This window comes from Geotrypetes seraphini, chromosome 2, assembly GCF_902459505.1.
Source record: "Geotrypetes seraphini chromosome 2, aGeoSer1.1, whole genome shotgun sequence".
Classification (NCBI taxonomy): Eukaryota; Metazoa; Chordata; class Amphibia; order Gymnophiona; family Dermophiidae; genus Geotrypetes; species Geotrypetes seraphini.
In genome coordinates, this window is record NC_047085.1 from 77,564,381 (window position 1) to 77,636,469 (window position 72,089).

Consider the following 72,089-nt stretch of genomic DNA (forward strand, 5'->3'; position numbering starts at 1 on the left):
GAAAATAGTCTACCTCAGGGCTGCCTAAGTTCGGTCCTTGAGATCTACTGGTAAGCCAGGTTTTCAGGATATCCACAATGAATATGCATGAGATAGATTTGCCTGCACTGCCTTCTTGGTATGCAAATCTCTCTCATGCATGTTCATTGTGGATATCCTGAAAACCTGGCCTGCCAGTAGATTTTGAGGACCGGACTTGGGCACCCCTGGTCTACCTGTATGTCCAGGTATTTAATCATCCAGGCTGCCATTACGTCTATCTTTATACTGCTTTCTCAATCCAAAATTTGTCCAAGAGCAAACACCCTTTTAGAAGTGGGATGGCCAGTTCCTCCTGCTGCCACACCCCAAGACATCCCCCAGCAGGAGAGATGCCCAGTCCCTCCTGCCACTATCCCCCAACATCCCCCAGCAGAAGGGATACCCAGTTCCTTTTGACGGAACCCCCCAAAGCCACTTCCACCCTGATTGTCTGTGGCAGGAGGAGTGCCCAATTTCTCTTGCCGCCACCTCGCCCAGACATCCATTGGCAGGAGGAGTGCACAGTCCCTCCTGCCGGTACCCCCCCTAAGATCATCGGCATGATAGATGCCTAGTCCCTTCTGCCGGTACCCTCAAAAAATCACAACAAATTCAATTGTATGCATACATTCTCCTCCTTCTTAAAATTGTTTGTGCAGATAACCCTTTCTTGTATGCACCTATCTCCCATTTATATGCATCTATATTCCATGCAAGTCTCATAAAATTACTCCCTAAATTGTTTATTATTGTGTACTTTATCATTATAAATATTCAGGAACTTTTCTTCAGAAACAAATGCTTATTAGGCTGGATGATATGAATAAAAATATTATCTTGGGACTAGAATATCCTGCAGCCCGGTTTCTGGTGATCTTTTGTAATAAGAGTTTGCTGAAATATTAGTTTATAAAAAAAATGTGCCTGAGATTGTCATGGGAGCTCTTTAAGCTTGATTCACCTTTATATTTAGCTTGATCACCTCAGTTAATTTAAAACCAGAGCACATATGACTCATTGTCGTTCAACATTAATGCAAGACACATCTCTGAGAGCCAACAGGGGTATCTCTATGTGCCTGCAATTCAAATTCATGACTTCTCTGTCTTCTAGAATCAATTTACCACAGAAATTAAAAACTCTTGTTATGAAACAGAGAAACATTTTAAATGATGACAGATAAGGACAACAAGGTGCATTGAGTTTGTTCATTCCCAGTGCAGTACTGCAGATCTCAGGCTTTGTTCTCATTTCCTATCATCCAAAATCCTTTGTGCTTATTCTGTGCTTTTTGAATTTTGATACAGTTTTGGCCTCTAGGCTGGCTACTATTTCCACTGGGAGATTAGTCAACACCTTCTTTGTGAAGAAATATTTTGTTACATTATTCCTGGCAAGAAATATACAAGTCAGTCCTCCACCTGGCAAGAACTCTCATCCTGCTGTGTCATTGTATGCAACTATCCCCCTCTGTTGCATTGTACATCACCCCTCTCCCCCATAATAAAGTGGGTATATGTATTCTATGTATTGTATTATATAAGGATGAGAGAGCTCATCAAAGAAAGGGACTGCCAAAAACATTTAATTTTTTAATATTATGATGTTTTCAGCTTCTTCCATCATTTCAATCATGCACTAGAATACTGCTAAGATGTTGTTAATATATTGTTCACAAATAAACAGATAGAGGAACCAGTTCAAAAAATACTTTCCACTTTCAACGGTGCTCAGAATCCAAGATGGAATGTAAGAACTCAGAGTGGGGGATTAACCCCTACCAGAACTCTTGTGGTATCTATCATTGCACCATGACTGCTGTGAAAAGTTGTTTTGAAACATTGAATAGAATAAGTGATACTTTGTAACTTGCACACTTTCAAATTGCTTATAATGTATGAATGGTTCAAAGGTTAAGTAACTTAGCTGAAGATTGCTGCTAGCGTTAGTTTGGCTGGGTCCTGACGCGTTTCGCCTTACTGGCTTCCTCAGAGAACCCGCATACAATCTTGCATATTGCATATCTATGCAAGATTGTATGCGGGTTCTCTGAGGAAGCCAGTAAGGCGAAACGCGTCAGGACCCAGCCAAACTAACGCTAGCAGCAATCTTCAGCTAAGTTACTTAACCTTTGAACCATTCATACATTATAAGCAATTTGAAAGTGTGCAAGTTACAAAGTATCACTTATTCTATTCAATGTTTCAAAACAACTTTTCACAGCAGTCATGGTGCAATGATAGATACCACAAGAGTTCTGGTAGGGGTTAATCCCCCACTCTGAGTTCTTACATTCCATCTTGGATTCTGAGCACCGTTGAAAGTGGAAAGTATTTTTTGAACTGGTTCCTCTATCTGTTTATTTGTGATTCCGTTTTTTGGAACTAGGCTTTTTTGACCTAACCCAGTCGTTTATATTGGGGTTAATATATTGTTACCATGGGCTTCTGATGTACTTTAGTTTCTGTTTCCATGTTCTCCTTGAGCTTTCAGGAATCACGCTCCACTTTCTGTGTGATAACCTAGGCCCCATCCACTGAGGCCAGTTTTGGTCAAACAAGTGCTCAGATATGAAATTGTTTTCTTGTTACTAGGGTTATTTGAGACATCAAGGGGAAAATATTCAAAATCCACTGTGCCTTTAACGATGGTCATTAAACCGGTTCCAGCCAGCTTAATGTGGAAGTATTCTACCAGCCAATTTTCAAAAGGACTCACTGTGATTTTTTCCAAGCTTCCCGGCAGACTTCAACTCTGCCATGCAAATGTATTACAAAGAGGTCGTTAATATTTAAATGAGCACTCAGGGAAATTGTCTATTATTGCCGGGTGATTCCCTAACCTCACTGACCTACATTCCCTAACCTCACTGACTGGGCAAAATTTTCTAGCAGGTCTGAGCTGTCCTAGCCCTATTTTCTGGTCAGTGCCTGAGTGCTGATTGGCTCAGGCATTGACTGTCAGAAAATTTTGCCCCTCCACCTGATACTCCTGGTAGGATGGATGCCCACTCCCTCCCACTGCCACCAGCAAGCAATCCCCCTGACAGCCCTCCCCCCAGCAGTCGAAGAGATGCCCAGTCCACTCCCTCCCATCACCACTGTTAAGCAACCCTCCAACACACATACCCACCTTTCCGGCAGCAGGTGGGAGGCCCATTCCCTCCTGCTACCTCCTGCCTTTAAAGATAAAATTTGCATCCTTCATGTTCCCACCAGATTTCTCAGGTCTACCACCCAATATTTACTGTTCATTCCATTGTCAAAGATTATTAATACTCACCGTACAGCAATATTCTCTGTAACAGCACCTCTCCTTTGGAATTCTTTACCCTCTCACTTCAGGGAGGAAAAAACCCCAGATCAATTTAAAGGGGCATTAAAATGTTTCCTCTTCAAAGATGCATTTGATTCATCATAATTCCTAGACTTTTCAATTTAATAATTCTAGACCCATGATTAAGAACAAAACTTCTTCTTCCTCACTCCCTTTTGTTTTAATCAATTTATGTTTACTTAAAATTTTACCCCCTTTCCTCCTGTGTAATAGCGAGTCTATCTTGATCTTTGTTGCTCGTTTCAATTGTTTGTTATCTTTATTCCTGTATTTTAATGTACATCGCCTAGAAATTATGATAGGTGATTAATCAAATTAATAAACTTGAAACTGTCATGCCTGATAACCACCTGCCCCTGCCTTGTTCATGAAGGCTGGCCAGAGGGATGCCACCTCCCTCCAACCAGCAGGCCCGCCTCTTCAAAATGGTGGGCCTTCCCCTCCCTGGTGCATTCTGGGATGTGCTGGAGAGAGACCTAAGGCTTTGGCCCAGGTTGTTTAAGACCCCTCCTTAAGGTGAGTTGCTGGATAGTGGTGGCAGTAGGGAGTGGGCATCTCTTCCGCTGCCGTGTGTGTGTGTCAGGTAGGTTGCTTGATGGTGGTGGGAAGGAGCAGACATTACTCCTGCTGCTGGGGATGTGTGTGTTGGGGGGGGGGTTGCTTGACAGTGAAGGGGTGAGGGAGTGGGCATCCCTCCTGCCGATCTTTGAATTTCAGGGTCTTTTAAAAAAAATTTGTTGGTGTATTCTGTGCATGTGCCAATCGCTATCACCAGAGATCAGCACATACAAATTAAGCAACCCTCCGCAACTCTCCACATATTCCATTTGCTTGTGTGATTTTTTAAAGATGACTTGCCTTTTTGAAATCATTACAATAATGGCCACGATAGCAGCCCGTTGGATTTTACCGTAAAAATTAGAGAATCTTCCCCCAATAGAGCACCTAATTGGAGCCTATTCTATAAGTAAAAGTAAGGACATACTCTCACTTGCATAGCAGGACAGATACGTATGTATATTTTAGGCATGATAACTTAACACCTTCTGAAGCTCCTGCATTAAGGTGCCCCTAAAAATCTTCCCAATGAAGGCCACCCTTCAAAGATACCCCTTGATGAAAGCCACTCCCTCCAAACACCTGTAGATCAAGATCTTCATCCAAAGACTGCCCCTGGACGGCCTCCTGATCCTTTATATTGTGGACCCATCCCTCCTGCTCACTTGCACCACCTCCAAAATGGCCCTTAAGCTATAGTCTCACACTACCACCACTAGGGGTGCCATTTTGGAGGCAGTGCTGAGTGGTCAGGAGTGTAGGGGGTTCGCTCCTGCCCTTCACTTACTAGACCTCCAATTAAAGGATTATGGGGTTCTGGGGGGGGGGGGGATCTTGATCCATGGAGAGTGGCCAATGAAATGCTAATTTTTAAAAAGGGTTTCAGAAGTGACCTAGGAAATTAACATCAGGCTCAACTGGTGAGCCTGATGTTGGTGTTAGATAAAACGATAGAGGCTATTATAAAGAACAAAATTAAAGAGCATATACCTAAACATGGATTAATGAGACAAAGCCAATGTGGAATTTATTCAAGGGAGATCTTGCCTCACCAATCTACTACCTTTCTATGAAGGGGTTGAGTTTCAAACTAAAAACAGTGCATACAAGAATTCATTTTCAAGTTATTTGAAAAACAACACTTATATCCAACAATAAAATACTTAAGAATCATTTTCACCCCCTCCACCTGATACTCCTGATTTCAATGTATTCAAAATAATTATACATTAATACTTACAAAACATTAATAAACCAGTCCCTATACACTAACCTTCTCCCTCCCACCCACCCCCTTCCCTGGATGTGTAAAATATAACCATAAGTAAAGGGAAAAACCATTCAATTAGAATAAATAAAATTGGTCAATGGGCCCCACGTCAGATTAAACAATTGCTCAAAAATCATTCTCTCGTATCTATAACACGAGCATAACGAATACCACCAAAAAGTGAAATTTAATCGGTCACAATTCTTCCAATTTTTTGTAATCATTTGGATGGCTACCCCAGTCATTATACCCAATAACCTGTTTTTATGTCTGTCTACTGGAGATGTAGGAAATAACAACGTCCCACATATTACCACTTCATATGATAGCGGAACCACAGTCTCCAGAATCAGAGTAATATGGCCCCATATAGATCTCCAGAAGTTAAGTATCAAAGGACAATAAAACAACAAATGATCCAGTGTCCCTATGTCTAGATGACAGTGCCAGCATCTATTAGATTTTGACCTATCTAATTTTTGTAATCTAACAGGGGTCCAAAAACTTCTATACAACAAAAATCCCCAACATGTTTGTCTCATAGATGCTGACGCTGTACATCTCATCCTCCAAGTCCAAATCCGTGGCCATTGAATTGCAGAAATCTGCTGCTTAATCTTAATGCTCCAAATATCTCTCAAGCCTGTTTTGGGTTTCTTATTCATATAATCAGATATTAATTTATACCACTTGGCTGCCTGATGCCCTAGCAAATCTGTCTGGAAACATAGGCCCTGTAGGCTATACTGATTATTTAGATTTCGCCAATTAGGGGACCCTTTCTGAATGACCTGCTTCAACTGCAACCACTTATATGATTGTTGCAGTTTTGAAAAATCAAGCATTTTCCCATTGGATAACACATCATCTAGCATACGTATGCCCGCCTGCATCCAATGCTTCCAGAGGATCTTAGACTCGTCAATTTGAATCTTGGAATTCAACCATAAGGATTGACACGTGGATTTTCCCACTGGAATATCTGTTAAGTTATTAAGAAATTTTAAGGTGTTCCAGGGGGCAAATAAGATACTATTGTCCTTATAAATTCTGGGCAATTTGATACTTACCATATGACATAATCTTAATGGACCTGCGTATTGCGTATCGCAGGTCAAAAAATCTTAAAGAAATTCTATGCCCTGCCACATCTCCATATACATCCACAAATATTGCGGGCATTGAATCAGGACATACTTGTTGTGGCTCTTGCCAGATGTGTAAGATCATGGAATGTACGGGTGTGTTCATCAATCCAAAGTATAAGAAAGTTTATAAGTTGAATTGTTCCTCTAACTGTAAAGCCACTGGGGTTATTTACATTCTTAGATGCCCATGCAACCTCATCTATGTAGGACAGACATCAAGAGCATTCAATATTAGATTAAATGAACATAAGAGTAACATCACAAGAGGGAACATTACAGCTTCCTTGGTAAAACACTGTCAAGAATATAAATATGACTTTAGCTCTTTAAAAGCGTTGATAATTGACGTAATAAAGAAAGGGAGAAGGGGAGGTGACTTTAAAAAAGTTCTTGCCCAGATAGAACAATGCTGGAGTTTTAAATTAAATTCAGTTTATCCTAATGGGCTTAATAAAAACCTGGAGTGGCAACACTTTTATTAGTTCAACTGAGCAATATATTTTTTGAACAGGTTGTGATGCTATTGAGATTATTTGTAGTTAGATGTTGAACATCCGGCAGGAACAGATAATTCAGCCCTTCCTCTTTAAAAGTAAATGTGCTTTTTGCACGCACTAACGCTCTGTGGAACACTAGCTTAAATAGAGGGTGTGTTGCCATGTTTGCTTGTTTGCTTGGGGCCAACACGGTTTTGGAGTTTTGAAAAAGTTAACATACGGTAAAAAGATTGGCTTGTGTTAGGACTAGTACTGTTTGACTTAATTTAATTTAAGGTTCTAACTTTTAGCTCTTGTTTTAGCGTTGCCTAAGTCACTTCCCTGATGCAGCGGGTGCTACAGTTCTACCACGCGAAACAAAGGCCTGGTTGGATATTGATTACAAGCAATGGAGCCAGTTTGGCACAGGATATTTGAGCTAAGTACCTTGTACAATATATGAAGAATTTTTTGTTTGAATCGTCACAAGTTTGAATGAATTGAATGAACTTAATGTGTTGCTATGAATTGAACAGCAATTTAAAATGAACTGTGGGCTTATTTCAGTCGAAGTAACTTCGTTTTGAAATACTTTTTAACATTCCAGCACTTTTTTCTTTGCACTTTCTGCTCTTTTTCTATGAACTTTTAGCTTTTTTAGTCTTTCATGCACTATAGCACTTTCAACTTTGATGAGTTTAAATAAAATGTAGGATTGTTAAGTTTAAAATAAGGAGTTACGATATACCTGAAACATAATGAAATAAATTGAAATGCAAGAAGACAATTAAATTGATACTCTTAACAGAAGTTGGTCTCGAGTCTCAAAAAATGATATGCTGATTCTTAAATTAAATTTTAAAATTAAATTAATTTAAAATAGACTATAAGTTATATATTGATTCTCTACTAAATTAATTAAAATTAGATCAAAAGTTATAAGTTATTTAATTAATTAAAGTAATAAAATAAATATTTTGGTAGTGAGGTGGGGAATTAGCCTGTGATGTTATAAGGAGGTAAGAGATTAATTCATTCTTCTCATGAATATTTCCAGCTGGAAAGATTTACTCCTAAGTCTGAGGCATTTCCCCGTAATAATTAATTAATAATTGAAATATTTTAAACAATTAGATTTAAGGTTTATAGTAAATTTTAATAAATAGCTTTGGAATCGGTGTCTCTTTTTTGAGTTCTATGAATGTTTTTTGTTATTTGTTTATATAATCTTAATGGGGACATAAGTTGCCATTTTTATTAAAGCCAATCAAGGAGATGTTCCGTGATCTCAGGAAGGATCCAATATATACCCTGATGCAGTCTAAAAGCTTGATGGTATCTATAGAAATTTGGAAAATTTACCCCACCCGCCACAATTTTTTTTTGTAAAGATACTAAAGCAAATCTAGCAGTTTTACCCAGCCAAATAAATCTAGTGAGTATTCCATTCAATTTCTCATAAAAGGACCCCTGAAAATAAACTGGGAACATACTCATTTGGTAGCAAACTACAGGCAAAATCACCATCTTCACAGTTTGGACTCTCCCCCACCAAGAAAGATGTAATAGGTTCCAATGCTCACACATTTCATTGACCTTTTGCAATAAAGATTTTTCATTTACTCTCATTGTATCTTCCAGCATTTTTTGAATCATAATTCCTAAATATTTTATACCATCTTCCTTCCAAAGGAAAGGGAATGAATAAAATAGTCCTTTTGTACAATGCATATTTAGCGTAAGAACCTCCGATTTGCTCCAATTTATTTTATAGCCAGAAAATTTTCCAAATCGGTCAATCAAATCTAGTAAATGTGGAATGGTAGATTCAGGATTCTTCAAATGAAGCAAGATATCATCTGCATAACCAGGGACCTTATATTCCCAACCTGCAAAAGGAATATCACCTGTCTCGATAAACTACTTAAACCTAATGACCATTTCCCTATAGTTTATAGTTTATAGTTTATAGTTTATTTAATTTTTGATTAAACGCTTTTTCATTTCTTCAAAGCGTTGTACAGAATATAAAATAACATTACAGCAAAAAAGAAAATATAACATTTAGAACAAACTTTCTATAAACTACATAACTGACTATAGAACGTACTAGGTAATTATGGGCTGGCATGCAATAAACACAAATGGTAAAGGGGGAAAGAAATACAATTGGTAAAGTAAATGAAAGAAACATTTAAGGTAAACACAAAAGGAATTAGGGAAATGGGCATGAATTAAAAACAAATATTATTTAATCTCTAAAATGAGCCCCTTTTTTTTTTTTAATTTTTTCAGTTAAAAGCGTCGTTAAAAAGGAAACATTTTAATTTGCTTTTAAATTTTTTAAAGTTTTTTTCCATTTTTAAATATAGTGGAAGAGCGTTCCAGATTGTAGGGGCTGTAACTGAAAAAATTGAGGTACGGCGTGTGCCAATATTTTTTAGGGAAGGAATATTGAGGTTAAATTGAGATATGGACCTTAGGGATCTTGGTGGATCGTATGGAATCAGTAATCTATCTATGAAGGCTGGGGCATTTGACTGCAGAGTTCCGAATGTTAAAAGGGCAATTTTATATGTTACTCTTTGTGAGACTGGCAACCAGTGGGCATTTTGAAGGAGAGGGGTTACATGATCATACTTCTTTGCTCCAGAAATTATCTTAATAGCAGTATTTTGAATCAGCTGCAGACGTTTTAAGTCTTTATGATAAATTCCTTTTAAAAGTGAGTTACAATAATCTAATTTTGATATAACGAGTGAATGTATCAGAATATTGAGGGAACTAATGTCAAGAAGAGGGGCTAATGATCGGATCATTCTCAGTTTATAGAAACAGTTTTTAACTAAGGCACTTATTTGTGGTCGAAATGTTAACTTATTGTCTATGAGAACACCTAAAATTTTTGTGGTTGTGACTGATGATAGTGGAATGTTGTCAATGACGACTGGAGAAATTAGTTGAGCTCCCTCTTTTCCTGGGAAAAGGAGAGTATTAGTTTTTGAGATACTCAGTGATAGCTTATTAATGTTTAGCCAGTCGTGAATTTTACTTAATTTTTGATTAATTGCCTGAATCTCGGAATGATTGGTTGGGTCAATGGGGTGCAGAATTTGAAGATCGTCGGCGTAAGCGTATACTGTAAACCCTATTGATTGACAAAGAGTCAGAAGAGGAGCCAAGTAGATGTTAAATAATAAAGGTGATAAAATAGAACCTTGTGGGATTCCAAAATTAGAGTGGTAAGGATTTGATTTTGATGTGTCGAACTGTACTGTATAGGTTCTATCGGAGAAATAAGAGCGGAACCATTCCAGGGCATGATCAACTACGCCTATGGATGCAAGACGTTGTAATAAGAGATAATGGTCGATGGTATCAAAAGCTGCAGCAAGATCCAAGGAGATTAGAAGAACGGATTTGTGGTGATCTAGATAATAGTTTATGGATGTAGTGAGACCAAGTAATGAGTACTCTGTAGAATGGTTGGTACGGAAACCAGTTTGATTGGGGTGGAGTACATGTGTTTTGTCAACGAAGTCCGTCAATTGTTGAAAAACAGTTTTTTCAGTTAATTTACATAGGAATGGAAGATTTGCTATTGGTCGATAGTTGGAACATTTATCAAGATTATTTTTTGGGTCTTTGATGATTGGGTTTATGATAGAGTGTTTCCAGTCTGGTGGAATATTGGCTGTGTATAGACAAGTGTGGATTATTTGAAGAATGTATGATCCAAAAACTGTAAAGTGTCGTTTCAGGAAAAATGGAGAAATAGGCTCTAGGATAGAGCCTTTAGTATTCATACAATGTAAGTTATTTTCAATGGCTTTTAATGATGGAAGGATAAAGTTAGATAGAGTGGCACGATGTGTTTGAGTCGCAGATGGAATAACATCATTTTCAGGAGGGCTGAATAGATTAATGATACTAGGTAAGTTATTAGTGATTTTGGATCGAATCAGAATGATTTTTTCTTGAAAATAACTTGCTAAAGTTTGAGCTGTTGGCGCTACTTTGACTGAAATTGGTTTTTTATTTTTAAAGGTAGTTAATTGCTTAAGAACTTTAAACAAGAGTGATGGGTTTTTGGTATTAGAGATTTTTTTATGGTAGAATTGTTTCTTAGTTTTGTTAATTGATTGTCGGTAATATTGTGATATTTTTTTGTAATTATCTAAGTTTTCCAGGGTGGGTTTGGACCGCCACTTTCGTTCGGCTGATCGTGTTTGTTGCTTTAAGAGACCTAAAGATGCGTTAAACCAGGGATTTCTTTGTTTTTTTGAGGAAATTTTCATAGTTACTAATGGTGCTAATTTATCTAGTAAGGATTTGCATGCCTTGTTCCACATATTAATTTGTTCGGTTGAAGTTTCGGAGCTAAATTTTTCTGAATCAATTGTAAATGCAGATGGAACAAGGGAGTGATCTATATGTTGAAAATCTCTTGCAGTAATGATTTTAGGGGCTGGATAAACGACCTTGGGAAATGGCAATGATAATTTAGTTTGAATTAGATAGTGATCAGACCAGGGGACTGGAAGGGAGAAAAATTTGAACTTAGTTTATTGGGGACAATAATTGCGTCTAAAGTATGACCGTGAGTATGAGTTGGCTCGGAATTTAATAATATAAGATTAAGGTCGTCTATGTGTGTTAATAAATCGGATGTGATTGGATTAGAAACCTCGTCAAAGTGAACATTGAAGTCTCCTAAGAGAAGGGGAATTTGTGAGGTGGTGGAGAAGTCTGAGATTATAGATAAAAGGTGCGTTACCGCAGATTGATTAATTGGGGGAGGGATATATAGTAGGAGAAGATCTATTTTAGGCTTTGAATTAGTTGTAACTTGAATAGATTCTATTAAATTGTTGTTATTAGTTGGAGGAGTTTCTATTACTAAAGATAGAATTGATTTAAAAATTATTGCTAAACCACCTCCTTTCTTTCCGACTCGGTGATTAAATATGAAACTGTAGCCTGAAGGACTAGAGTAGGAGAGATAAGCCTCGTCTCCCTCGGCGAGCCATGTTTCTGTGATACAAAGAATGTCTAAGGAAAGTTCTGTAATTAAATCTTTGATCACGTGATGTTTGGTGCGCAAAGAGCGAGCGTTGATCATAGCTATGTTAAGAGAATTGTATGGGGTGGTAGCTAAATTTTTCGAGGTCTGCTTGTTATTTAATGAGATCAGGGTCGGGTTGAGACTTGTTGTAGATATTACTGGGGGGGGGGTCTGCGGCCCCAGTGGGTTGGGATAGAAAATAGCTTGGGTTCCATTAAAACATTTGAGATTATTAAACAATAAAATTAAATTAAAAAAGGTAAAACTTTGAAGAGGATTTTGACGATAGAACAAGAAAAAGCAACTACTATAGATATAACGAAATAAAATATGAAAATGATAGTGAAATACCATAATGACTTCAGTCTTTGTGTACAAAGTAGTGCACAAAGGTGTGCCGCAAGTGAGGAGATATTTGTAGTCATGTACCGGCTGGTAGGTGGGCGTGTCCAGCGGGCCACCGCAACGAGGCGGCGGTTCAAGATGGAGGAGAGAAAGCTAATGAAAGCAAAAGGAAAAACAATAAAAACCTATAGATCAAATACTGAAATAGACAGAACACAGACAAAAATCCAACTTGACATATAATAAGAACGGCAAAGTTTTAAATTATTATTATAAAATTATACAGTTAAGAAAAAACTGTCAGACGAACATAATGCTGTTATTGTGGTGTAACTTACGGTTACCACGTAGTGATACAGACGAAGGACTTTGGAGCATGCAGCATAGCAAGGCAATTCTTTAACAAGAGCAAAAGTAAGTGATTATATTGTTATACACTATCCTAATTCACTATCCTATGCTTCTTATCCATGTAGGTACGAATGACACTGCAAGGAACACCTCAGAGAACATACCCGATGACTTCAGAGCCCTGGGTAGGAAGCTGGAGCAAACAGGTGCACAGGTGGTCTTCTCATCCATCCTCCCAGTTAGAGACAGAGGAAGAGCCAGGGAAGAACGCATCCAACGTACCAACGAGTGGCTTCGCAACTATTGCATAGAGATGAACTTTGGATTTCTGGACCATGGAAAGGCACTCCAGGGACTGCAGGGACCGGACGGACTTCACCTGACCAGAAGAGGTAAAAACTTACTTGGCCACCGTCTAGCCCGCCTACTTCGTAGGGCTTTAAACTAGGTAAGTTGGGGGAGGGTATCCACTCACATTCCAGAGCAGTAAGGAATCATCCTGTGGAGGTGAGACACAACCGCTCTTCTGAGCCCAAGGTAAGCACCTATAATACGCATGACAGCCCTAGCAAACACAAGGGATGGAGGGCCATGTATGTCAATGCACACAGATTAGGCAATAAAATTCTGCAATTGGAGACCGAGATAGTGAATGCCGACCTAGATGTGGTGGCGATATCCGAGACCTGGTTCACAGACTCTCATGGGTGGGATATGGCTATACCGGGTTACAGTTTACTTCGTCGAGACAGAGAGGGCAGGTTAGGCGGAGGGGTAGCGCTATACATTAAAGAAGGCATCAAAACCACCAGAATCACGGACATTAAGTACACCGGGGAATCCCTCTGGGTGAACCTGGCCAGAGGGAGAGAAAAATGCCTGTATCTTGGTGTAGTATATAGACCTCCAAGACAACCGGAAGACAAGGACACGGAACTAATCGAAGACATAGAAAATATCGCTCTACGGGGGGACGTTGTACTAATGGGAGACTTCAATATGCCGGATGTAGACTGGAGCACACCTTCAGCAACAACCAGCGGCAGCAAGAGGCTATTAGCCTCCATAAGGGGAGCACGCCTCAATCAAATGGTAATGGAGCCCACTAGGGCTCAAACGATCCTTGACCTAGTACTCACCAATGGGGAAAGCATCTCAGAAGTCTTCGTGGGAGATAAGCTAGCCTCCAGCGATCATAACATGGTATGGTTCCACCTGAGGAAAGGTTTCCATAGATCAAACACTAAAACAAAGGTACTCAACTTCCGAGGAACAGACTTTGCACGCATGGGAGTTTTCGTCCATCAGGCGCTCCAGGACCAAACTGAGACAGGGAATGTGGAGGATATGTGGTCATCCCTGAAATCTGTCATACACGAGGCAACCGGCCGTTGCATAAAATCATCACATAAACGGCGAAGAAAAGACAAACCCCAGTGGTTCACCGCAGAGATCTCACGTCTCGTTAAGGAGAAGAAAAACGCATTTGCTTCCTTCAAACGCACGGGGAAAAGCGAAGATCAACTGCTACACAGGATCAAGTCCACAGAGGTCAAAACGGCAGTCAGGGAGGCCAAACTTCGAGTGGAAGAAACTCTAGCAAACAACATTAAGAAAGGGGACAAATCCTTCTTCCGGTATATCAGTGACAGGAAAAAAAACACAGACGGGATAGTACGCCTGAGAAAAATGGACGGGAATTACGCAGAATCGGATCCCGAAAAGACCGAACTACTGAATGAATACTTCTGCTCGGTCTTCACCTGCGAGGCGCCAGGGTCCGGCCCTCAATTGAAGCCACAGTCAAACACAAAAGACCCGTTTCGGAATTTTAAATTCACACCCAGTGAGGTTTACTTTGAGCTAACAAAACTCAAGGTGGACAAAGCCATGGGACCGGACAATCTGCACCCCAGAGTGTTCAGGGAGATAGGTGATGTCCTGGCAGAACCGTTAGCCGTGCTCTTCAATCTCTCACTGAGTACAGGGACAGTCCCCTTGGACTGGAAAACAGCTAACGTCGTTCCTCTGCTCAAAAAGGGTTGCAGGACAGAGGCTGCAAATTACAGACCGGTGAGTCTGACATCGATAGTATGCAAACTCATGGAAACACTGATCAAACGCCAATTGGACACGTTCTTGGACTCCAATCAACATGGATTCACCAAGGGTAGGTCCTGCCAATCAAACCTCATCAGCTTCTCTGACTGGGTAACAAAAAGACTGGACGAAGGAGATTCACTGGACATAGTGTACCTAGACTTCAGTATAGCTTTTGACAGCGTCCCACACCGCAGACTGTTAAACAAGATGAAATCGATGGGGTTAGGAGAGACTCTAACGGCATGGGTCAATGATTGGCTAAGTGGCAGACTTCAGAGGGTGATGGTTAACGGTACTTTCTCTGAGACATCGGAGGTGACCAGCGGAGTGCCGCAGGGCTCGGTCTTGGGTCCGCTCCTCTTCAACATATTCATAGGAGATCTGACTCAAGGGCTTCAAGGTAAAGTAACATTATTCGCCGACGACGCCAAACTATGTAATATGGTAAGCGAGAGCAATTTACAAGATAGTATGGCGCAGGACCTGCGTACATTGGAATGCTGGTCCTCAACCTGGCAGCTGGGCTTCAATGCTGGGAAGTGTAAGGTCATGCACCTAGGTAGCAGAAACCCGTGCAGAACTTATACCTTGAACGGGGAGACCTTAACCAGGACTTCAGCGGAACGAGATTTAGGAGTAATCATTAGTGCAGACATGAAATCTGCCAATCAAGTGGAGATGGCTTCCTCAAGGGCAAAGCAGATGCTGGGTTGCATCCGTAGAAGTTTCGTCAGCAGAAAGCCTGCTGTCATAATGCCATTGTACAGGACCATGGTGAGACCTCATCTGGAATACTGCGTGCAATTCTGGAAGCCACATTACCGCAAAGACGTGCAGAGGGTCGAGTCGGTCCAAAAGATGGCCACCAGAATGGTCTCAGGGCTTGAAGGTCTCTCGTACGAAGCAAGACTAAACAATTTGCAGCTCTACACTCTCGAGGAATGCAGGGAGAGGGGAGACATGATTGAGACGTTTAAATACGTCACCGGACATATAGAAGTGGAAGATAACATTTTCCTTCTCAGAGGCCTCTCAACCACAAGGGGGCACCCGCTCAAACTCAAGGGCGGGAAATTTCACGGCGACACTAGGAAGTATTTCTTCACGGAGCGAGTGATTGATCAATGGAACAAGCTTCCAGTACAGGTAATCGAGGCCAGCAGCGTGCCGGATTTTAAGAATAAATGGGACGCCCATGTGGGATCTCTACGTGGGTCAGGGCAAAACATTGGCTAATCTTAAGGGGAGGGTCTATAGAGTGGGCAGACTTGATGGGCCTTGGCCCTTTTCTGCCATCATCTTTCTATGTTTCTATGTTTATCTCCTTTGCCTGTTGAATAGCTAATAATAAGGGTTCCAGAACAATGTCAAAAAAGCAAAGGGGACAGTGGACATCCTTGTCTAACTCCCTTCTCCAGACCAAAACATTCTGAAAAAGTATTATTAATATATAATCTGGCAGAAGGGGAACTATACAAGGTTTGAATTATTTGAATAAATCCAGATCCTATACCAAACCAATCCATTGCTTGATACATGAAAGTCTATTCAAGTTTCAAGTTTCAAGTTTATTAGATTTTAATATACCGACCATCAAGCAAATATCTGGACGGTTTACATTAGATTTAAAAAATTGACAGACAAGAGTAGAAACAATTGGGAAAAAAAAAACAAAAATGAAAAGTATTAAATAATTTAAATAATGTATAGTGAACATTAAAAACAATAACAAGACAGACTTGACAGTGAGGAGTGAGGGAATGGGTGGGTAAAGTTACATTGTAAGTAGAAAAAGGAGAAAGAGGGGTTAAGGAAAAAACATGTTGGATGGGGATAAGATATATTGAATGTTTATAAAAGAGCAAAATTAGATAGAAAAGAATTTAAGAGGATAGAAGTTAAGTGGAAAAGAATGCATCTCGAAATAAAAAAGTTTTTAAGTTTTTCTTAAATTTGTCAAGGTTTTGTTCGTCACGAAGTGATTGTGGAAGGGAGTTCCACAATGTCGGGGCAGTTACTGCAAAGTTTATTTTGCGTGTGTAATAAAATTCTTTTATAGACGGAATCAATAAGAGATTTTGATTTGAAGATCTCAAAGTTCGAGTAGAGCACTGAGGGATAAGAAGTTTGTGGAGATATGACGGCAGATGAGAAGATTTTATTTTGAATGACAAAAGGATGATTTTGTAGGTGATTCGGTGCGTCACGGGTAACCAGTGGGCATCTTTCAAAGCAGGCGTAACATGATCATATTTACCTAGTTTATACATGAGTTTTATTGCTGTGTTTTGTATAAGTTGAAGGTGGCGAATTTCTTTTTGTGGGAGACCGTTGAGTAGGGAATTACAGTAATCTAGGTGAGAGATTATTAGTGAGTGAATAAGAATTTTGATGGATTCGGTTTCTAGAATTGAGGTCAATGAACGAATTATGCGTAGTTTATAGAAACATGTTTTAACTATCGAACTAATATGATCATGAAATGATAGATCTTTATCAATGGTAACTCCTAAGAGTTTTATTTTTGTCTCCATTTGAATTGGGATAGATTTGATAGAAATTTTATCTGGTAGAAATTCAGGATTTTTGATTGAGAATAGAAGACCGCGAGATTTATCTATGTTAAGAGAAAGTTTATTAGAATATAGCCAATCGTTTATGGAGTCCAGTTTATTGTTTATATCTTTTATGTCAGACGTTTTGGAAATATTGATTGGGTGAAGTAGTTGTATGTCGTCTGCATAGGCGAAGATCGTAAATCCTATAGATTGTGCAAGGGTTAAGAGGGGAGATAGGAAGATATTGAATAGTAAAGGGGAAAGAATGGAGCCTTGCGGAACCCCATACGTTAATGATATTGAGAGTGAGGTTTCATTTCTAGCAAAGACTTTGAAGCTGCGTTCTTGAAAGTAAGATGAAAACCAAGATAGTGCCGTTCCTGTGATACTGCACTCTTTAAGTCTGTTTAGGAGAAGCGAATGGTCAATGGTGTCAAAAGCAGCAGATAGGTCAAGTGAGATAAGAAGGACAGATTTTTGGTGGTCATGATAGTAGTGTATGGTTGAAATAAGGCCTAGCAGAGATAGTTCTGTTGAATGTGATGAACGGAAGCCTGTTTGACAGGGATGTAAAACAAAGGTTTTTTCAATGAATTCTGACAGTTGTGTGTGTATGATTTTTTCAGTTAGTTTCGATATTAAAGGAAGATTTGCAATTGGACGGTAGTTTGTTGGGAGAGAGTGATCAAGATTGTGATGTTTAATTTTTGGAAAAACAAGAGCAGTTTTCCATGTCAAAGGGACAGAACAGTTGGAAAATGATTTAGATATAATTTCCCAAAGATATGGACCAAAGAAAGAAAATAATTTTTTGAGAAGAAAAGGAGGAATGCTTTCAAGAGGAGTGTTAGTAGTATTGAGAGATTTCAATATTAGTTGTAAGTTTGCTAGTGAGGGCATTGTGAATGTAGAAAAGGTACTGAATGAAAGAGTGGTAGAGTCATTGGTGATATAGGGGGAGAGAGAGGATGGAAGTGTTCCGAAATGTGTTCTGATATTCTTAATTTTATTGTCAAAGAAGTTTATTAGTTCTGATGCAGTGGGAGCAGTAGTTATGGGTAGTTTTTTAGTAGAATATTTTGATAAAGATTGAGCGAGACTGAAAAGTGTTGAAGAATTTTGAGTGGAAATAATAAGTTTAGCATAGTATTCCTTTTTTGCTTGTTGAATTGCTTTTTTATAGTAAGAGGATTTTTCTCTATAAAGCAATAGGAAATTAGGAAGGTTGGTTTTTCGCCATTTATGCTCTATAGAGTGAAGTTGTCTGCGTAAGATAGTAAGATTTTCGTTGTACCAGGGTTGTTTTTTATGAGTTAAGTTTGAATTACATTTCTTTTTTTTTCATGTTGAGGTGCTAGGGAGTCTAGTAGGAATTTTGTGGAAGTGTACCAGCTGGAGGTTTGATCGTCGAGAGATAGAGAAGAAAAGTCAGTGAGGTTTAGATTGAAATGGTTCAGGATGGATGTAAGAGTGATTTTATTAGTATTACGGATTGTGTATATATCTTTTTTATTTTGATTTTGAATAATTCTTGAGGTTGAAGTAAAGTCTAGTTGCCAATTAATAAGTAGGTGATCCGACCATGGTACTGGATGGAATTGGATATTTTGAAATAAGTGGGAAATAGATATGGGACTGAAAATCATATCTATTCTACATGATCAAAGGCCTTCTCTGCATCCAGGTCCGATCTTCCATGGCTTTCATTAAATTTAACATGTGAAAAGCCAGTCTAGTGTTATTTGAAGAATGTCTTTAAGCAACGAAACCTGTTTGGTGCATACCGATAATATAAGGGAGATCCATGGCTAAATGTAAAACCAATAATTTAGCCAAGAGTTTTCCATCTACATTAATCAAAGAAATAAGTTAATTGATCTGAAACAAAAATATAATCTATTCTAGAAAACAATTTATGCACATGGGAGCAGAAAGAAAATTCCCGAGCATTAAAATGAAGAATCTGCCATATATCCTTCAAGCCAAGGACTGTACTAGATTCTCTAAACCCAATGATTTTAGTATCTTACTGGGTTGTTTATCCAACAATGGATCCATATCAGTATTAAAGTCCCCCACTACTATTAAATTAGAAGCCAGTGGCAGAATAAACTGCTGAAGAGTTTTGAAAAATTCAGCCTAATTTGAATTAGGGGCATAAATATTGAAAAGCATCAAACTATCTTTTCCTGAGCTCATGTCTACTTGAAGCCATCTTCCCATAGGATCCACTGTAATTGCACCAAATGTAGCTGAGCATTTTCTATTTACTAGGATAGCCACCCCAGCCTTTTTCCCCACTGCAGGAGCGAAAAAACTATGTTTTACCCATCCCCCTTCCAGCTTGACTTCCTTATATGGGGACAGATGCATTTCCTGTATGAAATTAATATCAGCATCTTGACTTTTCAAAAAATACAGTATTTTTTTCCTTTTTATGGGATGGTTAAGCCCATTGACATTAAATGCATAAACTTATATAACCATTCTAATTGATTAAAACCTAATAACAAATAGATATTAAGTTCCCTTTTAAATAAATAAATATATAAACTTTCCATACACATCCAGGACCCAAAATATAGAATACCCCCACCCCTAACCCATCCCAACTTATAACATGACAGCTTGTATGCAAACCTCCCGGTCAGGTGAAAACCAACCTCCTCCAAGCGCCCTAATTCATCTCAACATTAATCCTCATTATAACAAATAAAAACATAAAGGGCTCCTTTTACTAAGGTGCGCTAGCGGTTTTAGTGTGCGCGTAGCGCGTGCTACAATATCACACACTCTAAATACTAACGCCTCCATAGAGCTTGCATTAGTATTTTTCATTTAGTGCATGGTTAGCGCGTGCTAAAAACGCTAGCGCACCTTAGTAAAAGGAGCCCTAAATTTCCTTAGCATATCTTATAAAAATATTATAATATGGAAACAGGAGCAGTAAATAACTCCTTTCATTAAACATCCATTTCATAACTATCATAAGAAAATCAATTTAATAGAAATAAAAGAAAGACCCAATTATTTTCCTAATACCCCATATAAATGATTTTATATCAATTCTAAAGAGAATAGTAAAAATCTTCATTCCTACCATAATAATAATAAATATAATTTAGTTATCATATAACCCATTAACTTAAAATTGATTAAAATACAAATTAAATCTATCATAAATAATATTCCCATTTTGACAAGTGCAACACAAGCAAATCTTTAGTATTAACACAGAAACTGACTCCGCATAACAAATCTCTACCCACCAACTATGCATATATAGAAACCTTAAAACAATTTCTGTATACAAACACAGGCCAATTAAGGTTTCTTTCTCTAAGGAGTAGTGCGGACCACCAAAATTCACTCAAGGAAAACCTTTACATGAATTATCAGCATGTCTATGACTGAGACCTAAACTGACATTTAGGCAATGCTTATGTAGGTGTGGAAAAAGTAGGTAAGCAACACATGGCTGAGGCAAAGACACGGAAAAAGCAATTAAATACTGAATCAGCAGTTATGAAAGAGTCCTGCTGGTTCCTACATAATCAAGCTAGAAATCTTCCTAGATTCTTTACAGCTGATCCAATTGTTCTTGTAAACAATCACATTGATCACACCACTGCTCTCAAAACGTTCTTTTCACTTAGTGCTTGCAGCTCTAACACCTTCTCTCCTCCTTCTTATAGGTCAGACTGAGAGATTACTTAGACACGGCAGAAGAAACTTATAGTGACAGTAATACAGAGGCCAACAGATAGCAGTGGGGGTTGAACATAGTCTCAGTGGCAACTCTATTAACTATCCTACCTTGCAGAGTGAGGTATGGAAGGTATAAGATACGATAAGATAATTATCCAGCTGCTAAGACTGGCATCCACTGCTCACTCTGACAAGGTCAAAGAGGGTGCCTCCTGTAAGGTGTGTTCATGTCACAATGCCAAGCTGAACCCATAGCCTGCAGCACTGCTGAGATTTCTTCTAGCTTTTGTCTCTTTGGAGTCACGCTGGTGCAGAGGCAGAGGAAGTCTCTTCAACAGTAACACTTAAAGCTACTCTTACTCCGAGTACAACCCATGCAGAGGCTGGCTGTTTTATAGAGAAGTGATTTCTGAGGCAGGCCTGCAAAAAGCCAAAATGTTTTAAAGCCCGCTAGTAATGTTAGTGTGGGTGCCTTGCACTTGTTCTGGGCTCTAGACGAATTCACAGTGATAACTGAGGCCTGAGCCATGGGAGTAATGCTACACTTAGGAAGGTGATTCTGTGCTTTGTGATCATTAAATACATTCCCAACTCGGGTTTCTTAAACTTGCTTGTGCCATGCATCGATCTCTGACATCTGTGCTGACTCCGCCCTCTTACACCTGATAATCCCTCGGCCATTCTTCTCATGCTTCAGATTGATACTTTTAAATGGGAAGGAGCCGTTAAAAATGTTCCTTCATGTTCCCCAGCATGGTAAAATAACCCCAGCCAAAAAATGGAGGTATTTTACCATGATTTAAAGACCATAATGCATCTTGCAGTGTGCAACTGGTATACACTGCAAGTAATGATATGATTTTTGTATATCTAATAAAAACAAGAAATTGACCACATGGTCCACAAGTATCTTCCACTAAATAATTAAGAAAACCCTCACTGGCGTTAAAACATAGAACTGCAAGGCCTGATTATTTTATTATTTATTTTTTGTTATTCCTTATTTTTTAGGGTGAAAAGCCTCAGAATATGAAGCTATATACCCAATTCAGGGTTTTTTTGTGCAAAAATTCACGTCACAGGCAAAACCCTATAAGTTCCTTTTACTGCGGCTTCTTGAGGGGAAATAAAAGGCTGTCTATTGTCCATTAATTAGTGCAGACTTTCATTTACTGCTCTGTTAGATCGCAACTCTAAACCCCAGCCCAGGGAGTTTTGTGACATAAAAGAGCAGCAAATGAAAGTCTTCACTAATTAATGGACATAAGAACATACGATTTGCTGCTGCTGGGTCAGACCAGTGGTCTATCGTGCCCAGCAGTCCGCTGCTAGGTCAAAGACCAATTCCCTCTTTGAGTCTAGCCTTACCTGCGTATGTTCTGTTTCAATAGGAACTTATCCAACCTTTTCTTGAATCCCTGAAGGGTATTTTCCCCTATAACAGTCTCTGGAAGAGCGTTCCAGATTTCTACCACTTTCTGGGTGAAGAAGAACTTCCTTACGTTTGTACGGAATATTTTCCCTTTTAACTTTAGCGAGTGCCCTCTCGTTCTCTTCACCTTGGAGAGGGTGAACAATCTCTCTTTCTCTCTTAAGTCAATTCCCTTCAATATCTTGAATGCTTCGATCATGTCCCCTCTTAGTCTCCTCTTTTCAAGGGAGAAGAGGCCCAGTTTATCTAGCCTCTCATTGTACGGCAACTCCCCCAGTCCCTTAACCATTTTTGTCGCTCTTCTCTGGACCCTTTTGAGTAGTACTATGTCCTTTTTTATGTACGGCGACCAGTGTTGAACGCAGTATTCTTGGTGGGGGCGTATCATGGCCCAGTATAACGGCATGATAATCTTTTCATATCTGCTCGTAATCCCCTTCTTAATCATTCCTAGCCTTCTATTTCCCCTGAAGCTGTGGGTGAAACGGACGCGTTCCATAGGGTCCAAGGCACTGCAATGTGATTTTCATTAATGCAGCCCAACCCACTCTGAGATCTTTTTTCCTCCTAGTATATGAAATGAAGCTAGCTGGGTTTTACAGGTCACATTTTGTGGACTTTTATTTGATAATATATTTTTGAATGTGAACCCTTGTTTCCCATTTGTGGTTCTATACTTCCCATATAAATACCATACCCAAATTATAATTTCTTGCTCATAGATTTGGAGAATAAACATTAAGGAATAGCAGAATTTTCAGATTCTTTTAAAAATCTTTCACATTCTGCTCTAAACATAAGATAGTAATATATTCCATAATTTAGGACTCTTCCAATCATACATTCTTAAATGAAAGCACATCTAGTAGCACTAACTCTGCTGATCTCAAAGTCTTTACTGGTAGATAAAGATGTAATTTGGTAGATACAACTGCCAGCTTGTTCAGCACTTTAAATACCATTGAGAGTATCTTATACCAGATCCTGAATTCAATTGGTAACTAGTGTAGTTGTTTCAAAACTAGTGTAATAGGATCTCATGAAAACCTTCCACAATTCTGGCAGCTGAATTCTGGGCTATTTGCATCGCCTTCAAAATGTTCTTCAGAATACCTAGTAACAAACTTTTACAATAGTCAAATCATGAAACGACGAAACTTTGAATAACTAATCTACTGTAAAATTCTCCTTAGAAAGGAAATCCTTTAATCACCTAATCAATTTCAGTGTTGGTACACATTCTGGGGCCATTCCAACTCTGCTCTGGGGCTGCCCTGGCATTTCCCTCAGTGTGCTGACAAACTCAAAGCTGGCATTCAGTGGTATTACTGAATATTGATGGCTAGCTAGCTCAGCTGGTTTAAGAGGACATAAGAACATAAGAATAGCTTTACTGGATCAGACAAATAGTCCATCAAGCCCAGTAGCCTGTTCTTACGGTGGTCAATCCAGGTCTCTAGTACCTGGTCAAAACCCAAGGAGTAGCAACAATCCATGCTACCGATCCAGAGCAAGCAGTGGCTTCCCCCAAATCTTTCTCAATAACAGACTATGGACTTTTCATCCAGGAAATTGTCCAAATCTTTCTTGGAACCAGCTAAGGTTTGGACAATTTCCTGGAAGAAAAGTCTATAGTCTGTTATTGAGAAAGACACTTATACCCCTTAATGTGCACATTAACTTTAGTTCCTAGACCCCCCTTAATGTATATGATATTATTGGTTGTACATACCCAGTAGAGCAATGATATTTTCCAGTAGAGGTTAATAGTAGCTCTGAGTACAGATGCCAAGAGTTATCATTAGTAATATATTACATTTACATAAATACCCTGTTTTCAGGAAGAGATTTTTTTTTTTAACCAGGGTACTTTAACCATCTAAAATTAGAAGCAAAGCTAAAGCAGAAAAAAACAGACATTATTCAAAATGAGTCCTAGGGAAAAAGAAAGTCAGGGAAGAGATCCAGCAGTGCAATGAACTTTCAGCAGGATTGCTGCTCCAGCATTTACTGCAAGTCATATAATGAAGCAATTGGTTTTACTCTGTGGTAATGACTTGTCATGCATGCTGAGTTCAGGAAGTGGAGGTGGGGAAAGCCATTACAGCTACAATAGTGTGACAAGACCTTAATAGTCCCTGGAGTCCTTCAATATCTTTTAGCAGAGCTGAATTGGCAAAAGTCTGCCAGCTGGTGGCCAATAGCAGGGTATAAGTTCCCAGCTGCCAGCTTCAGTTACATCATGTAGACAGAGATTCTCTAATTCCAGGAGAAACATGCAGTCCATTTCCTTTCTTATTCAGTGAGGAGTTTCATATTTTTGCCCCATTAAAAAAAAAAAAAATAATAATAATTTATCACTGTTTCTATTTTATCTGAGGCACCTGCTTTTCATTTCTGAAGACTCGGTCAAAATAATCAATCAATTATTGTGTCTGATTGAGGGTGTTCCAAACTGGTTGGATGTCAAGAATAAAGGCCAGTTTTCATATATATAATTCAAGAAAGCTGAATATGCTCAGAGACTTACCCCCTCTTTTACCAAGATGCGCTAAGCATTTTAGCATATGTTTAGCGCGCGCAAATCACTAACGCGTCCATAGACTAACATGCATGCGTTAGCATTTAGTATGTGGTTAGCGTGTGCTCACATTTAGCGCACGCTAAAAAGCATAGCGCACCTTAGTAAGAGGAGCCCATAGAGGCAAAAACAATGGGCGAACCCCAAGAATATCGCCTCACCACCCAGTCATCGCATGTGCTAAAAGTGCCTTCAAAAACTTTATGTGCTGTGGTATCGCTGTCAAATCGTTTTCAAATGAGTCATTTATTTAAATGACAAGACACTTAGGGCTCCTTTTACTATGGCGCACTAGCGTTTTTAGCACGTGCTAAAGATTAGCTCTCACTAACCACGCGCTAAATGGAAAACACTAATGCAAGCTCTGTGGAGGTGTTAGCGTTTAGTGCGTGCGGTATTGTAGTACGCGCTAAGCGCACGCTAAAACCGCTAGCGCACCTTCGTAAAAGGAGCCCTTCGCTTTGTCAAAGGTTCTGAAGAAGCAGTTGGCCACTCAGTGAGGTTCTGCACCATCAATTTATAAGGATTAGGACATTCAATTTTTCCTGGTCAGCCCATATATGCATTTTCACTATTCCTCTAAAACCAGTTTTAGATATGATCAAGATTATGGATTAGATACGGTTTCAAACTAAGGGCTCCTTTTACTAAGGGGCGCTAGCGTTTTTAGCGCATGGTGAAGATTAGCATGTGCTAACCCCCGCGCTACATGAAAAATACTAACGCAAGCTCTGTGGAGGCGTTAGCGTGTAGCACGCGCGCGCAAACCGCTAGCGCACCTTCGTAAAAGGAGCCCTAAATCTATAAGGCTGGTGAAAGTGTGCATGACGGAAACAGAAGGTACATCATACATCTGTTAAATAACTTTGCACAATATCTTTTTTTAACACTACTATGACTTACATTCTGAAGAGATTATATGAATCTTTCTGGATTTACTTCTTTGTCCACTGTGGTATACTGTGCATCACCGTTTCTTCCCTTTTATTTACTGCAGCCGTGTGGCAATTCATTCTAAAATCACATTCTGTGACACTGCTGGAAAATGGTGATGACTAGCTCAGAGCAGGTACCATACAATGCTGCAGGGCACTCTATAATTTAATATATCATTAAAAAATGTCTATTGATTTATAGAGTGCATGAGTACAGGGCAGGCATAAACCTAGTTATATGGCTGTCAACAAGACAGCGTCAGGTTTGCCAGTGATATATATTGTATCTTGACAGGGCGCAGAGTAGCTGTTATATATTTTTTGAACTTTTTAATTTTAAAAGTAGAAAATTACCTTTTAGTAAATAACAGGATCTATATTTTTTTGTTGCACATTTTTTTGCAGATTAAGAAAGACCTGGTGGCTCAGTTAATAAGTGCTGTGCATTGATATGCAGCTGGGCCCTAGTTTGATCTTCTGCCCCCATGGCTGACCCAGTCTGGGGATACTATAGAGCACTGGTATTTACTCCAGGGCATCTGGGGCTACCAACAGGTCAGATTTTCAGAATAAAACATACATGAGAGAGCGATTTACATACACTGGGGTAATATGCATATACAAATTCATAGGGATATTCTGAAAACCTGACCTGTTGGTGGTCCTCAAGGACTGGAAGACAGAGCTCACTAGTGGTGTAGTTGTGGGGAGGGGGTTTGGGGGCCTGAGCTCTTCATTTTGGGCTTAGGCCCCCTCCAAACCTGCAGCTCCTTCTTAAACAGCTGGCAGGGATACCAAATCCCCACTAGCCAAAGAAATGCAGCATCTGAGCTGCTCTTCTCTTCCTTGCTCTGCTTCTGTAATGCAGAAGTTAATGGCATGTCTCCTGCCGCTCGCTGATGCTGGGACTTCTCGTGCATGCTCAGTTTGCACAAGAAATGAGTATGCTTGGGCACTCATGGAGTTGGTGGCTAAAGGCACACCACCAACTTCCTCATTACAGAAGCAGTGCAAATGGGGAGGGGCTCAGGCACTACATTCCTTTGGTTGGTGGGGCTCTAGTATCTCCACTAGCAAAGGTATATTTAATGTGCATGTGGTACAAGCTCCCCCCAGTCCAGGGCAGGATTAATTCTTCGAGGGCCCCTAGGCACACATGCACACTGGGCCCCCCTGGGCCTGCCCCTCCCATTCCCCGCCCCCATTTATCTGTTTTCTTTACTTCTTTATTTCCACATATATTTATTTTTTTTAAATTCAAAACAAAGAAAGATTAGCATACTAGTGCAGTTTTTCTTCTATGCAACCCCAAACATCTCTGAACAAATCCCCCTTTCTTCCCTTCCCACCTACTTACCCAGGACATTAACTCTGAACCCTTTCAATACATATATAAAAGCGTTCAAATATATTGTAACGCAGTAATACTATCCAAAATATAAGTCTATATTAATAACCAAGTTTACATTGCCTAACTGCCTCACTCTACATCAGGGGTGTTAAACTCAATCACATAAGGGGCCAAAATCTGAAAAAAGGCTAAGTCGCGGGCCAAATTTTTAATTAAGATACTTAGGGGTCCTTTTATTAAGGTACGCTAACTGATTTTGCGCATGCTAAATGTGCACCTTAATAAAAGGACCCCTAAGTGACTAAGGCTTAGTCTTAGCATACATATAGGGTTACAACATCTCCAACCCCACACTGGCTCTGTGGTGTAAACAAAATAAATATTGTAATCACAAAACAGAAAATAAAATTATTTTTTCTACCTTTTGTTGGTCCCAGGCTCTGGTTGTCGTCTGATAACTCGTTTGCCAGGGTCTCCTGCCTATTTGTCGTTTTCTTCTTTCTCCGCGCTAACCATCCATCTTCCATCTCTGTCTACCCTTTCCGTTTCCCTTCCCTCTCTCGGAGGTCTGGCATCTTTTCTTTTTTTGTGTCCATATCCGCAGCTGCAGCAATGGATCCCATCATCTTCAGATCCACCATCTGTCCTTTTCTCAACTACCCTTTCATCCAACATCTCTCCCTCCTTCCCCACCACCCCAGGGTCCATCATCTCTCTGTTTCTCTTCCCAACTACCCTGTCCTATGCCACTTCCAGAAACTGTATGCCTCCCCTTCTCATCTTTCCCTTCACCCCCATGGGTCTGGCATCCATCTTCTTCCATTCCCTCCTCCAATGATCTGGCATGTCTCTCCTCTTCTCTTCTTCTTGTCTCTCTCCCACACCCACACACCCATGGTCTGACATTTCACTCTCTCCTCTCTCTTCCCCCCACTTTCATCAGCATCTGCCCCCTTTCTTTCCCTCTGACCTAAATCCATCCAGTATCCTTCCCCCTTGTTTTCCCTGCACACCAATTCCATCAACATTAGCTCCCTTTTTCCCTCCAGCCTAAATCCATTCAGTATCCTTCCTCCTTATTTCCCCCCTTTCCCTGCACACCAATTCCATTAGCATATGCCCACTTTCTTTCCCTACACCACCCTTTCCACACAGCAACGGCAATGCGCCCCCCAGCATTGATGGAAACCAATGCAGCCAACCTCCAGCATCAACGGCAACGCAGCCAGTTTTTTTAAAGATGGCAACGGGCCCCCCTTTTCCCTCTCTGCATGGCAACAGGCCCCAACCGATGACCACAAAAACAGCCCCCCCCCACAGCAACGGGCCCTCACCCAACGACAACAACACCGCCCCCCCCCGGAATCGACAGACGGCAATGTAGACAACGCAGCTCCAAGAGTGTCCCGCGATGACTGCATCTGCTGGAAGAAGTAAGTGACATCGGAGGAGGATGGACCGGCAGATGCAGTCATCGCGGGATCTTCTTGGAGCTGCGTTGGCTGCATTGCCGTCTGTCGATGCTGGGGGGGGGGGGCTGTGTTTTTGTCGTTGGATGGGGGCCCGTTCCTGGGGGGGGGCCGGAGTTGTTGTCTTTGGGTGGGGGCCCATTGCTGTCTGAAAAAAAAATGTCATGGTAAGTCGTCCTTCAGCAGGCCCCCCTGACTATTTTGGGCCCTAGGCACGTGCCTACTGGGCCGGATTGGTTAATCTGGCCCTGCCCCAGTCTACCTCTTGGCCCCATATTCAAAATTGGAGAGCTGGCTATACCTCTGGAGCTCACTACTTCAAGTAAAACTAGTTTCAATGTCCCCAAAGGCAGAATTGAAGTGTACTTCAACAAACAAAAACCAGCAGATGAAGTGAGGTGTTAATGCCCCTGTAGAAGTCATTGGTAAGGCCCCACTTTGAGTACTGTATTTAGTTTGAGGCCCCACTTGAAGCATTGTGTTCTGTTATGGATGCTGTATCTTGCTAAGGATGTAAAAAAACATTAAGTGATCCAGAGGAAGTCAACAAAAATATTATAGGCTTGCGCCAAAAGACATATGAGAAGAGACTGGAAGGCCTCAAGATGTATACCCTAGAAGAGAGGAGCGAGAGGGGAAATATGACATAGATGCTATCTACTTGAAAGGAATTAATATAGAAACAAATATTTTCCAGGGAAGGGAACTTGATAAAACGGTGACATGTCAAAACCGTGCGAGATAATCATGCTCAGACAAAGCCGGGCCGACAATCGTGCACAGAAGTTTTGGCGCTGCCATTGGGGTGTGGGGGGGGAACCACCCCACATTACAGAGGAAACTGAACTTTTTCCCTAAAAAATAGGGGAAAAGCCTTTTTCCTCTATAATGGAGGGTCCCCCCCCCCAACAACACCCCCCCAAAGGCAGCGCCAACACTACTGAGTTAAGTGCGGTGGTTCCTCCCACAACCCCCCTCGGAGCGCTTTCAAATTGAGTTTAAATCTGGGGTGCTGATGTCCTGCGCGCAATTGTCAGCCCTGCTTTATCTGCGTAAATTGTCTCGCACGGTTTTAACTATGAACCAATAAAACTAGAGGCAGTGGTGTAGTAAGGGTTGGTGGTGCCCCTCCCCTGCCCTCTTCCCCGCTCCCCCTGCTGCACACGCATGCATTCCCCCTTCCCTTTTAAACTTTTCCAGTGTTAGCAGCGTGCCCATGTTGGTGTTGGCTCACCCTTTGATGTTACTTCGTAGGCGTGGGTCCTGGAAGTAATGTCAGAGAGAGTGCTGATGCCGACGCGGGCAGCAACCTCATGCTGGGGAAGTAAAAAGATACAGGGGAAAGCAAGGGGTGCAAGCATGAGGCATGGAGAGGAGTAGGGGCAGAGAAGAGGAAAGGTGCCGCATCCTTAAGAAGGGCCACCCCTACCCGCACATCCCTTCCTACACCACTGACTAGAGGACATTTATTTATTCTCCCAGGAACTTAGAACGGGTTACAATTGACATTCACAATAAAATTACAGGACAAAGTTTACAAGCAGTCATGGAGGTAAGGGGAAAGTAAGGGGAGCATGGGAGAGTGGAGAGAGAGGGAGTGGAAGGGGAGCAAGGAGGAGACAGATGAGTCTTCAGCATTTTCTGGAAGGTCATCAGTGAGTCTTGTGACTTTATCTGGTCAGACTATTGGTTCCAAAGAAGGGGGACGAAGTGGCTGTATGAGCGCCTATGTGCTGTTTTCATTTAGAGGGATGATTTAAGACATGAATTAAGGTTGCGGGGTGGTAGACTTAGGAGTAATATCAGGAAATTCTTTTTTATGGAGAGGGTGGTTGATGCCTGGAATGCCCTCCCAAAGGAGGTTGGGAAGATGAAACAGGTGACAGAATTCAAAAAAGCATGTGATGAACACAAAGGATCTCTAATTAGAAAATGAATGGTATAAAAACAAAACTTATATGGCTGCATGTGTGCTTGATGTGTGAAGTGGTGCATAGATGGTGACTCTGGCTGTGAAGAACTGAGGCCGGTGCCTGACAGACTTGTACGGTCTGTGAGTTGTATATGACATTCCGGTTTAGGATGGGCTCGAGAGGGCTTCAACAGAAACTCCAATAATTGGAATGTGACGACAGTGCCAGGCAGACTTTTATAGTCTGTATCCTGAAATGACAAGATAGATTCAAATAGGCTGAAGTGGACTTCGACAGCAACTTCTGTAGTTGGAGCCTAAGAACAGTGCTGGTCAAACTTCTACAGCGAACTGATTCACACGCTTGCTCAGACAGTACACTGCTATGCTGTCGGGAGCCCTGATGCAGCTTGTCTAGAGAAACGGCAGCTAGCCTAACTTCCGTCAGCTAGGACTGGCAGAGACAAAACACATTTTCAATACCATTGAACATTCTACCTACAAGCTAAGTAGTTTTGACTTTTCTGACACCATTTTGAAACAATTACTGTGTCTGCTGTAGGTAGGAAGGGGATCAAGAGCCGGTGAAGATCTTTTCCCTTTCTAGTGTAGTAATTGACATTATTACGCACGGGGTTCTGAGGATCTCCCCATTCAGATGTGATGTGCATGAAACTTTCAATGAAATTGTGGCATAAGTAAATCATTGCTTGAATATAAGTGAGAAAGTTATAGGAGTTGGAATTGATTTTCTTTCTCATTCCTGTATAGAAGATTTTTTTGTGTATACAAGTCACTTAATCCCCCATTGCCCCAGGTACATTAGATAGAGTATTCGTCTGCTAGGACAGATAGGGAAAAATGCTTGAGTACCTGAATGTAAACCACTTAGACTAGAAGGTCCCAAATCTGTAAACTGCGCCTAACATTAGGCGTGGTTTAGGCATCTGATTTAAGTGGTTAACGAGCGATTTAAGGGTCTTAACAAGCGTTAATTGGGACTTAGACAGAGTTAGGCGTCAGGTAGGCGCTCTCAGAACATAGACGCGAGGCAGACGCGAGTTTTTGGAAAAGTCGCGTCCAAGAATGTAGACGTGGGTGTAACGAGGGCATAACCTGGGTGTGGTTAAGAATAGGCACCACATAGATGCTAGTTTGGCGGCAGACCGCATCTAAACATCGTGGAAATTGTAGGTGAATGAAAAGCTGGTCTAAGTGTGGTTTCTGGTTGGGCTGAACTCTAGTTTCTAGGGGCAGAACACGTGCTTTGGGCTTCTGAAATTATATTTTCTACATAGACTTCAGAAATCGGTTTTTTCCTTTTTTTCCCCTCCTAATAGATTTAATAAGCCACCATATCAATAGGACACATCAATATAAACATATTGCGTGGAAAACATAGTACCGGTCAAATCTTATGCAAGCTCTAATCATTCATATCCCCTTAAAGATCATGGGATGAGTGATTTAGTTTTCGGAGGGTGGTTTAGCATGATCTTTAAGGGGATATGAATGATTAGAGGTCGTATAAGATTTGACCGGTAATTTTATGTATTTGCAGGGATGAACAGCCTTGATAAAACCTTTAGGTGAAACATGTTGGCTAAGGTATCCCGGAAGAAAGACCACAATTAAGATAAGTCACTTTGTTAATGACACAAAGCTAAACTATTTATATTTATATATTTAAACAGTATTGTTAGCAGAAGTAAGATCCGTTGAGGATATAACACTTAAAGCCTAAGACTATGAATTATAGGAGTTGAAGGTGGTGTTTCTGAGGGTCATTAAAGTTTATAGGATGAACTGATTGGATGAGAATTGAAGATGGAACAATTATTTATTGTTCTATTAATATATTATTAGCCATGCATTACAATCTGTTAGAAAGTTTCTGAATGGTTATTAGCATTATCACAAGTAATCAGTTGCTAATCTGATTTGTTAGCCTCATTAACAGAATTAATTAAGTGGTTACAACTGCATATAATTGGCTATATCCTTAACTGACGTAAAAGCTATTAAGATCTGTGTATGTCCTTAAAGCAATTTTCCACTTACGTATGTCCAGAAACCACCAACAAACCACCTAAGATTATCTGCTTTTGACACCCTTCTGCTTGGGGCTTTTTTCAGAAGTTATCCAATTCCAAGAATGGCCCCCTCTCTGTCCTCTAGGTGCTGTGGTTTTGCATTAGTGTAGGTCAACTCGTCCTTTTGTGGTTCTTTGGATCAGGGCAACTATAGTTCTGTCTTTATCTGCATTATCTGATGTTCTAAAAAGGCTGTGACTCCATCTGCGGTGGCAACTGTCAGAAGGACAACCTTGTCACTTGTCCAAGTTTTGCATTCTGTGCATACAATACATAGGCCTCATGCCTGTCTGGCTGTCCTTTATTTCACCTCTGGTCAGAGAATATAGGAAAAACAGGAATCATTGCTGAAAACAGGAATCATTGCTACAAGCCTTACACTTGCATCCCTATCTCTGTCTTCCAGCTAAGCACCGGTATTATAATTTTCTTTCCATGTAGCAAACAATGATCTGTGCTGTGTGGTAAGATCTGTATGCTGTGTCTTTACTTATCTCGATCAGCAGAGGTTGGAGGAAATTATCACATGAGGTACAGAAACAGTATCTTTTCCCAAAGTTCTTGTAAAGATGAAGCTATGCAGAAAACAAGCTTGGCCTGTTTTTAAAATCCTGTAGTCGTATCCTGAGGGTCCTCAGGAAAGGGGTCAAACCTGAATTCTCCTTCACCGGCCAGGAGGAGAGTCGTTCACACCGGCTGATTTCCTACAGGCCGTGCCTCTTGCTGCGAGAGGCATGTCCTGTAGGCAGGCAGCCGGCATAGATGACTCTCCTCCTCGCCAGTGTGTCACGGCACAACAGAGATCTCAGGAGGCACACAGTTTGTGATATACTGCGTTAGACAATTGTGTACAAAGCTATGTCACTGGTCAGATATCACAATAAATTAAGGCTGACAGACTGCAAAAGAAAACAAAATAAGCAAACAAACAAAAAACACCAAAGAAAATGTTCACATATTTATTTATTTTTCATACAATAATGTTGCAAGCTTCTTTATGGAATGCCTACAATAAAATCATTGTATGACACTTTTCTCCCAAACCTGTTATCTTCCCAAAAGAACATTTTTCCCAGGGTTAATTTGCTCTCAGATGACAAAATAACACCTGGGCTGGATCCCGCTCAAATGACTGGGCATAAAAGTAGGTGCAAAGTATTAGGATACCACTAATGGCTGCTGACTGATCTTGTTAGTACACAAAGTCTGTCGTAACATATTGCCAGGAATTCAAGATCTCAGAACTAAACAACCTACTGAGAGAGAAAAAAAAAATGCTTTCTATATCTACTGCAGAGAAAGGAGCTTTTCAGCGCGACTTGATTGTCAGCATTCTACACAAACTTAGACAGTACTTTCAATAGAGACCCTTTTGCAAGACAATTGTGGAAAGCATGATAACGGGATTTGTCACCCTGATGGTGCTGGTGTCTCTGCAATCATGAAAAATAAAGAAAGAATGTTTCACTAATTGAAAATGTGAATGAAGTTCAGCTGTCTTTTTTTTTTTTTTCTGTTATTGTTGTTTAAAATTTTCTTGGATGTAAGCCAACGAAGATCATCTGTCTTATGCATCTATTCATCCCTCCACAACAATGTGTCAATTATAATGGATGTCGCACTCGCTCAGACTTCTCTGGGCAGACTGCTAAGCTTAATAAACAAGTGAGCAGCTATAAATGGGCAGCTTGAAAATATTTTTGAACTAAAACCTTTCAATTGGCTTCTTTTCTGGCAAATGACTGCAACAATAGAGGTTGTAAGCTTGAATGTTTATTGCAGCAAATCAGTTCTTTAGAGCTACTTGAAGCTTGTACCCAAGGTCAATTTAATTATAATTAAAAATAAGAACATGCTAGAGAGTCCAATCTATTAGCACAACAAACATATAAAAAAAGTTATCAAGTACACACTTAATACCAGCAATCTACAGTTGTACACCACTTTGGTCTGTGTGTTCAGTCAAAGCAATTAAGCAAATACTATTAAACCATAAACCATAAATTATACAGTGCAAAATTAAAAATATAAATACAATGGTACATATTATTATGTAGTGAAAAGATGGATCAAGCAAGATTCTTTTTTGGACAGTTCTGATTTCCTAACCATATTTTCCATATTAATGTGCTATGATGCTAAACATTTTGCATTTTACATGAAAATAGGATAGGTGTGCGAAAAAGGGACCTGCGTGGTGTAAAAAACTCATGTAGAAATTGTTTAGATAATTTATGTGTTGGTATGTGAGGGAGTCTGTAGGATACTGACGCTGTTCCTGAATAGCATTTTCCTCACAGTGTCAGAGCCACCTTAAATCCATAGTCCCGCCCAAGGGGAGAAGTAACACGGGAGGGGTGCATCCTGGAGGACACGGTCCAGAAAGTACAGTATATAGGCTGAAGCCATAGCTAGGTTAAGAAGGCCCAGAGAGAAGCAACGACACCCAACTGCATTTGCCTCCACCAAGTGTGAACTGCAACTGCTACAGTCAGGCAGGTCAAGTTCAGCTTGGACCTTTGCAGCTTTGGACTTTGACTCAGACTATATTGGTAACCGTGAGGAACCAGGTCAGAGACAAGTAAAATGTACTGCCATGTTGAGAGACAGTAATGTATGTTGTAGCCCTGCAGAAGCAGGCCACTGGAGAGCCTTGCTACATTTAAGAACCTTTTTGTGTTTTACATTTAAAAAAAACATTTTTGTGTTTATTTTCTTCCCCCTACCTATGAATGGAACAGGACCCTACCTCATAACTTATAATAAACTATATTTCCTTTCACCTGGAATTGCTTTGTGGTGCTGTCTTACTTGGCTCCAGGCTCACTTTAGTTCTTCACTAAGAAGTCACCACCCCACGCTACCTCGGTCAAGGGAACTACTCTCTCTCACCTGTTTCTGATGTGGAGAGAAAAGCCATAAGGCTAGAGACTGTCAGGAGTGGGACGAGGAAAACATGGAAGTGAATGTGGTAACTTCACCCTGCTATAGTTTTAGGGAATCTTCCTAATCTAAGAACAGGAGATGTGTGCTGCAAAAGTCCAATTGGACTTGGCACTGGCAGACTCCAGCAATGTGAGGACCCTCATTCATAAGGGAGTGGTTGCTCAACAGCAAGTAAACTGTGACATTGTCTGGTATGCGTAGGGTTCGGAGACATCCCCAATGGTGTGGATAACATGAGAAAGGACCTAGCAAAGCTTGAGGAATGGTCCAAAATGTGGCAGCAAAGATTTAATACAAAGAATTGCAAAGTCATACATTTGGGCTGCAAAAATCTGAGAGAACAATATATTTTAGGGACTGAAGAACTTTGGTGCACAAAAGAGGAGTGGAACTTGGATATAATAGTATGTGATGATCTTAAGGAGGCCAAACACGTTGAAAAGACAATGGTGAAAGCTAGAAGGATGTTTGGGTGCCATCCTCCTCCTCTGCCAAATCTAGACTCTGTCTCTTCTATCTTCCTGTGCCATATGCTTGGAACAAACTGCCCAAATCCCTACAGCGGGTTCCATCTCTGGCAGTCTTCAAGTCTAAGTTAAAAGCCCACCTCTTCGAAACTGCTTTTAACTCTTAACTCCTCTCACCTTGGGTTCATCTCTAACCCTATATGTCATGTCTGTCTGTCCAAGTTAGATTGTAAGCTCTTCTGAGCAGGAACTGTCTATTTAATGTCAAATGTACAGAGCTGCATATGCCTTTCAAAGCTATAGAAGTGATAAATAGTAGTAGTAGCAGCAGCAGCAGGGAGAAGAATGGCCATTAGGAAAAAGGAGGTATTGATGCCCCTGTATAAGACTCTGGTGAGACCTCATTTAGAATATTGTATACAATTCTGGAGACCCTAGTTTCATAAAGATATAAACAAGATAGAGTCAGTCTAGAGCACAGGTGTCAAAGTCGGTCCTCAAGGGCCGGAATCCAGTCGGGTTTTCAGGATTTCCCCAATGAATATGCATGAGATCTATGTGCATGCACTGCTTTCAATGCATATTCATTGGGGAAATCCTGAAAACCCGACTGGATTACGGCCCTCGAGGAGGGACTTTGACACCCCTGGTCTAGAGGAAGGCTACTAAAATGGTCAGTAGTCTTCAGCAGAAGGCATATGGAGACAGACTTAAAGATTTCAATATATATATTTTAGAGGAAAGACGGAAGAAGGGAGTTATATGACAGAAATGTTAAAATACCTACATGGCATAAATACACATGAGGTGAGTCTCAATTGAGAGGAAGTTCTGGAATGAGTGGGCATAGGATGATTGTAACCCATTCTGGGCTCCTTTGGGAGGACGGGCTAAAAAATTGAATATATAAATAAATAGATAGATTCAGAATTAACCTCAGAAAATACTTTTTCATGGAAAGGTGGTGAATGCTTGGAACGGCCTCCCTGTATCTGTATCTGAATTCAAGAAAGCTTGGGATAAGTATGTTGGATCTTTACAGGAGAGGAGTGGATAGTAGATGGCATGGTTGGGCAAACTAGATAGGCCATATGGTCTTTATATGCCTTCATTTTTCTGTGTTTCTATGAGAGACAGATGAGATCATGGACTCAGGGGGCATAGGGAGATGGAAGACAGATGCTAGATACAAAAGAGCAAAAGAGGGAAGGCATAAGGGGAGAAGTTATCAATATGGGCTACTGTTAAAATGGATTATTTTACCACAAGCCATGCTGTTGTAGCATAGGGTTTCATTGCATAAAATGGGACCCTGTGCTAAAATAGCATGATGTGTCAAAATAACCTGTCTTGTTGGTAGCCAACTTTGATAACTTCCCCCTAAATGGAGGAGAAAAAGATGGAGATTTTGGACACAGGAGAGAAGGAAGTTACTGAAAGGCTGATGAAAAAGTCCTGGGTAGTGGTGGCTAGTTTGAGGAAAAGAAATGAAAACCTATAGATAGATGCAATAAGAAGAGTAGATTGAGGAGTGGATGGTAAGAAAGAGGAGTGAAATCTTACTGGATAGAGAGAGGAAAAAAAATAAACGAAGGAAGCTGAGAAGAAGAAATCAATTTTCAAAATGAGATATAGGAGAGAAAGAGAGGAGGATATGAGGGGAGAGAAGTAACAGATGAACTAGAGAACTAGGAAGGAGAGTTAAGAGAAGACAGAGGACAGCAGGAATCAGAGATTGAGACCAACATGATTTACAAAAATGAAATTTCCAGACTGCAAAGGTAGGGCAAATTCTTTTCAATTTGGTGAATTAATATTTTGATTTTTGGACTTTAAATTTGCTAAATTTTTTTTTATCTTGCATAGTATGATAGATTTGCAACTCCTATTTCTTTGGAAGTTCAGTTTAATTTGTGTATATAGTTCTATCTTTAATTTGTTGTCACTTATTCTGTACTATCTGTGGGTCTATCTGAGTTTTAAATGCATGACAGATACCAGATATTTTATTAGCATACAGATTCTATGTAGGGATGCCATATATTTATTGACATCATTTACAGTATATCCAACACAATCTACTATCCTTGGTGGGGTATAAATATACACAATAAAAATAAAATAAACAACATTCCTGGTCTAACCCCTGTGGCGTTCCCCAAAGGTCTCCACTATCTCCAACGCTCTTCAACCTCTTTATAGCCTCCCTTGGGTCCAGTCTGGATAATCTAAATGTAACATCATTCAACTATGCAGATGACATCACCATTCTCCTCCCCTTCGACCCACCAGCCCCTACCTCAAAAGAAAAACTGAAAAAAACACTAGAAACAGTAGAAAAATGGATGATAGATCACAAACTAAAGCTGAACTCAGATAAAACAAAATTTCTATTGCTAGAAAAAGACAAAAATCCATCCATAACAGAATTAGAAATAAACACTATTAAATGCCCAATACAGCCTGCCCTAAAACTCCTCGGAATGATGATAGACAGGTGCTGCACCATACAAGTTCAAATCAACAAGACCATCCAAAAAGCCTTTATAGTTTTGCGCAACCTGCGAAAAATAAGAAAATTCTTCGACAGAGAGCAATACAGGCTCACAGTCCAATCCCTAGTCCTGGGACTTTTGAACTACCTGCTGTGTCCCACAAACATGATTAAACAATTACAGACGGTACAAAACACAGCCCTCAGACTGATCTATTCACTAAGCAAATATGACCACATCACCACTGCATACCTAGACTCACACTGGCTATCTACACAAGCGCGAATACTATTCAATTCTACTGTTTATTATTCAAAGTAATGAACGGCACTGTCCCACCTAACTAATCAATTGTCTAAACCGGAACAAATTAACCAGACCAAAGAGAACTCAGACCCCCATTTACACCCCCCCAATCAAAGGTATACAGCACAAGAAGATGTATGACAACCTACTAGCAACTCAAGCAGCGAAATGTGATCACCACCTCTCCATTATGCTGACAACAACGACCGACTACAAATCATTTCAAAAAGAAATCAAAACCCTGTTATTCAAAAAATTCATCAAGAAATCCTAACACATCTCCATGACTATCCCTACTCTTGTAAATCTCCCAGCAAAGTCTCAACCATGTAAACAGTACCCTAATTTGTAATTTTCCTGGAAATGTCCAGTTATCCTGTTTTGTAATTCGCCCAGAACTACAAGGTATTGGCGGAATAGAAGTCACTAATGTAATGTAAAAATACAATTAAAGCTAAATAAAAAGGCCATTAGATAAAACCACCACTTCAGTTCAAGTCAACATTAATGGCTTAAAACAAAACATTTTCAAATTATTTGTAGAAGCTTGCAGGTTACATTCCAGATGCAAAGAGAGAGGCGATATATTCCTTAGTTTAGGGCTGTTCACATAAAAGATTAAGATCCTATAATCCAACTTGTTTGATGTTCTAGAGCCGCTGATCCCTAGCTACAGTCTTACAGTACTACCACTGGGGAGGAGGCTTTCAAGCTTCTATATAAGGACTTTTTTATTTTATATAATAGCTTGAACATTTTAACAGCACCATTTTGAAGAAGGAACCACCAGGGCAAGAACATGGGGGACTAGATTATGCTGTCACCAGTACCCATGGAAGTGAGTCAGGGTTATATACGTAAGCTGACTGGCTAGAAGGGAGCAGGAGTGAGGAAGTGCCAATTGGGGTAGGGTGGGGGGGGGGGGGCACCAAATCAAAAGTTGGTTCAGGGTGTCAGAGTCACTTGAATCGGCCCTGGAGATGCTGCCGTTATACCAAGAGGGTAGCCTTAGTTCACAGTGGTCAGAACCTATCCTTGTTGAATTGCAAACCCAAGTTGACTTGTTGGAAATTTCTTGGAGGTTCCAGAGGATTGAGCCAACTGTTGACCCTAATGCCTCACAGGTGATATAGCAAGTCCCTGGAGCAGATTCCGATATCCATGGACCTTCAATGGTTGCTGCATTTAACCCTAGGATGAGGGACTGTCACAGAGGAAGAAGAGTCAGTTGAGGGTGCCACTGATGATGGACTCAGTGTAGATAATCAGGAAGCCCTGGATTCAGACCCAGGAGCAGATGAACTGGATGATGGATATGACGGAACTGGGGAAGAGGATGAAGCCAATAAAGATGATGAGGGAGAAATCCTGGCTGATACTCAGGTCTTAGTCAGAGAGGACAATGGAACTTGTGTCACCTGGCAAATGAGAAGCCTGTACCCTGCTGCCTACAACTGTGGCTGGTGCCATGTGCCCAGAATCCAGCTGGTATGAGGCTATTGGTGTGCTGCTATGAGTTAATTGCCCTGCCTATGTTCTACAGCTTGGAAGCCTTGCCTCTCTGCAGGAAAGGAGGAGCTTCTGAGTTTCCTGGACAGCTTTGGCAGCACTGGGTATCAGTGGTAGCCTTAGTTAGGAGATTCTCTGAAGTGGCAGGAGTTCAAATGAGTATGGTTGAGCTGACAGAGAGGGTATGTGAGAGAAGTCTATATGATGCTGCCCCTTATCATTAAAGCATTCCCTCACAGTCTCAAGTGATACAGGCGGGGTGAATCCACAAAAGGATGGTCCATAAAGTAGCTAGGTTAAAGTAGTTATAACTAGGTTAAATAACCCCAGAGGGAAGCAGCGAAGCCACACTGCATTTGCCTCCACCACCAAGTGTGAAATGCAACTGCTACTGGATCAGTAGCATGGAATGTTGCTGCTATTTGGATTTCTGCCAGGTACTGTGACCTGGATTGGCCACAGTTAGAAACAGGAGACTGGGCTACAGGGACCATTAGTCTGACCCAGTATGGCTGTTCTATAAATTGATGGAAATATGACATTTTCTGGTGGAGTTCCCAAATAACTTCATGCAACCAAGGAATTCAACAAGAAAAATTGCAGAGAATTTAATAAGTAGAAATAAATGTAAACACTTGATATGTTTCTGTAAATGCATACCAATTTTAAAGGTATATGGCATCACAAAAATGGTACAAGGTGTTAAATATTTTGTCATAAATTACAAAGGCAATATGATATTTAAGACTTATCATTAAAGTTAGTAAAACTTCAATTTGTGTAATAACATACTATAAATATTCTCCATGTCTGCTCAAAACTCAATTATTGCTTCATTCCCTTTTGTAACTCAACTACAGGAACTTAATATATTTGTAACCAACAACTTTCAAGGACTACATCATTAGAGAAGTATATACAGTTATTCCTTCACATTAATCTACGAGGGGTCGCTGAAATTTTCTCAGCCCGACCAAGAAGAGAATTGTGTGGAGCCATTAAACTTACAAGTTATTCAACACTTTTCATTTCAATGATATGATTTGAAATGAGAAGTATCAAGAAAACTGTGGAATAACTTGAAAGTTTCATGGATCCTCATCATTCTCTTCTTAGTTGGGCTGAGAACTTTTCAGCTGCCCCTCGTAGTTAAACTTGTTCACTAAGACTCTGATTATTTGTTCTCCAAGCCTTTTTAATTTTGTCTTTTACAGGTTTCCATAGATTTGCATATAACCAGGCTTCCTTCAGGTAAGTATTTTATAGTGAGTTTCTACAGATAATTATCTACTCAGATCTGATGCTTTCTAATGAAATAAATTTTTTTGTACACATAGGGCTCCTTTTACTAAAGTGCGCTAGCATTTTTAGTGCACGCGGGATATTACTGTGCGCTACACGGCTAGAACTAATGCCAGCTCAAGGGAAAGGAGGGGGGTTGTCAGGTCAGGAGCAGGATGGCAGGGAGATGCCATGGGGGGGAGAGTGGTCAGAGGGTAAGAGAAGGCAGACCCACTGAAGGGGGAGGGGAGATGGATGGTGGACTATAATTGGGGTGGGAAGAAGAGGGAGTAGGAATGATGGACCTAAAGTGTGTGTGTGTGTGGGGGGGGGGGGGGGGGTGGAGTGGAAGGGACATGGATGCTGGATCTAGAAGGTAGGGGAGATAGTGTAGTTCTCTAAGTCTAAGATCTTTTGCAGCCCTCTAGCTCAGATCATGGCTATGTCCTTGAAATCCTGACCTTGTAAAATTTTGATCTGGATGTTTCAAGCACATAAACATCCATTTCAACCTTTTGAGACATCCAAAAGCTTCTAAAATAAATGCCGTGGTTTTCCTAAGCTCTGGGATCCTAGCCAATAAATGAACTATCTTCACGGAAATGCCATTCAGAGTCAACGTACCTATGCCACCTACTCTCACCAGAGCTGCTTAGTGGATTTGTTTTTTGTCATGTCTATATTGTAAATTATATAATCTGTCCTGACTTGATTATATTGTGGATGTACTTTGTAACCCATTCTGGGCTCCTTTGGGAGAACAGGCTAAATAATTGAGGAAATAAATAAATAAATAAAATTATATTCTAATATTGAACTGCACTATCCCATAATCACTGGATTCCAGATGATCATTTATGCCAATGGAAACTTTTTCCCCATTTGTAAGCACCCCTCCAATGTGGGTTCCTTTACTAGTTGTGGGACAGCTTTTCCTATAGAAAACTCAAAATTGCTCTACTTCTAGGTGACATGAAAACAGGGTTGTCGTAATCAACATCCAGCCTATGAGCACCAATCACAATTAAATATATCTTTCTTTCCTATTTAAATTTTATTGTTAACCGGTCAGAAATTTGTTTTATGATCGGGGTATAAAAAACCAATAAACTTGAAACTTGAAACTTGAAACTATTCCATCCTTATTTCTGTCTCAATTTGAATTTACATATCATTCACCATTTTTCTGTGTAGTCCCCTCCTCTCTTTGGACTTCACTGCCACCTGAACTCCATAAAGAACCCTCGTATGTTAGATATGGAGTTTTCTTAAAGAAGTATCTTTTTTGGATTAAAAAAGAGATGGTTAACAAGACTAAGAATGTTATAATGCCCCTGTATCACTCCATGGTGCGACCTCATCTGGAGTATTGCGCTCAGTTCTGGTCTCCTTATCTCAAGAAAGATATAGTGGTGCTAGAAAAGGTTCAAAGAAGAGTGTCCAAGATGATAAAGGGGATGGAACTCTTCTCATATGAGGAAAGACTAAAACAGTTAGGGCTCTTCAGCTTGGAAAAGAGATGACTGAAGGGAGATATGACTGAAGTCTACAAAATCCTGAATGAAGTAGAACGGGTACAAGTGGATCGATTTTTTTACTCTGTCAAAAATTACATAACTAGGGGACACTTGATGAAGTTACAGGTAAATACTTTTAAAACCAATAGGAGGAAATTTGTTTCACTCAGAGAATAATTAAGCTCTGGAGCACATTGCCAGAAGTTGTGGTAAGAGCAGATAGTGTGGCTGGTTTTAAGAAAGGTTTGGACAAGTTTCTGGAGGAAAAATCCATAGTCTGTTATTGAGAAAGACATGGGGGAAGCCACTGCTTGTCCTGTATTGGTAGCATGGAATATTGTTACATCTTGGGTTTTGGCCAGGTATTAGTGACCTGGATTGGCCACCGTGAGAACAGGCTACTGGCTCAATAGACCATTGGTTTGACCCTGTAAGGCTATTCTTATGTTCTTATGGACCTTCATACCCTTCTTCCTGACTCATTCTCCCAATCCCTGTAATGATTAATGAGTGCATATTGACCTGCACAGTATTCAGCTTAGATTTTTTTTCTCTCATACTTCTTTTTTCCTTTCTTTCTTTTACATTTATTGCATTCTTTTCCTTTTTCTAATTAGTTTGTAAACTATTTTGAGAATTTTCTCATTTAGTGGTATAATAAGAGCATTGTAAACAATAAATGGAAATCACCTATCAATAGCACATCCCTTCACAAAGTAATTTTGTGAATGTTTTCAATTAAATTTCTATTTATTCTGTATTTCTCCAAAGGATCTCTGTATATCACTCTCTGACAATGTTTTCATCAAGCTTGTTATGCTTTGTTCCATTCAGATTCTTGGGACCCCTCCTCTAGTGGAGATATCAGAAAGCAGCACTGATGCTGCCCCTTCAAGAATACATTCTAAGAGAGTTTGGAAAGAGCATCGAGCACCTCATTGCACTAAGGCCCTCTTCTAGCAAACTGTCATAAATACAAAGTCATAAACAGCATCAGTGGGGTCTATTTATAAATGTCTTAGGATTTATTTACTACCCCAAGGTTTTTTTAAGGGGAAGTTCATTTTTCCCCAAAAAATTTTTGATGTCATGTATGTGCTCATTTGTGTAAGGGACCGATAGGGGCTCTGTTTTACTCGGGTTCAGACAAAGTTTGTTGTTTTTAGCCCAGGCAAGTCAAGAGCATCAAGTAAGAATGAAGCTCTTCTCCTGAATGCTATCTAGCGTGAGTGGGTTCTCTGAAGAAGCCGTTCTGGCGAAATGCGTCAGACCCTGCAGCAGTGAGATAACTTCAATCTTCCCTCGACTTACACATAAGCTAATTTCAATTTTAAAATTATAATTTAAAAGTTTAAAAAAAATACTTTTTGTATCAGAACTGGACATTTGAGTAGTTGAATTGGTAATCAGCTTTTGAATCACATGAAACACCTTTAAACTTTTTCAAGATGGAGCAAAGATAGACATAGTGGAACACAATTGAGGGCTAGTCCCTGTTTATGATTTTTATACCAACTTATGGTTCTGACCTCTGCTTACTAGTCTATAAAGTACATCTATGATTACCAGTGTCTTCATTTTTGGTTTTTTGAGTTATCTAAATTCCTGACATATGTCCTTTTAATATCAAGAATCATCAATTTTTCAGCAAGGGCCACCTATTCCTGGACTTATTTGTTAAGTAGTCAATTTTATATTCTTATGGTTAAGAGATGTGATAATCCCCTTCTGTTCTGATGATGGTGACGTAAGCCCGCTGTCTGGGCCTACGACCGAATAGAGACCTCACACTCAATATACTGTTATCAATCAATAGGTATATTTATTAACACATCAGTAACAGCTTATAAGAATAAATCTTTCAGCATATAGAGTAACAGAATGTGATCTTCAGGCCTGAGGATCCACTGATGTCTGTTCTAGTTACTTCCTCTAAAAGGCCTGTTTTTATACATTTTTAGGTGGCCAGCACCACATTGGTCTAAATCACATGATCAGTCTTTATTGGTTATTTCTTACACATCATCATACTTGTTAATTCACTAATTTGCTTATAATAATTGTGTCATGCTATAAGTGCGTCCTGTTTACCAGAAATTTATCTTTTCTCACATATGCCATTTTAAACATCATAATCAGCAATTCCAAGCCCTGTCCAAATAAATCCTGTTTGTCACAAGACATTCTTGCAAAATAGTGTACTTTTATATTCTATTCTTGATCAGGATGCTGATCAGGATGTGTTTTAATCTTTATGATATCATAACAGATGTGGTGCCTGTTGGCATGCAAACTGAGTGAGTTTCACTTGTTTTGCTTATCATAAGTTTCGCTTATCTCAGCAGGTTATTTCCCAAGTACTGTATGACAGCTGACCAGTGTAGCCAGAATGTCGCATAGATCATCTTTTTAGCCTTTAATACAAAGGTTTATTATAACAGGAGTGGAGGAAGGGAATTCTTCTATTTTCTTCACCTTTAGTTCTACCTAAAGGATTTACTTTGCTTCACCTGGACTTACTGCTCGTCCCCCTCCTCTCACTGGTAATTTCCATTCTCACAAATAAACTTCTCTGTTTTGTGTTACTCAGCAGATGTTTACTAGTTGCTGTGTCAAAGATGAGTTTCGCATGAAACTCTTGCTTATTTTAGCAGAGAGAGAAATCATGTGAGAGCTGACAGTTTGTTCAGGGTGTTTTCAGGCCTGTAATGTTTATTGTCTTATGTCTGTCAATCTGGGGTTCTCAGGGGTCTCTGTCTTCACCTCCAGTTTCATGGAGGTCTTAAGTCTTCACCTGTACACATACCTGTACAGGTCTTTCTCCTCCCCTTCCTCCCCTGGCTCTGGGACCATGATTCCTGCTCTGCCAGGAAGTTGCAGACGGCCACCTTTAACGAGGTAAAGGCTTTGGAGAGCAGACAGCACTTTCCAACACTCTTGGCAGATCTTGTTTCTCTTGCTGCTCCAGCTCTTCCTGTTTCTGCCACTCCTCCCTCCAGCTTTCAGCTGTGGAAGCTTTATTCTTCCTGGGCTCTAGCCCTGTTTAATACATGTCAGCCCTGCTGACTCCACCCCTTTCCTTAACCCTTTGTGTGTCAGCTTGCAAAGCTGCAGGTTTAAAAGGAGTTTTTACTTCTGTAGTTTTGAATAAGGAATAATAGGGTTCATTGTAGGTATTCTGAGCTCTTGCTTCACTATGTCCTATTCTCAGACTCTCTGCCGTGTGTGCTACCTACCTGTCAGACCTTACTGTTTACTTTCGGGTCCTAGGAATAGGCACTGGTTTGTCAGGAATAGGGTTTGAAGCAGAGTCACAATATATAGATCATGCATTTTAGCATATATTTGAATATGTTTAGAGTCCTGGGGGTTAATCTCACCTCAAAAATGTGTCCAACATCATGTAAATGACATTAGAAATGAAAATGAAAATAAGCTTCCTCTTCATTTGGAGTCATAACTGTAAAGTCCTTTTATTTTATGTAAGGGCCACTGTATCAAGGTACAGGAACAGAGGATATTAGTTTATATGGCACTTTATTCATTGCACCATCTAGAGGAGCATATTTAGGGGATATTGGAAAGAGTTCACAGTTTTGTTCATTGCTGTTCCCACAGAGAAGCAGAATACAAATTGCTGTTTATGTTCAGCCTTTTGGCTCTTTATTCACAGATCTCTGGCACAAATGCTGGTTATTCACTGCTGATACTGGCTAGAGTAGCAGAATTTTCCTGCCAAATGGAAAAAAAAAGCCTCCTTCTGTTGTGTAAGTAAGGTATTCATACAGAAACACCATGTTCTGATAGACTGACAAGAAGTACTTAGATCTGTCTGCAGCGCAGCTAGATGCTTTGAAGATATACCACAGATTAAACTGTGTAATTATTATACAGTAGCTGCACAAACATAATGCAAGGCCCTTGAACACAATACACTATTCTAGGACTCAGCTTAGCGGTGTTTATAAATAATAAGAGATCTGAATAAATGACAAAGATAGACCAGTGTGTGAGTAGATTAGAGTTAAAAAACAATGCATTAAAATTGTTTTAGAGGGTGTAGAAGGAATAAGTATAAAACTTATTATATCTGAGATGTAATAGATCCTTCACAAGAATAGTAGTAAGCTGAAACCTCATTATGCAGTTTTTCTATGTGTTTTTCATTTTGTGTCTTCTATATATTTGATTAGGATCCCTAGATGCAAAAAAGTAAAGAGAAAGCCTGCAAATAACTGGAGTCTGTAGTTATATAGCAGGAATGAAACCAGGCAGATTAAATGAGCCTTATGGACATTATCTGTTGCCATTTTCAATGTTTATTTTAATTAAATCACATTTAAGGTCTTAATATCATTTATGTTATTCTGTTCCTTAATTTACCATATAAACACTAGGCTAATTTTCTATACCTTAGCCATGATCTACATGTGTATGCTCGAACCAAGATTTCAAAGCCATATGCATGATGGATTTTTAGAGTTGGGATGAAGTGCCTGTTGCATGACAAAATAGATGTAGAGGTATATGTGGGCAGAGATGAAATGTTCAGAAAGATGCAGATATAAGCTTCTTGCTGTCCGGTGCATTAATTGGCACTAAGGGAACCTTTTAATAGAATGTGCTAAGAAGTTAGCATGAGAATTAGCCTTCAGAAACTGTTACGAACATAAGAATTGCTGCTGCTGGGTCAGACCAGTGGTCCATCGTGCCCAGCAGTCCGCTCACGTGGCGGCCCCCAGGTTAAAGACCAGTGCTCTAAATGAATCCTGCCTCACCTGTGTATGTTCCAGTTTGGTAGGAATTTGTCCAACTTTGTCTTGAATCCCTGGAGGGTGTTTTCCCCTATAACAGACTCTGGAAGAGTGTTCCAGTTTTCTACCACTCTATAGGTGAAGAAGAATTTCCTTACATTTGTACGGAATCTATCCCCTTTCAGCTTTCTGAGAGTGCCCTCTCATTCTCCCTTCCTTAGAGAGGGTGAACAATCTGTCTTTATCTGCTAAGTCTATTCCCTTCAGTATTTTAAATGTTTTGATCATGTCCCCTCTCAGTCTCCTCTTTTCAAGGGAGAAGAGTGAAGGTACCTTTTAGGATAAGGCCCTCCGTTAGTAGTGCAGAGACTTGAGCCAGAGACTGAAGAGATGTAAAAAGGCTTTTATTAAACAAGCATATATGCTGGACTTCTGGGCAGAACTGGCTGCATAAACAGAAGACCCTGAGGATCTCGGACACAAAAGTTATATAGGGTCCTAACCAGTCCAAACCAGTTCTAACCAGCTCTGACCAAAAGGTAACAGCAGAGAGAAAAACAAAACCATAAATCCATCCTATAATCTATACATCAAGGCTAACTCACAGCAACATCCTTTTGCCTCCTTGCCGTGCCTGGCACTTAAGACAGATACATAGAACAGGCCTGTATGTATACGTGATTTCTCAGAGCAATAAAATGGAGTCACAGGTTGTTCTTTGTACTAATTATGACCCACTGATCTAAAATGGAATTTTCTTCATCTACACCGTGACCCAGCTATGTCAGCTAGCTAGGGATCCTTCATTCCCAACTTTTCTTCTGTAGGCTAGCTGACTAGCTGGGTTATGGGAGGTCAGGGCCATCTGTATCAGAAGTGGGGACTGGGTGATAGGAGGAAAGGGCCAGGACTAGGGCGGTGGTACTTTTGTCAATCGTAGTCCTAATAGTACGGTTGAGGGTTTTTAATAAACATGGTAACAGGCAAGGAAGAACACAAAATATGACAGAGAATACCAGGAAAATTATGGTGAGGGCTTTAAAGAGTCCCGGTTTGGAGGCCCAATCAGTCAGTGAGTTGAGTCCAAACATATCAGCAGAAAAACCCTTCCAAGTCTGGACAGGAACGTGAGCTAATCTGGTAATCTTGTCTATGACCTCTTCAACCACAAATCCTTCATCATCCAGTTGTAGACAGCAGTTGGAAAGATTGAATTTTCCACACACCCCTCCTTCAGCGGCCAATAGATAGTCTAAGGCCAGTCGGTTCTGATAGATGGCGGTACGCATCATAGTGTTCGCTTTGGCCAGGGCTCCCAGGGCCCTAGCTGTTTCATTGGTGATAACTTCTAAAACCGCCTGCAGTCGTATGAGGCGGTTAAGCATGTAGATTGGGGTCCGGTACCCAAACATACCATCATCAGCCCAAGTAGCAGGACCGTAGACAGCAATGATGCGCTCCGGGGGCCAAGTGTCTCCCCATTTACCAATCTCCAGGCTTCTTTCAGAACGGGCCCGTTGATCGAATACTGGGACAGCCAGATGTTCTCCTTCGGATAACGGGAGGAGGAAGAAGGCTGGTTTGATAGTGCCCAGAAAACAAGTGCCAGTCCAATTTGAGGGTAGAGTGGGGTACGCCATTTTCCCACAGATCCAGTAGTATCCTTCCGGTGCAGCCCAAGGGGCAGAAGCAGGCAGGTTGAGGTAGACATTTAATGTGGTAGCATTGCCAGTAGTATTCCATCGTCTGGGTATTTTTAACTTAGGATCTCCGGTCCAATAAGTCCAACCGGGCTGAGAGGTGCTATTTTTAGTCCATAAGGATTGGCACTGCAGGTGTCCAACACGAGTGGTAAAGGATGGTCCGAAACGCTGTATGCAGTGTTTTGCCAGAATGGAGTTTTTCAGAGGCCAGCTGGGTGCCCCCGCAAACATAACAGTTTGTCAGATTTAAGGTAGCTCCTATGGCTTCAGCGAACTGTATGAAAAGGTTGCGAGTGGTGGCAGAGGGCACAAAGTCTTGTTGGTCAAGTTTCATATGTCCATAAAAGTCTGGGAACACAATGCTGTGTTGTTCAGGGATTCGGTGTCTCTCAACGAGTTTGATGTGCAAGACAGTACCAGGGTCCGTACCCTTACCATATATCTGTAGGCCCACAAGATAGCGAGCTTTCCGGAAGCTATCGTCGAGATTCCATTTAAACGGCTGTAGAATAGTGAAGTTAAGTGGGTTACAGTTCTGGAGGCCACAGTCAGAGGTAGTCACCCCTTTGAATAATATGGCTCGGGTGGTGGGTAGTCGGGTCATACCCCAAGTAGCCCAAGATACACATTTCCAGTAGTTACAGTAGTAGTGTTCGGAAGACCCTTCACAGTGGGACGGCTTCTGTCCCGCCAGGCACATGTATTTATCATTGTGCATATATTCCCTCCTCCATGCTAGGGCACCACAACGTCCAAGGAAGGTGGGGTTCTGGTCCATGGCATGGCAAGCATCAAAGAGGACTGAGGCTGGGACATGGGGATTAGTGACCAGGGTTTGTTGAATCAGGGGGCCCTGATCCCAGACTGACCTGACCTCTATCCAAGTATCCCTATTAGTTGCTTTGGGGTCGAAACAGATCTGTGAATCTCCATTATTACATATAGAATATTCAACCTTGTTTTATATACATACAGGGGTCACTAGTTGACCCTTACACTCATAATTAGTTTGAAATCTAATAACATTTTCCGTTTTGCCCCCATTGTCCACTAGTGCCACACAAGGGGCACACCCAGGCGTGGGAGGGGTAGGGGACATGGACAATGTTGGCAAGACGTAAATCACAAGCAGTATATATACAACAGAGTTCATATTAAATATCTTGTCAGATCTCTGGATCAGACGTGCGTGATTACTCTTCCAGAGTGTGGGGCAGCCGCGTGATTTTCAGTTGAAGGTCAGTAGGCCCTTTTTCACAAATATACTCAGCAGCGGGCTTCACACGGCTGTAGTGAATCCAAGACTCATGGCGGGACAATTTGACAGCTGTGGGGGAAGCAAGTAAGACAGTGAAAGGCCCTGTCCAAAGGGGTTTCAGTGGTTCTTTCTTCCATACTTTCAGCCACACTTGATCCCCAGGTTTGTAGAGGTGGACAGGGGTTGTAATTGGTAGCGGGGCTCTAGAAATGACCCAGTTCTGTAATTTCATAATGGTCTTTCCTAGCTGCTTTATCTCTGCGTCTGTGATAGCGTTCCCTATCTGTTCAAGAGACTCAGGGTCTGGGCTGACTATCGGCGGGGGTCGGCCATACATGAGCTCAAATGGGGACAACTGATTGCGTTTACCTGGGGTACAGCGGATGCGAAATAGAACAGAAGGAATCAGTTTGGGCCATGGCAGGCGGCTTTCCTCTGCCGCTTTTCCGAGGAGGGTTTTAATAGTTCTGTTAATGCGTTCAACTTGGCCAGAGCTCTGGGGGTGATAGGCCGCATGTAATTTCCAGGTGATTTGCAGAGCCCGAGAGACTGCTTGTGTGACTTGTGATATGTAGGCGGGGCCATTATCGCTGCCAATCACTAGGGGCAGGCCATAGCGAGGGATGATGTCATGGAGTAAAACCTTTACTATTTCCCTACTTTTCTCTGTGCACACTGGGTAGGCCTCTGGCCACCCAGTGTGGGAGGGGGGCAAGTGGGTAAAATCTGTAGAGAGGACTTGCATGGGATGTGAACCGATAGGCTGGTGGCCAGGAACGGGGGGTCTGACAGAAGAGGGGTTGTGTCGGAGGCAAATGACACAGCGGAGCAGAACATGGGAGATGAGTTGAGAGAGATTCGGGATATAGAAATTCTGTCGGAGAAGAGTGCGGAGGGCTGGGTTACCGGCATGAGAAAAATCGTGTGCACGGTGGACAACAGTGAGGGCCAGGAGTTGTGGAACATACAGGAGGGGGGTGGATGTGTGGGAGGAGGGTATAGTAATCCATCCGGATGGGAGGGTGCAATGGCCAGGTTGCTGCGTGGCCCACTTGCGCTCGGGGTCAGTGTACTGGGGGGAAAGGGAATGAAGGAAAGGTTGAGGGGAGGAAAGGGATAACAGAAGAGGGGGTGTGGGCGGACCTTGGAGGGCCGCCTGGCGAGCCGAGCGGTCAGCCAAGGCATTACCGCGGCTGATGAAATCACGGAGGCGACGGTGGGCCCAGCAGTGCATGATAGAAACTTTGGAGGGTAGCAGGATAGCATCCAAAAGGTCCAGGATGAGTTGGTGGTGTTGGATAGGGGATCCAGAGGAGGTGAGGAAGGAGCGCTGGCGCCAGAGGGCAGCGTGGGCGTGAACAGCTAGAAAGGCAATTTAGATAGGAAAAAAAACAAAAATGCAAAAAGGGAGAGAAAAATCTCCAAAAATGGCCAATGGTATAGTTGGTTTCCCTGGGGTACCCCACAAACCAAACAGATAGACAACACAAAGATTACAGGGCATAAACAAACATAGAAAACAGAAAAGGCGTGGAACTTTTCTTCCAGCTGGCAAGGATTCAGAGCTGAACTTAGATCTGCAGAGAAATGCACAGTTATACAAAAACAAACGTCCATCATAGCACGAATCATAATTGTGTGCACACAGTGGCAAAGTAAAGTGCGATATAACACATGGCATAATAATCACATAATCATAAAAGGCATCTATTAATGGTTACTGGAACATCCGAAAGAGAAAACGTAAGAATGTGATCACTCTGGCTTGGTGCCCTGCCAATTACATTCATAAGGCAGACAGGGACGCAACTGCTAGGGTGTGCTTCAATCTTGAAAAATAAGCAAAACTTACTAGGTAAAGTAAGATACAGTGTACAATGTTAAATATAGAGGTATTCTGAAGTATGGCAATGTCAATTCAAAGGAAAAAAAAGAAACATGTTAAATGTTAAGTGCAAGGTCATTTCAAGGTTACTGAAAGCAGAATATTGTCCTCCTTCTCTGGGTAGAAAAAGGCTCATTGTAACAGGTCCAGAACAGCTCTGTATGTATGACTGCGAAGACAAAGAAGAGACATTTTAACGTGACACCACCCCTGAGGTCACTTAGCCATGTTCCCTGCAGGCAGACCTGGAACCCTTGTCTGCCACCTGGGTCCCGCTACACTCTGAGGAGTGGGCACTGCTGCAGACTAGATGTAGCTACTTTACTCTGCACTGTCCTTACATAATAACTACCCCCTTCCTCTGGAGTTTGAGCTACCAAGTTTATTTGAAAGGTATTTCTGTTTCCAATTGTATTTAGAATCTGATTGATAATAACACTTTATACAAACATGCATGGGAAGAAAGAATTCATAAAGAACACCAGGATAAAGACACAATACGGGAAAGCAAGGGAGACTGTTAGCACAAAAGAAGTAATCTCAATCCATCCGTTATCAATAAAACTCATTCATAAAGGAAAAAAAAAAAAGTTGACCACATTACACCGCTATTGATTAAGTCCCATTGGCTACCTATTAGCCACCGAATTACTTTTAAGATATTATTCTTGGTTTTTAAAGTTCTAGCTTTCAATGAGCCTCAATTCATGTCTAGAATGATCATTCCTTATTATGCCCCTCGTTCTCTACGATCATCATCACAAGATTTATTAACTGTCCCTTCCTTAAAAATTGTGGGTACAAGAAGAAATGACATGTTTTCTGTTACAGCGCCACAAACGTGGAATGCACTGCTACTGTACATCAGAAAAGAAAAAGATCTTATCTCTTTTATAAAACTCTTAAAAACTTTGTTATTTAACTTTGTACTTGTGTCTTAAAATTGTTTGTCCTCTAAAATGTTTTTTTTTTTTTTTTTTTTTGTTCAGCGCTTAGAATGTTTGTATAGGCGATTCATCAAATAATAATAAAACTTGAAACTTGAACTTGAATTATCAAGCCCATGTTTAGCAAATATTTCAATTTTCAGAAAAATATGGATACTTAACCTCTATCATTGTTAGTCTTGTACTTTAAATCCCCCAACACTGGAATACAAAGGCAGGGATGTGCCCAACACAAACCCCACATGTCTGACAAACGGTTGCTTTTTTTTTTTTTTCTTTTTTTTTTTTATTACCAGCAGACACACTTTGACAACTGCGAGAACACATAAACTATCTGGCTCAACTTTCTTTAAATTACTCACTGTCTGTAACAAATCCACTGCACGCAACATATATCTAAAATCACAGTCCTTATTCTCGTTCATCAGTGCGAACTCACATTCTTAATTCTGTCTTGATCCACATGCATTTTACCCTGTTAAGCAACTTACACTATCCTGTCTGCAACTTTCGGCAAAACAATCATGCTGGCTTGCTTTACCAACTTTTCCCAGGTTTCCAACCTAAATGCTATTTCCATCTCCCCGGGTAATTTCTCAACATCACCAATTTCTCGTTCTCTGTGTCTTGTCAGGTGTCCCCAGAGCTTTTGTTTTATTAATTTGACAAGTATGACAAAAAGTTGATTAAATTCCAAATACTAAGCCTTTGACAACAATAAAAATAAGGATGAAGAAAACAATAAAAAATCTTAGGGTCGCCATAATCGCCAGAAAAGGCAGTTGTAAAATATTTAAGCATGATCTGAAGGGGGTCGGTGGTGCTCTGACCCATATTATACAATCTATATATGCACCCAACAAAAGTTCCAATTTCCAGAAACCAGAATCCTATATACCTCTCTGTGCTTCACAACGGATTAAGAAGTTACTAGACAGAAGAGGTAGAGACAGGATAGAGAAGGAATCAACTTCTCACTTACCAAGACAGGTCCGGTACCGGCACAACAAAACCAGGAGCCAGAAATCTCCACCGATTCATTCCTTCTCGAGGTGCAATCCGTTGTCTTCGACGAGAAACCGTTCCTGGTCAACCACCAGGTTAATGCCGGCTATTACGGGTCTCGTAGGAGGCAAGGTTTGAAATCCTCCGAGGGAGACGATCGTGCCAAACAGGCTCAAGTCTGTAGATCAAGTCCCTGTTCGGCTGCGCCAAATGAAGGTACCTTTTAGGATAAGGCCCTCCGTTAGTAGTGCAGAGACTTGAGCCAGAGACTGAAGAGATGTAAAAAGGCTTTTATTAAACAAGCATATATGCTGGACTTCTGGGCAGAACTGGCTGCATAAACAGAAGACCCTGAGGATCTCGGACACAAAAGTTATATAGGGTCCTAACCAGTCCAAACCAGTTCTAACCAGCTCTGACCAAAAGGTAACAGCAGAGAGAAAAACAAAACCATAAATCCATCCTATAATCTATACATCAAGGCTAACTCACAGCAACATCCTTTTGCCTCCTTGCCGTGCCTGGCACTTAAGACAGATACATAGAACAGGCCTGTATGTATACGTGATTTCTCAGAGCAATAAAATGGAGTCACAGGTTGTTCTTGGGCAGTACTACCAGTCCTGCATTCAGGGGCCCAGAGCTCACAGGGGGCCCGGGCTCCCCTAGGGTCGCAAGCATAGTCTCCTCTCCTTCTCCTTATCTGCCCTGCCGCAGCACACAGCCGAACGGAAGTCTTCCCGATGTCAGCGCTGACATCGGAGGGAGGGCTTAAGCAAAGCCTTCCCTTCCTCCGATGTCAGCGCTGACATCGGGAAGACTTCCGGTCGGCTGCTTGCGGCAGGGCAGGTAGGGAAAAGGCAGTCGTGTACCGAAGGGGGGGGGGGGCGGTCCGCCCTGGTGCAGCCATGGGGGGAAGTGTGTACAGCTGGTTAGGTCCCCTTAGCCTTGTGGCGCTTCCCCCGACCGACCGACAACAGGCCCGGCCGACAAACCTCCCTGCCCTGTAGCAGCGAATCTAAATTACCTTCTTACAGCAGCTTCAATACTCCAGCTGCTGTAAGAAGGTAATTTAGATTCGCTGCTACAGGGCAGGGAGGTTTGTCGGATCGGGCCTGTTCTGTTGTCTGTTGGGTGGGGAAGCGCCACAAAGGTAAGGGGCAGGGAGGGAGAAAGGGAGGAAAGGTGGAGTGGAGAAGAAAAGACGCTTAAGGGAAATGGGTAAAACTGAGGGGGTACCACTTCACTTCAATGATTAATATCAATATTTAGCACTGACAAAACTACTAAAAAGAGATATAAACGATCAATGATAGTCTGCATTGAAGTTCGCCCTTAAGATTTGTTCTGAGGTCTGACTGCAGACATTTGAGATTGGTTATCTCTGGAACAAATTTGTTTCTTTTCATTCTTAGTTTTTATTCATCCTAGCATTGTGTTTGCTTTTTTGACTGCTACTGCACATTGGGTGGAAGATTTCATCATACAATGACACCCAGATCTTTTTCTTAGAAACATAGAAACATAGAAAATGGCGGCAGAAAAGGGCTATAGCCCACCAAGTCTGCCCATTCCAAGTAACTGCCCCCCTGAATTCACTCCCCCAAAGAACCCACGTGAGTATCCCATTTTTTCTTAAAATCCTTCACGCTGCTGGCCTCAATCACGTGCAGTGGGAGTCTGTTCCAATGATCTACCACTCTTTCGGTGAAGAAGTACTTTCTGGAATCGCTATGAAACTTCCCTCCCCTGATTTTCAGCGGATGCTCTCTGGTGGTCGAGGGTCCCATCTTCCGACTCGATACGTCCCGTGATGTACTTATATGTTTCAATCATGTCTCCCCGTTCTCTTCTTTCCTCAAGTGAGTACAGCCGCAATTTTTTTAGTCTTTCTTCATACGTGAGATCTTTGAGTCCCAAGTCCATCCTGGTGGCCATTCGCTGAACTGACTCTATCCTCAGCATGTCTTTACGGTAATGTGGTCTCCAGAACTGAACATAGTACTCCAAGTGAGGCCTCACCATGGATCTGTACAATGGCATCATGACTTCAGGTCTCCTGCTGACAAAACCTCTACGGATACAACCCATCATTTGTCTTGCCCTGGAGGAAGCCTTCTCCACTTGATTGGCAGCCTTCATGTCCTCACTAATGATTACCCCTAGATCGCGTTCTGCCTTGGTCCTAACCAAGGTCTCACCATTTAGTACATAAGTTCTGCACGGGTTTCTCTTACCCAGGTGCATTATCTTGCATTTTTTAGCATTGAAGCCTAGTTGCCAAGTAGTTGACCATCGTTCCAGCAGCAGTAGGTCGTGTGTCATATTATCAGGCAATAAGCTTTTGCCTACTATGTTGCAAAGTTTGGCGTCGTCGGCGAATAGTGATACCCTTCCTTTAAGTCCTTGTGTCATATCTCTTATGAATAAGTTGAATAGAATCGGTCCCAGGACCGAGCCCTGCGGCACTCCACTGATCACGTACGACGTTTCGGATGGGGTACCGTTCACCACCACCCTCTGATGTCTACCGTTCAGCCAATCCCCAACCCATGTAGTTAGAGTGTCTCCTAATCCTATCGATTTCAGCTTGTTCAATAACCTTCGGTGTGGGACGCTATCAAATGCTTTACTGAAGTCCAAATATACCACGTCCAGTGACTCTCCGGCATCCAGTTGTCTAGTAACCCAGTCAAAGAAGCTAATTAGATTAGATTGGCAAGATCTACCTCGGGTGAACCCGTGTTGGTGGGGATCACGTAGGTTTTCTTCATCTAGGATTGTGTCAAGATTCCGTTTGATCAGTATTTCCATGAGCTTACACACTATAGACGTGAGACTCACCGGTCTGTAGTTTGCTGTCTCTGTCCTGCAGCCCTTTTTGTGGAGTGGAATTACGTTGGCGGTTTTCCAGTCCAAGGGGACTCTTCCTGTGCGTAGGGAAAGATTGAAAAGCCCAGATAATGGTTCTGCCAGGACTTCACTTAACTCCCTGAGCACCCTGGGGTGTAGGTTATCCGGTCCCATGGCTTTGTTTACTTTGAGTCTTGATAGTTCGTTGTAGACACTACTGGGCGTAAATTCAAAATCTTGAAACGGGTCTTTCCCGTTATCTCCCATCTGAAGCTGTGGACCAGCTCCCGGCGCTTCACAGGTGAAGACTGAACAGAAGTATTCATTTAGTAGTTCTGCCTTGGCAGAATCTGCTTCTGCAAAGTTACCGTCCGACCTTCTATCCCATCTTTGTTTCTTTTCCTGTCACTAATATAGCTAAAGAAAGATTTATCCCCTTTTTTAATTTTCTGTGCTAGCTCTTCCTCCATTCGGACTTTGGCCTCTCTGACTACATTTTTGACAGCTTTAGATCTGTCTAGATAGTCCTCTTTCGCCTCCTGTTTTCCTAAATGTTTGTAGGCTATAAATGCTTCTTTTTTCTTTTTAACTAGGTCTGAAATTTCTTTACTGAACCATTGGGGTCTTTTGTTTCTCCTGCGTTTACTTACTGTTCTTATGTATCGGTTTGTTGCCTCATGCAGGATGGACTTCAGAGACGACCACATATCCTCCAAGATGGACCCTAGCATCTGATAACTATGATTTGGGTTATTCTTCCCAATGCGCATCACTTTGCATTTATTAACATTTAATTTCATCTGCATTTGGATGCACAGTCTTCTAATTTCCTTCATCATAGTTTCCAACAATGCCTTTAATTAATCAACCGGATCTGTAATATGCATTAGGAGATTATCAGTGAATGCTGAAATCTTGAAGACCCTCTCCCCTAGTTCAACCCCATGAATCTACAGATTCCACCCTATCTTCCTTATCAAGGGATCTAATGCCAAAGCAAAAATTAATGGGGATAAGGGACAACCCTGTCTGGTTCATCGATTTATCACAAAGGCTTGTGAAACCAGGCCATTAACCCTCCGGCAAGCCTAAGGCCTATCATATAGTGTTCTAATAGCTGCTTTAAGTCTCCCCATAATCCCATACTTGTCCAACACCGCATTCAGAAATGACCAGTGAACCCTCTCGAAGGCTTTTTCTGCATCAAAATTAATAACGATGGAGTATTAGTAGTACGAACCTGCACCAGAGATGCTATTATGGTTCTAATATTTTGAACAGCTCTATGGCCTTTAACAAACCCAATCTGAGAGGAGTCAAGCAAACTCGGTAATATTTTAGCTAGCCGATGTGCCAAGATCATGGCCATCAATTTAGACTCAAAGCAGAGAAGCGAAATGGCTCGATAAGGGTCAAATTTAGTTAAAGATTGTGAGGCAATTTTAGAAATGTGAATTACAGGAATGCATGCATTACACCTATGGAGTTCATTTTCAAAAAAGATAAACATCTAAAAAGTGGCATAAATGGGTACAGAGGCGTTTTTCTTGTCAAACCCTTCATTATTTTCAAAACCTATTTGCTAGAAAGATTTTATGCTGTTCATCTGCAGTTCGTCTAAATCTTAAGGGGGCATGTTAGAGACATGGTGTGGGTGGGACTATGGCGGGCTTACGACTTGAACATTTTTCTGCAATAATCAAACATTTAAGAATACGTCAGGTCAGAGTTTGGACGTCTTTAACAAGGCCTGTTTTAACAAGTGCCAAAAAGGTGCCCAAACTGACCACTGGAGGGATGCCAGTCTGACTCCCCATCACTGATCCCTTCCCACCCACCCCAGATGTGTATTAAACACTGCATACCTGCATGTCTGTCAGCTTCAGATGTTATGGACAGTCCTAGTACAGCAGCAAAGAGATTTCTGGGCACAGCCTGGTAGGTGGTATAGTAAACTATAGAAATCGGGACTCAGACCCATACTCCACTCTAACCACTACGCTTATTGTGGAATTTGTGTGCCTTTCAATCCCATTCTAATCCCACTGTATCTGCATATATGTGTCACCTGCTGGCATAAGGACTATTGGTGTAATGTACAATTGGGTCTGGTATGTTATGGAGGACTCACCATACACTATAAAAGGGGCTATGGTGAGATGTGTAACTGGGACCTTTTATGTGAAGTTCACTGCAGTGCCCCCTAAGATGCCCCACTGCTCTGCTGGCATGTCTGCATGGCCAGCCTACTAAAAATGATGGCGCCTTCTACAACCCAGTGGCTTGTTCTATGTGTTTTTTGTTTTGGACTTTTTTTTTTTTTAATGGTTCAAAAAAATAGATGCACAGAGGACAGATGAACAGAGCACCCTCATATCCCCAAGATAGACATTTTACAGTTTTGAAAATGGACATTTGGTCCTGGAGTATGTGCGGCAAAACATCTAAAATCAGGTTTAGATGTCATATTGAAAATGCCCCTCTATGAGGGGCCACTGAAAAGCTCTCAGCCCAACCAAGAAGAGAATGATGTGGAGCCAAGAAACTTACAAGTTATTCCACACTTTTCTTGACACTTTTTGCTTGATTAATATGATATGAAATGAAACAAAACGAGTCAAGGAAAGTGTGGAACAACTTGTAAGTTTCATGACTCCACATCATTCGCTTCTTATTTGGGCTAAGAACTTTTCAGCAGCCCCTTGTATGTGGTATTCTATAAGGTATTGCAGGAGTACATTCATAGTATGGGTAGGACAAATTTTTTATTTATTTTATTTTTTTATTTATTCAATTTTCTATACTGTTCTCCCAGGAGCGCTCAGAACGGTTTACATGAATTTATTCAGGTACTCAAGCATTTTCCCCTGTCTGTCCTGGTGGGCTCACAATCTATCTGGTGTACCTGGGGTAATGGCAGACTTTACAGCATTTACAGCATGGACAAAGGGGTTTAGGTTATAGCAATTACATGGGCATGTCCACCATCATACTATCAAATGCACATTTATATCTGCCACTGCCAGTGCTAATGGGAGCACTTTCCTTTTGGCTGCACCAATCCAGATTTGCATTAGTATTATATAATGGAAGTGGCATACCCAGCTTGCTGACTAACTGGGGCAGAGCAACCCCTCCTCTGATTGGATCATCGCCTTTCTCCAGGCAGTAGGGGGTGCATGGAGCAGTCATGGGTCCACATGTGCGAGGCTGTCGACTCTGCCGGTCCCCTGCCCAGGAACAGGAAGTTGATGTCAGAGGGAGTGGGGGCCAGTAAAGCTAGTGAACCCATGACTATTCCAGCAACCTTCAACTCCCCGCACCCAGGGAGGGCTACCCGCAATGCCCCACCCTAGAAAGTAATGGAATCGGAGTGCATTGATGCTATTAAAGAATTGGCATGCCATGTGCTGCACTAGGGTGCCCAAAAGAAGGCACCAGTTTTGCCCTCTTAGCTTTTACCACCTCTGCTAATGAGCTAGTCCAGGGATCTATTACTAGTCTCTACAAAGAGTATTTTCTCAAAATGATTCTTATTCAGCAGTCAAATCATAAATCCATGTCTTTGATTATTTTTTTTCTGTACAATAATGGTGATCCAGACCTGTCTTATCCTTGTGACAGAAAATATACTGTACTTTGTCCCAGAGTAACAATAATTTATAGTTTTCTTTAGTAAATGAATTTTGCAATTATGCTTTGAATTTCATATTTCACAGCACATTAGGATTAGTGTGAAAAACAACATTCATTTTCTTATGACTGCCAATATCTTCTGTTTGATAATATGCTGGTGGCTGATTTTTTTTTTTTTTTAGATGTATTGTTTTAATATAAAAATTTGATCTAACTGTATTTGTTGATTTGCCTAATAATACTTTTACAAGGCTCTAGGAACTTGCTTTCTACATGCATAACATATGTTAATTAAAGTGATAGAATACATAAGTACGAGCACTGGGAGACATACAGTAAGACAAATGCATCTAATTCTTAAAAGTGGCTTTATTTTTAGGCACACAAAATGGATTTGCAAGAAGAAGTTTAAAGGCAGAGGGGCTCATTTTCAAAGCACTTAGACTTACAAAGTTCCATAGGTTACTATGGGGTCCTTTAAGGCACACAAACTGATTTAGTGTGCGCTGATTTAGCGCATGCGAAGGGCTCCTTTTACTAAGCTGGGTTAGGGCTTTAATGCGCGGAATAGCGCGTGCTAAATTGCCGCCCACGGTAGACCTTAATGCCAGCATTGAGATGGTGTTAGTTCTAGCCACATAGCGTGAGTTTAGCGCGCACTAAAATGCTGCATGCACTAAAACTGCTAATGCAGCTTAATAAAAGGAGCCCTAAATATTAGCATGCACTAAATGCCAAGGTGCCCATAGACTTAGCATTTAGTGTGTGCTAATATTTAATGCATGCTAAATCAGTTAGTGCATGCTAAAACAGCGCACGCTAAACTGGTTTGCGTGCCTTAGTAAAAGGACCCCTATGTAACTTTTTAAGTCTACGTGCTTTGAATATATGCTTCTTTGTGATTCTTGAAAATTAAATAAATTCATACAAATTATTTTGGGGTTTGAGGCACTATTGAAAATTTGGCCTACTATACTGGTCGCCATACATGAAGAAGGACATAGTACTACTCGAAAGGGTCCAGAGAGGAGCGACAAAAATGGTTAAGGGGGTGGAGGAGTTGACGTACAATGAGAGGCTAGAGAAACTGGGCCTCTTCTCCCTTGAAAAGAGGAGACTGAGAGGGGACATGATCGAAACATTCAAGATAATGAAGGGAATTGACTTAGTAGAGAGAGAGAGATTGCTCACCCTCTCCAAGGTGAAGAGAACGAGAAGGCACTCGCTACAGTTAAAAGGGAAAAGATTCCGTACAAACTTAAGGAAGTTCTTCTTCACCCAGAGAGTGGTAGAAATCTGGAACGCTCTTCCAGAGGCTGTTATATGGGAAAGCACCCTTCAGGGATTCAAGGAAAGGTTGGATATGTTCCTGCTGGAATAGAACATATGCAGGTAAGGCTAGACTCAAATAGGGCACTGGTCTTTGATCTAGGGGCTGCTGCATGAGCGGACTGCTGGGCATGATGGACCACTGGTCTGACCCAGCAGCGGCAAATCTTATGTTCTTATGCTCCTAGTTATACCACATTTTTTCTTGTATACATACTAAAAATGTGTCTATTTTTCTATATAGTGAGATTACTGCCCTTACCAATTATTTTCCAGAGTTAAAGATACATGCAAAATGCTGCAAAACTACTACTGATTGGTGACCATTCCAAAGGCAATGGAAGAAATTTTAGCAGCTAAAGTTCACAAATGCTTTGTGCTTTTTAAAATCAAGCAGCTAGAAAACCAGACTTTCTATTTGTTATGTTGATCGCACAGTTTAACAGTCTCTGCTGCCCGCTGTCCCAGTCTGCATGCGGATTCAGATATCGAGCCTCGGGAACAAACCAAGGTTCTGCTCTGCTCTATAGAGACATAAAAGGATACACTCACAATCAGGTCTCCTGGAAGATGAAGGAACGCAGAAACCATTGATCACAATGTGAAATGCTGAAAACTGGAAAAGGAATCCAATTTATTTTAAATAAAACTACTCTGTTCTCCGGTGACAGATTCCAGTGTCAGACACCAGAGAGGAACTGACAGCAGATGTTTTAGAGTCAGGACACAGAGAGGCTGAGTAATGATACAGAAAAGAAATTGCTTTGAACTTCACCCGTGCTTTAAATACTTCAAATCAATAGGGTCACAGAGCTCTTTAATAGAGTGATGAGGTCCTGCCCCAGCAGATCCTCTTAGTGACAAGCTGATGTGCTTCCTAGCAGTGGGGTCATAAAAATTCAGGCTTCTTGCTGAAAGAGAGCTTTGTGTACCAGGGTCCATTCAGAGTGACTCCCCTGTATGGCTACTCTTAAAAAACTGAGTCCTGGTATTGCACATCTACATGGGACTGACCTCATGAATTACCTCCAGAAACTTAATCTATAAACTGGGCTCTTCATATGCAGACTGATGAATTCTTGTTTATTCTTAAATGGCTGTCAGAAGACCTATTCATCAAACCCTTAAAGGAGAGACTCACATAAGCCTGCTTCAAGTACGGCACCATTAAATAATCATTAGGCTTCATTGCTGGTCTTGGAACCCACTCCAAATCCACAAAGCAAGCTTTTTACCATTCATCAGAACTGCATTTAAATGTGTTCTGGAACTGATAGAAAAAGAGTGTTTTATGTCACTATCAGTTTCACGGCTATAGTCTCTCTCTTTTGAGATGTGATTTTTTTCTTTCTTTCTTTCTTTTTTTAACAAAAGGAAAAGAAAATAAAGGCAGATGGCCAACTCCTTTCAATATCCGCTTGCTTTGTTTGAGCAGTTTAATGTAGTGAAACAGCGAAATGTTTCTACTTGCTAAATGGTAAACAACGATATTACCCAGAGGTCATCAGCAGACTGGTACAAAACAAGGTGCTAGTGATTAATTAAACAGTTGCAACTGTAATACAGAATACGTGAATGGATAGAGTGATATGCTCTTTCAAAGTTGCAGACTGGAAAATAACAATTTCCCTATGTGGCACATCTCTATTCTACATGTTTACCACATAAGCAATCAAATATCAAAAAGGTTATTATGGTTAACTAATAACAATAAAAGAAGGTCTTTTCTTTGTTTTTCTTCACTCTCTAAATATATGTTATCAAAGCAGTAATCTGCCTATTGGCAGAACAAACATCTCTGTAGGACCATCACATCTTATTTTTTGCTATTTCCATTAAAATGTTGAATTTCACAGCCTATCAATCATCATCTGGGGGTGTCTTAAATGTATGCACTTCTGGAGAAATTGTAGCCTAAGTGGTTTTATTTTTTCTTCTTCTTCAATTGTTGACATATACCAAAAGAAATGTAGATTTCAATGTCATGCATGTCCTGTCTCCTTCAGATTCTCACAGCTCTTATTCTTTAATCAGTAGGTGAGGCTCAGAGACAGAAGGGAGTTGTACTGTGGTCTATAGACCTGGGGCACCACCTCTGAGATTGTCCTGGTCATTGCTGGACCAAAGACATTAGTCTAGGGATGTCTAAGATTCTGGCATGGGTATATAATATTCAGAGGTACAGCCTACAAGAGAGACAGTTTTTATAAACTCAAGATGTATGTCCTTGTGGTTAATAAAGAACATAAATTTGAAAATTCATGCACGGTGTCAGTTACAGTATGAGCAGGAATTCAAAACCAGATATATTCTCAGGTAAAAAAAATTGGGTTAATTTTTAGAAGAAGTTAAGGGGTCCTTTTACTAAATTGCGGTAAGCACCAGTGCATGCTTAACATATGCTTACCATACCTTAGAAAGGCTTAGAATAGTACATACACTGGCGTGCTGTGGCAAAATGTCCAAATTGCACATGCACCTTCATGCTAAAAAATATTTTAATGATCTGGGAAGCAAAATAGAGAGTGAGCAAAATAGTGCTAATTAGTTAGTGCATGGAGCATTGCTTTGCTCTAATTGATTAGCATGGAGTTAACATGGAAGCTCTTACCATTTACAAAATGGATGGCAGTAAGGGCTCGTGCGATATAATTATTAATAGCTATGTGCTAATTGCGCGATTAGTGCATGGCCATTAATACCATAAATAGGAAAATCTGCCGATTTTCAGCTGCAGCAAAAGTGGCCTTGGTACATGGTAAAGACCCGTGTTAAGGGCATGGTAAGACCACTTTAGTTACAGCTTTAGTAAAAGAGCCCCTATGCGTTTACTGACAGCCGATAAGGACCAAATTCTATGTGTGTCACCTAAACATAATCAGTGCCAAAAATCTGTAGTTAGTGCTATTCCATAAACCCTCTCCAGAGTTAGGCATGGTTTATAGAATATGTAGTGCCCATCTGCATATTTATCAGCTAGGTGCAGCCATTTATGCCAGTGAAAACCAGGCATAAATGCTTGCACTTAAATTGTGCACAGAACAGGTATATCCTATAACAGTTCATCTAACCCATGCCCCTCCCATTCTCCTTCCTTGTCCATGCCCCCATTTGAGAGCCACATAGTAGAATTTATGCATACCACTTTAAGGAGTACACTTATAAAATTGTGCCCCTAAATTCTAATTAGTGCCAATAATTGCTTGTTAACCAGCAATTAATGGTGCTGATTGGTTTGCTATTCAATTAATTTGCACACTTAAATTGGCAATGTGCACAGATTTGCACGCACAACTTTGGTCACAGTATATAGAATTCAGGGGTAAATGTACAACTTCTCAATCTACCAATTTTTAAAAATAAATGTCTGTGGAAATCACTCATCACTACAGCACTATCCATATAGGTGGCAATTCTATAACTTGGCACCACAAGTTAGGCATCTAGAAGCAGCATGCTGAGTGTTAATTCTATAATGGCATCTGGACTCCCAGATGCCATTATAAAATACTGGCAGAAGTCAACAGCTATGCTCCATCATTAAATCTCAAAGTGCGCCTAAAGTTAGGTGTGATTTGGATGTCTAAGATATGCGTCCTTTGTAGAATTGCGCTCAGTGATGCTCGTCACTGTTTAGACATCTAATTTTTGAGACGTCCGTTAGAGAATCAGGTTTTAGGCGAGAATTAGACGTCCAAACAATGTCCTTAATGTTAAAATATTTTATTATTATGACGTTATTAGAATGGCGATTTTATGGTGTTTTTCATAATTGTGATACTGGGAGTTGAATCTGTTTAATGTTTTTATTTATTTCTCTTCCATCAGAGAGAGTGACTAGGATTCAAACCAGCAACTTTAGGGTTGAAGGTTATACGTTTAACCAGTGTGCTAAACAGTGAGCTAGTAAGTTGCACAGCAATTGTAAAACTAGGTCCTATAGGCGTGGTAAAGGAGGTATACTTTTGAGGGTAGTATGGGCTTCAGATAGACATGAATTCTATAGGCAGAACTTAGGCACAGTTAGCATCCTTAATGCGATCTGCTAAATAGCTCTATGGGGTTTTATTTTTGCTTTATTAAGCTCATAATACATTTAATAAGGTACCACATAAACAGGACACATCAAAACAGATAAATTGCAAGCAAAACCTTCTTTTTTTGTGGACAAACAACAATGCTATTTGCAAATTAGAGAAAAACTTCCATTAACTGAAGCAGAGCATATGAAAAAAACACAGCTTTAAGTTTCTTGCTAAAAAGTTACCCTTTTTTCTGACTAAACAGTGCTCCAATCAGCTCATTACTGAAAGCAAGGAAAGCATATGAAAAAAAAATGTAGATTGCATACATAACTTCATTTGCAAAAACTGAAAAACTGAAAAAACCCAGATACAGACGTTAGCATGGCTTCTACTTCATTATAAATGGATGTTTGCAGCTGCACAATGCTGACTTCATTGTGAGATCATCAAGGTGCACCTGCAAGGTAGAATGCCACAATTAAAAAATGTGCTGGGATTTTAAACCATGACTCTAGAAGATGAGCACAGGACTTTTACCTGGTGAGCTACAACTGCCTCCTTTTAGTCATGGGGGTTCCTACCATGAGAGCTTAGTGATTCTAGCCATGTGAAGGTGAAAATACCTGACAAGATCATAGCTTAGCAGATTTCTAAGGGGTGTATAAAAAAAAAAAAATTAAAAAAGTACTTGGACGATCAAAAAGACAGATCATCCAAGTACCGATAATCAAAGCTGGTTTTAGACGTATCTAAAACCAGCTTAGGCCTTTACCCTGCCTCTGAACGCCTAGATCGAAAAGAGGTATTTTTAGAGGAGGGGAAAGGGCGAGAGGTGGGCCAACCTAGACTTAGTCATACTGCAAGTATAAACAAAAGTCTAGGAGACCGCCCAGTTGTGACTTATATTTTTTGACTTAGATGGTTCGCGGCTATTCGGGGGGGGGGGGGATCGCGATCGCGGCAGGAGAGATTAGGCATCTCTCCTGCTGCGATCGTTGCCGTGGGGGGAGGGAATCTGTAACCGGTGGTTTTTTTGACAGATACCAGTTACAGAATCCTGCTTTTAGGTGATCTACTGGCCCTTCCTTCATCTAAAAGGTCTTGTTTGGGCGTTTGTAACTTGGGCGATTTTTTTGGTTGGGAATGTGTTTTAAGGTTAGACATATGGTAGTCTGGGCGATTAAACTGCTGAATGTAGAGGTAGGCCATTCTCAAAAAAGACCTCATTTTGGACATTTTTTTGAGAATGGACATTTCCCTGCTGCTACTTTCAGCATTTAAGGACTTAGGCCAAAGGGGATTTAGACATTTCTAAGCTATTATATCAGATGTGAGGAAGAAAGACATGAGTGGAAGCTGCTGTGGCTCAATGGGTAAAAACCCTATTCCTATCTTCCAGAGCAGAGAGCAGGAGAAGCAGAATCAGGGCAGAGAGCAGGGTTTTTGCTCAAGTGACTGGTCCTCACCAGTTTCTTGTTTTTGGATTGGCCAGCCTTCTTTAGTTTAGTGAATCGCGTCCTTCCTACTTTACTTGCCGTTTCCCCTCATTTGCATGTGTGGATCGGATCAGAGGATGATCGGCCACGAGGTTAGTGAATTGGGTCGGAGGAAAATCGGGTTGTAAAGTAGTCGAGACATGATCGGTGTCCTTAGGGAATCTAGCCCCTAGAATCTAAAATGTTCCAGCTGAAAATATTTACGAATTCCTTCCTTCCTTATAAGGAAAATTTTTTTTTGGTCAACTGGTTTATTTGAGGTATTAAGGACAGTTTGTTATCTAGATTCTAGATAGAAACCTAGATTTTAATAGAAGGCTCCAATTTGTGTTCAGTCTGATTAATATGAATAGTTGAAGGAAATGTGCCCAGATAGTTTTTTCAGTGTTTTTGTTTTGGAAACAAAGTTCATAACTTCAAATAGTGCTTCCACATCCAAGACTCAATTCATTTTATTTCTAATTGGACCTTGGTAGTTCCAACTGCGAAAAACTGTTAAGTGGAACTAAAATTGAAATGTCATCTGCTTATATGTATAATAGAAGCCCATTTCTCTCAAATTCAGATTCCAAATTACTTAGAAAAACATTATACAATGTTGGGATTCAAAGGTGAACCCTGAGGTACCCTGCAAATGTTACTCTAACTAACTGAACAATTGGCTTCCATCTTAACCCAATACGAACTGTCAGATAGAAATCCCTTGATCCACTTATGCACTCAACCTGCATTTCCAATTTCTTTCAAAACTGCCACTAGTACGATGTTGTCGACCAGATCAAAGGCACATGAGAGATCAAACTGAAGGAAAAGTGCCTGTTTACCTTGTTGCACTCCCGGCATTGGGTCCTGAGTCGGATATCGGGCAGCGCGCAACACACTGACTCTGGTGTACCTTCAAAAGTTGAAAGCCCTGCTTGTACAATAATATTCTGGGAAGTAAATGGTCAGGATGGCAACTGTTCTTCCCACACAATAAGGCTACCGTCAGTCACAGTTCAAATAATGAAGGCTTTATTCAGAAATGCAGCCTATGTTCAAAATATATGCAAAATTAAAAAAAAAAACCAACTCAAACAGTTCACTTGTTCTGGCTTTCAGCCCTGCAGTCCTTCTGACTGCCAGGTCAGCACAAGCTGAACACACCCTTGTCCCAGGGTAAGTCCTAAAGTTTCTCACCAGCTTCTTTCAAGCAAAAAGGAAAACAACAACTGGTAAGTATTGCACAGTCCTACAAAAATTGCCTTGTCCTGGTAAAGCACATTGTGCCTGCCTAAGTTTAATCAGGCTTCCCCTACCAACTCTAGAAAGTTGTTGGGGGTGGGGAATTGTTGAATCCACTCTTCAATAACAGCCTAATAGGCACCCGCAAACCCAACGTGTGGTGGACACCTGGAATGCACTTCCAAAGGGCGTAATAGTGCAGAGTACGGTACTGGGGTTCAAGAAAGGATTGGACAATTTCCTGCTGGAAAAAGGGATACAGGGGTATAGATAGAGGATTACTGCACAGGTCCTGGACCTGTTGGGCCTGTTGGACCTCAGGTCTGACCCAGTGGAGGCATTGCTTATGTTCAACCCTGTGGATCTTGTGTGGATTCGGCCCCACAATCCCCACTGTGTCAATCAGTGGCTTTAACTTTCAAAACAGGAGGAAAAAAAAAACAACAGTCCAAAGTTCTTTTCAGACAGGGCAGCTTTTCCCTGCAATGTGCTTTTAAATTCTCCCACAGCCAGCAAACATACAGTTCCTTTTCCAATAACCCAGCGCTGCTGAAAGCATAAAAAAGAACTTAACTCTCATCCATTCTGTCCTCAACAGGTTCCAATGAAATGTCCATGGCTTCCTCCGGCCTCAGGCAGTCTGGCTGGTTTACCAGTAGGGATTCCTCTGAATCCTGCATTTCCACTTCATTTCCCTGCATGACCTCTGGAGCACCTAGCCATTCATCTGCTTCCTCAGGTGGCTCAGCATTGACTCTCCCTGGCTTGCACTGCTCCACCTGTCTTGCTCTGTGAGAGCTATGCCCCCGCCTGTGTGGGGGAAGGGCAGGTTTCAGCTTTCCCTGAGCTTTCTCCTGCTCTTCAATTAACCTCAGCAGGTGTGTGCCTAAAGGGCTTAGAGCCTGTTTTCTAAGCTGAGCCTTACAAGAGCCTGGTCTAGGTTTAAAGGAGTGTTTGTCCTCATCCTGTTCCAACTCCTCCCAGGGCTCCTGCTCTTGGGAAACCTCCCCATAATCAGAGTGCTGCTCCATGCTAGTTGGAGAGCTGCCACACTGATCAGCTCTCTTAAGCTTCAGGGCTAAGTTCCTCTGCTTTCTAGCTGGTACAAGGCTAGCTGTAGTGCTGGGCTTGTGACAACCTTCACAAAGTAAAGATCATATGTTATCTATCAAGGACCCAGTTATTGTTTCGATGCTAATCATTGATTATAAACCAGATTGGGAATGATGCAAGATGCTAAATCTATCCATTAAATCTGTTAGTTGGAAGGTAACCAACCCTTCCATCAGTTTTATAATAAAAGGTACAGACACCACTGGTCTATAGTCAGAAGGATCCTGATTAGATTCCTTCTTATCCTTAGGAATTGGTATCACAATAATTTCACAGAAATAGGAGGGAAAAGTACCCAATTTCAGCAATTGAATGGATTTTAAAAGCTAAAGGTGCTGCCTGCATTATATAAGAAGGGCAATTATCCAAACAACAGTACGAGTGAGTATATTTATGAAAGAAGGAATTAGACGTATTATAGATAAGTCTGTATTAAAGATAAGATTGTATTATAGATATGGTGGGTTTTTAAAAATCAATTAATATCACTATTCAAATTTTTATTTATTTATTTATTTTTAGTATTTTTATACCACTTATAACCCAAGTGATTTACATACAGGCACTCAAACATTTTGCCCTAACTGTCCCAGTGGAAGTACACTCTATCTAATGTACCTGGGGATTAAGTGACTTGCCCAGGGTCACAAGGAACAGCCTTCACATTGTTTCTTAATATTTAAAACTTTATTATTAAAATACTCTGCCAATTTGAATGGCTGTAGGAGATTTAACTGAAGTTTGTATATTGTCACAAGCCCGAGCCCAATGCCAGCCTTGTGCCAGGGAAGAATGATAAAAAACACCCCCTGAAACTAGTCCGGGCTAACCATGTTGTCCCTGTTAGGCAAGAACAAGAACAGAAAGCACAGGCTGTGTTTAAACCTAATGCAGAACACAGCCTGGTGAAAACTGGTAGGGCCCCTTTAAATCCTCCATTTTGTGGAAAGCTGGCTAAGCAGGGGAAAAGGCAACCACAGCTGAAGGAAGTTTAGCCCCGGAGTAGGGCTGGGCGTGGTACAGCAGCTTGGCAGCATTTAGAGAGCTGGCTGACCAAGAGGAAAGGAGACAGAGGAGAAGCTCTCAGGTGGAAGGAGCCTCCAAGTCCCCCTGAGACAAGGGACATTGAAATATTGGACACAGAACCAGATGATACAACCCTGGTAAATCCTGAAGGTGAAGCTATGGATTGTAACACTTTACCAGAGGTGGGACTATTTGAAGAAATGGAAATCAATTAGTTTGGAATTGGTTTTTTTGTGCTGAGTTTTGTTGAATGTTTCCATTTCTGTTGAACATGAGGATTTTCTTGAAGTCTGCTAATTAATGGAATGTATGCTAGCCAAGGGTTTTGCTGGTATGAGGTTTTTTTTTTTCTCTTGCTTATCAAGAGCTGCTGTGAAAAAACTTCAGCAAGTTCTTTCCAGCAGGTGTGAATATCCTGTAAGCTTGAGACAGGATTTACACAGTACCATGGTGAATAGTTTGCAGGTTTCTTTTCCTTTGATAACAAGGAACTCTTTGACAAATCTGCCAATCTTTTGTTACTGCATTTAATGAGGCAGTACTGTACAATGCAGTGCACCATGCATAGTTTGCCTATTTTCCAATAAGACTCTGGGAGAGTC